The 72089-nt window shown below is 44.4% G+C and overlaps 2 protein-coding genes across 2 annotated transcripts; one reads left to right on the forward strand and one right to left on the reverse strand.

Moving 5' to 3' along the window:
- Window positions 1-14937: 14937 nt before the first annotated feature.
- On the reverse strand, window positions 14938-45972 carry LOC129816900 (OX-2 membrane glycoprotein-like). Its single transcript, XM_055871871.1, has 8 exons — window positions 45427-45972; window positions 43997-44051; window positions 43784-43859; window positions 43272-43592; window positions 39757-40086; window positions 26911-27195; window positions 21838-21942; window positions 14938-16463 (listed from the first exon to the last, which is right to left on the reverse strand). The coding sequence occupies exons 3-8, from the start codon at window positions 43854-43856 to the stop codon at window positions 16453-16455; spliced, it is 1125 nt and encodes a 374-aa protein (XP_055727846.1). The 5' UTR covers window positions 43857-43859; window positions 43997-44051; window positions 45427-45972; the 3' UTR covers window positions 14938-16452.
- A 5958-nt stretch (window positions 45973-51930) lies between these two features.
- Window positions 51931-56564, forward strand: LOC129816902 (piggyBac transposable element-derived protein 4-like). Its single transcript, XM_055871872.1, has 2 exons — window positions 51931-54234; window positions 54758-56564. The coding sequence occupies exons 1-2, from the start codon at window positions 53283-53285 to the stop codon at window positions 55783-55785; spliced, it is 1980 nt and encodes a 659-aa protein (XP_055727847.1). The 5' UTR covers window positions 51931-53282; the 3' UTR covers window positions 55786-56564.
- The last annotated feature ends 15525 nt before the right edge of the window (window positions 56565-72089 follow it).

Here is a 72089-nt window from a genome sequence, read left to right on the forward strand (position 1 = left end):
AGTATTTTTGTGCATTCAAGTTTCCATCGATAAAATGCATTTGTGTTCATTGTCCGTAGCTTATGCCTGCCCATACCATAACCACCACCGCCACCATGGGGCACTCTGTTCATAACGTTGATATCAGCAAACCGCTCGCCCACACGACGTCATACACGAGGTGAATAAATAAATTCACCTTCTTTTAGACCAGAGAGACAAAGAGCTGCAGCTCATGTCCATCGTGGTCCGAATCCTGAATACCAACACGAGGAGGAAGAGGCAAGAAGCTCACCTCAGACAATCACTGGTACAGCTGATTAGCTGTCTTAAATCAGATATTGAGAAAGCGAATCTAAGAGAGACTATCCTACTACGCTCATCACCAATGGGAACCGTCGACATGGCTGGTTATCTCCCAGAGTGAACAAAAGTAGAAGACGGGAAAGGGGAGACCCCTCTTTCGGACAATCAGAGCCATACAGCTGGAAGGCCCACAACCTTCCGAAGGAGGGCTGGTTACAACAAACAACGAACAAGGCATTTCACACGTAAATACATTCACGATTTCTTACTCCAAATGGGCGACGGTTTGTGAGCAAACTATATAATTAACGCTACTGTGAGAATCATTCTGAAATGTCTCGACGATAAGTGTGCCTTTTTTGGCCCCCCCCCTCCATCGATGTTGTAACAAGCTGTCATATCTTGTCAGTCCACTGGGGACCTTTGTCTCATGTAAGTGGGTGGGTGTATTCTGTGTTATTATTTAGTTAGCTAGTAAATAAATGATTAAACCAATTTGTGTAGTACTGAATAATGTGCAAGAATTGGGTTTTTGTAGATCCAAGAATGTTACAATCGTTCAGAATGTATATTTGATAAGAGGTAATGATTAATTTGATGAATGTTTATCGATGTTACAGGTGAAGTTTAATTCAGGAGATGGTAACTCTTTAAACAACTTGTTCTGTGGTGCCCCAAATCCTAATGAGATAATTGTTACATTATTAAATTAAATGGGTAACAATTTAACATAGTTAGTGGATTAAATAAATGGTAGTCATCAGATAAATTAAAGTAAAGTCACGACAACGGAAATGACGGAGTCCATCCACTCCATCTTGGCTCCTGGACTCTGCCCACGCATTTCAAGGCTGTGCTGGGATAATGACTTATAAATGACCCAAGCCCAGTCCAGATAATCCCTACCATTGTGTCGCTGAGTTGTCTTAATGCTGAAGTAAATGTACATTATCCCAGGGGCATTTGCAGTCACAATGTAAGTAACCTAATGTATGTCCCTCTAACTCCCCTGAATGCCTCTGATCCTACAGCTATTGTATACAGTATTCATGTACCTATGAACCAGAGTTGTACTGTTGGCGCTGAGGCGGTGTACCCTAGTAGGAAGTCTACTGTGTGCAGCTCACCCTGCACTATCAACTTAAACATAAATACCATTGTTATGTCTACTTCTGACAACATTCCCAGTAAAGCAATACAAATAACCAGAAAAGTGCAAAAAAACATGTAGCCTAAGAAACAAGTTTCATGAAATGAATAACTTGCTAGTAACAGATGACATTGATGTTTTGACTATCTCTGAAACTCAAGTCAACTTAGACAATACCTGTAAAAGTAATGAGGATAATAATGGACGATATTGCCACTCCTATTTGGCATATCTTCAATCTAGGCCTACTAGAGAGCGTGTGCCCTCAGGTCTGGAGGAACGTAATTCCTCTACCCACGAATAGTAAAGCCCCCTTTACTGGCTCAAATAGCCGACCAATCAGCCTGTTACCAACCCTTAGTCAACTTTTAGAACATTTTTAGTTTGACCAGAGACAATGCTCTTTTACAGTAAACAAATTGACAACAGACTTTCAGCATGCATATAGGGAAGGACATTCAACATCCACAGCACTTACACAAATGACTGATGATTGGCTGAGAGAAATTGATGATTAAAAGATTGTGGGAGCTGTTCTGTTAGACTTCAGTGCGGCTTTTGACATTATTGATCATAGTCTGCTGCTGTAAAAACGTATGTGTTATGGCTTCACACCCCCTGCAATGTGTGACTCATTTCAGGAAACTAGGCATATGTCGCGGGCCACACAGGAGAGCCATTTAAACGTAAAATGGAAGAGTTGGGACTGTAAAGAGACACACACAAGCGCAGACACACGCATACACATGAATTGTGAATAGTAGGTATGTGGTTGTAGAGTAGTGGCCTGAGGGCACCAACTTAATGTGTGTTGAAAATTGTTATGAAATGTAATGTCATGTAATATTTTTAATTTTATATAACTGCCTTAATGTTGTTTGACCCCATGAAGAAAGGAAGCAGCTAATGGGGATCCTTAATAAATACAAATACAAGGCGAGTTACAGTAATACACATGCATGCACACACACACCTGTGTTCATTGCGCAGACATTTGTTATTACATTTTTTTGGTAATTCTACCCCCTTTTCAAACCCAATTTCATTATATTTTGAGAACCAATTACGATCTTGTCTCGTCACTGCAACTCCCGAACGGGCTCGGGAGAGGGAAAGATCAAGTCATGCGTCCCCCAAAGCAACACCCGCTCGCTTAACCCAGAAGCCAGCTACACCAATGTGTCGGCGGAAACATCGTTCAGCCACCACAAGCCACAAACATCGCCCGGCCAGCCACAAGGTGTTGCTAGAGCGCAATGAGCCAAGTGAAGTCCCCCCACCGCCAAACCCTCCCCTAACCCGGACGACACTGGGCCAAGAGTTCACCACCCTATAGGACTCCTGGTCACGGCCAGTTGTGACAAAGCCTGGGATCGAACCACAGGCTGTAGTGATGCCGCAACACTGCGATGCAGTGTCTTAGATGGCTGTGTCACTCGGGAGGCCCAGCGCAGACCTTTTTTTATTTGCCTGTGCTACAAATGGCTATATCGGTCCGCTAATAAAGGACTAGTAAATGACCAGTGCACTACTTTTGCGAAAAAAAGAATTTTAAAATCATTGTTATTATTAAGAATTTGTTTTATTATGATTTTTCAGGGGGTGCTGCGGCACCCTCCGCACACCTACTTCCCACGGCTGTGACGTATTATGGCTACCTCTGTTTGCAGAAACATCCCAGGATACAGAAGTGGAATTGAGAGAGCTGAGAATAGAGGAAGCTGTTGTAGATCAACAAAGCAGTATGTGAGACTTCATGACCTGAGGATGTGATCAAATTGACAAAAAATCATATCAGCTGTGTAACATCTCTTTGGCTGCCCTTGAATGATATCTATTGAGGCAGAACGTTTAATGTGAAATGTATATCAACTGTAGCTGTTGAACACAACTTGGTTACTTGCATAAATAAATACAGTCAAGAATGGGGAACTGCTTCAGTAATTTATTGATAAGAAGATGGCGGTATTGTAACACACTGAAAGTAGCTAAAGAAAATGGTTGCATCTTTTAATGAACTCTAATAGTGACTGAATGGAAAGCATTAGTCATCAGGTGAATGTTTCTTACCACAGGTGGTGCTATACTAAGTTTGCTATAATACGTTTGTTATACTAACTTTGACCCCGTCCATTTTATTTTAAAGACATCCTCCAAAGATTTTTTTACTTTTGCTGTTGTAAGCAACATTCCAAGTATAAATATAGTAAAGTACACACACCAAAGGGTAAAAGTGTTTTTTAGACACATCTGTGTAGTGTCTTAGCTCTTATTACTTATTTATATAATAAGAAAGACTCTGAATACAAGAAATGGAACTGGAGCTTCACATTTACTGAAATGAGTTAGTACCAGAATAACATAGAACAACACTGCGCATGACCAAGGGTGCTCCATTCTTAAAGGGGACATCACTAATTAACAGAACATAACATTCCTTCTCTTATACAATCAGAGTTACTTTTACCAAACCACAACTGAAACACTTCCCAGAACTTGTTGTAGTTATTTTGCATCTTTTAATTTGAACTTGAACAGTTAGTTTTTGTTTGTTTGTTTATAAGTCCAGTCTGTCTGGTGGACGGTGCCTTAGTTCTGGGTAGCGCCTAGGATTGTCTGGAGGCTCCTGAACATTCTCAGTGTGTGCTTGCTCCCTTAAAGCTTCTGCTATAGCAGCACCTTCATCAACACGTTCCCTTCTTTCAGCCTGGGGTCTCTTTACTGCCCCACCGTCCTCTACAGTTCCCTGTGTGTCACTCTCAGGAGCTCTCTGTGCCTGTTATCTCTCGATTGTTGTGCTGTTTTCCGTGGAATGCATTTGGTTAATGTGACGCCGCCACATTATTTCTGGGCTCACTTGAACCTGGTAAGTTCTGGGTCCCGTTTGTGTATGCACTCTTGTCCATTTCCCTCCTCTTCTGTATTCTCGCACCATCACTTCCTGTCCTGTTTGGAGATGGTGCTCCCGGCCACCGGAGAGCATCTTGGCTTGTTTGTTCAGCACTTCATTACGCCTGTTAGGCTTCATGATGTCCAGCCGTGTGCGGAGAGGCCTCCCGAACATCAGTGCGGCTGGACTTTCATTTGTCGTGGCATGTGGGGTGTTTCGGTAGGAGACAAGGAACTTGGCCAGTTTTGTTTGCAAAGTCCCTTCATCTCGTTTTGCTGCCCGGAGTCCTTGCTTTAGGGTTTGCACAAAGCGTTCTGCAAGCCCATTGGTGGCAGGGTGGTACGGAGCTGAGGTTGAGAGTTTGATTCAATTTACTGACATGAATCTTGTAAACTCGTCACTTACAAAAGCTTGCGCGTTGTCACTTACTAGCTGCAGCGGCAATCAGAAGCGTGCAAACGTTGTTCTGAGACACTCTATCGTCTGAGCTGAGGTGGAGGAGTCAGTGCAAAACACCTCTGGCCATTTGGAATGAGCATCAACTATAACCAGAAACATGTGCTTTTCAAAGGGACCAGCGTAGTCCACATGAATTCTCTGCCATGGCTCTGTGGGCTATTCCCAAGGGTGGACTGGGACAGGAGCAGGCATGTGAAGGGTTTCCAAACATCCGCTACAGTTCTTTGCCATATTTTCTATCTGTTGATCCAGACCTGGCCACCAGAAGTGGCTCCTTGCGAGCAGCTTCATTTTGACAATTCAACATGACCTTCATGTAGTTGCTGCAAAACCTGATGTTGGCATTTCTGGGGTATCATGACTCTCATTCCCCACATTAAACATCCTTGATACGTTGTAATTTTGTTTCTCCGCTGGAAATACGGAGTCAGCTCCTTTCTGCCAGTAGCTGGCCATCCTGACATGGTGTAGGTGTACACTTTTGACAAGGTCACATCTTTCCTTGTCTGCTGTTTGATAACTGTGCTTGTGACCGGTAGTGCCTCTAGCTGAGCGGTACGGAAAATGTCCACTGCATCCACACTCCTTTGTCTTTCTCTTGTACATGGCAGTCTGGATAATCCATCTGCATTTGTGTGGAGGGACGACGGCTTAAACTCAATGTCATCCATATGACTGGCAAGGAACAAGGCGTATCGCTGTAACCTGGCTGCTGTCATTGCCGGAATGCCTTTCTTTGGACTGAAAATGGAAAGCAACGGCTGGTGATCCGTAACCAGTGTGAAACGCTTGCCATATAGGTATGCGTGGAATTTCTTGACGACCCACACTAGCGCCAGTGCTTCTTTGTCGATTTGTGAGTAGTTTTTCTCTGCATCATTCAATGTTCGTGACGCGAATGCAACTGGCCTCTCTGACCCATCTTTTAGTGTGTGTGAAAGGACGGCCCCTAAGCCATAAGGGGACGCATCACAAGCCAACTTCACTGGCAGTTCAGGGTCGAAATGCATCAGGACCTGTTCAGATGTGATGAGCCGTTTTGCCTCAAGAAATGCATTTTCACACTGTTCTGTCCACTGCCATGTCCTATTCTTTTCCTGGAGCTGATTTAGAGGCTGGAGTACTGCTGAAAGGTTTGGGAGGAATCTTCTGTCGTAATTGATCAGTCCCGCAAAAGATCTCACTTCTGTGATATTTTGTGGTCGTGGTGCCTGTACCACTGCCTTGATTTTGTCCTGTATTTTGTGCAATCCATTGCGGTCAATTTCATGTCCACAGAAGACAAACTTGTCTTAGAAGAACTCACACTTCTGTAAGTTTGCCTGTAGACCTTACTCTTTCAGTCTTTTCAGGACCTCTTCCAGGTTAGCTAGGTGTTCTTTGTCGGTGCGTCCTGTTATGATCATGTCATCCAGGATACACTGGGTTCTTGGGATTCCTTGCAAAATCTGGTCAATAGTTCGTTGCCAAATGGCTGGGGCCGATGCGATGCCAAAAACCAGGCGGTTATACCTGTATAGACCTTTGTGTGTGTTTATTGTCAGGTACTGTTTGGAGCTCTCTTCAACCGGTAGCTGCAGGTAAGCCTGTTTCAGATCGATTTTACTGAAGTGTTTCCCACCAGCTAGTGCAGCAAAGATGTCCTCCAGACGTGGCAAGGGGTATTGGTCCACATGCCACATTGAATTCACAGTTACCTTGAAGTCCCCACACATTCTAAAAGACCCGTCTTTCTTCACAATAGGAACTATGGGTGTGGCCCATTCGCTTCTGTCCACTTTCGTCAGGATCCCTGTATCCTGCAAGCGATCGATTTCCGCTTCCACCTTTGGTCTCAGGGAGTATGGAACAGATATGGCTTTGCAGAATTTTGGGGTTGCGTCATCTCTCAGTACAAGTTTTGCTGTGAAGCCTTTTACTGTTCCTATCTGATCACTGAAAACTGTGTTGTAGTTCTTCCGCAAGTGTTCCAGTGTTTGGACTGTGTCTTTCTTTTTGGACTGGAACGTGTGGAGCATTTTCAAATCACACCAGTTCAGCTTTATTTTTGAAAGCCATTCCCTGCCAAATAATGGGGGGCCAGCTCCAGCATGACCGGTTTGGCGGTGGGTCAGTCATGGTGTGGGGTGGCATTTCTTTGTGGGGCCGCACAGCCCTCCATGTGCTCGCCAGAGGTAGCCTGACTGCCATTAGGTACCGAGATGAGGTCCTCAGACCCCTTGTGAGACCATATGCTGACACATGCACATTTGTGGCCTGCTGGAGGTCATTTTGCAGGGCTCTGGCAGTGCTCCTCCTTGCACAAAGGCGGAGGTAGCGGTCCTGCTGCTGGCTTGTTGCCCTCCTACGGCCTCCTCCACGTCCCCTGATGTACTGGCCTGTCTCCTGGTAGCGCCTCCATGCTCTGGACACTACGCTGACAGACACAGCAAACCTTCTTGCCACAGCTCGCATTGATGTGCCATCCTGGATGAGCTGCACTACCTGAGCCACTTGTGTGGGTTGTAGACTCTGTCTCATGCTACCCCTAGAGTGAAAGCACCGCCAGCATTCAAAAGTGACCAAAACATCAGCCAGGAAGCATAGGAACTGAGAAGTGGTCTGTGGTCACCACCTGCAGAACCACTCCTTTATTGGGGGTGTCTTGCTAATTGCCTATAATTTCCACCTTTTGTCTATTCCATTTGCACAACAGCATGTGAAATTTATTGTCAATCAGTGTTGCTTCCTAAGTGGACAGTTTGATTTCACAAAAGTGTGATTGACTTGGAGTTACATTGTGTTGTTTAAGTGTTCCCTTTATTTTTTTCAGCAGTGTATATATGTAACTCATACACACTCTATGACACACTCTTCCTGGTGTCATGGAAATGTTGAGCAGTGTGTTTACCGCTGTGCATCAGTGTTTCTGAGAAAAAAATATGATTTAAAGATCGGGGGATTGGGGTGAGACAGGTGGGCAAGGGTTAGAGCTGGAGAATATGTGCTTCTGAGTGTGAACCCTCCTTCACATCACACCTCAGAGTTAGAGGAGCAAAATAATGTCAGCTAGCGGTGTGTATCACAAACGTTATCTCACACATAATGATGATAAACCATCATTTGTTATTGACTATAAAAATATTTATTATAATGAAGAAACCGCTGAGCCACTTTAGTGATTATTAGTGATGATTTGGGGATATAACAGGGAAAATAACCCATACCGAACATTTTATGTCCCTATGTGTGACTAAATGTGTGTGCCTGTGTCTATATGTGTGCATATTACTCACTCAGTATGAGTGAGTGAGTGAGTGAGTGAGTGAGTGAGTGAGTGAGTGAGTGAGTGAGTGAGTGAGTGAGTGAGTGTGTGTGTGTGTGTGTGTGTGTGTTGGTGTATATTTATGCACAGATGCACGTGTTTGTATGCTTGTGCTGGCTACAGGTTGGGGGCTTTCCATGGTTTATGTGAAATGTTGAGCACACCATATAGCCGAACCAGTGAGCTTTCCTCATGATATCGCCTTGCGTTCATAACTTCTACAGACATGAAGGAATGCTCCGGTTGGAACGTTATTGGATATATATGATAACAACATCCTGAAGATTGATTCTCTACTTACTTTGACCAGTTTATTCAACTTGTAATATAACTTTTTGAAGTTTTCTTCGGACGTTTGCCTGCATCTGCACGAGCGTTTGGACACGTGTACTACACCTGCTAGCAAAAGTAGCTACTTGGACATAAGTAATGGACATTATCGAACAAAATAACGAAAGATTGTGGAACTAGGATTCCTTGGAGTGCATTCTGATGAAGATGATCAAAGGTAAGGGAATATTTATAATGTAATTTCGTATTTCTGTTGACTCCAACATGGCGGAGAAATGTTGTTAAATCTGAGCGCCGTCTCAGATTATTGCATGGTGTGCTTTTTACGTAAAGTTTTTTTTAAATCTGACACAGCGGTTGCATTAAGAACAAGTGTATCTTTAATTCTATGTAAAACATGTATCTTTCATCAAAGTTTATGATGAGGATTTCTGTTATTTGACGTGGCTCTCTGCAATTTCTCCGGATATTTTGGAGGCATTTCTGAACATGGCGCCAATGTAAACCGAGATTTGTGGATATAAATATGCAGATTATCGAACAAAACATAAATGTATTGTGTAACATGATGTCCTATGAGTGTCATCTGATGAAGATCATCAAAGGTTAGTAATTAATTTTATCTCTATTTCTGCTTTTTGTGACAACTATCTTTTGCTGGGAAAATGGCTGTGTTTTTCTGTGGCTATGTACTGAGCTAACATAATTGTTCGGTGTGCTTTCCCCGTAAATCCTTTTTGAAATCAGACACGTTGGCTGGATTCACAACATGTGTAGCTTTAATTTGGTGTCTTTCATGTGTGATTTCATGAAAGATTGATTTTCATAGTAATATATTTGAATTTGGCGCGCTACATTTTTTCTGGCATTTGGCCAAGTGGGACGCTACCATCCCACATATCGCAGAGAAGTTAAGTAAAAAGCAAATAAGTAAAAAATTAAAATAAAAGTAACAAATAATTAAAAAGCAGCATTAAAATAACAATAGCGAGGCTATATACAGGGGGTACCGGTACAGAGTAAATATGCGGGGACACCGGTTAGCCTCTCTAGGCTAGGGGGCGGTATTTTCACGAATACGGATCAAAAGCGGGCCCAAAGTAAACTGCCTGCTACTCAGGCCCAGAAGCTAGGATATGCATATCATTAGTAGATTTGGATAGAAAACACTCTGAAGTTTCTAAAACTGTTTGAAATGTCTGAGTATAACCGAACTTATTTGGCATGCGAAACTCCGAGGACAAACCATCCAGGAAAATGTTTTTTTGAGGTGACAGTGTTTTCAATGGGTTTTCTATGTGGATCTAGATTTCTAAGGCACTTGCTTGCAGTTCCTATCGCTTCCACTGGATGTCAACAGTCTTTAGAAATAGTGTTCAGAACGAGGGTCGAGTCTAGTGTGTTGTTGTGGTTGGGGCGCACGATCTGAAAGCTCACTCCACTTTTTTATCTGCTATTGAACGCAGTTTATCCAGTCTTAAATTTGATTGATTATTTACGTTAAAAAATACCTAAAGTTGGATTAGGAAAGTTGTTTGAAATGTTTGGACAAAGATTACAGGTAACCTATTAGATATTTTGTAGTCATGTTGCGCGAGTTGGAACCTGTGTTTTTCTGGATCAAATAAATAGACATTTTGAAGATATAACGTCGGAATTAATCGAACAAAAGGACCATTTGTGATGTTTATGGGACATATTGGAGTGCCAACAGAAGAAGCTCTTCAAAGGTAAGGCATGAATTATATCGTTATTTCTGAGTTTTGTGTCGCGCCTGGCGGGATGAAATTTGATTGTCTGTGTTTGTTTGATGGGGTGCTGTCCTCAGATAATAGCGCCAAATTCAAATAAAATCAAATAAATTCAACTTTCATGAAATCACACATGTAACACAACAAATTAAAGCTACACTTGTTGTGAATCAAGCCAACGTGTCAGATTTCTACAAGGTTCTACAGCTGCACCATCGAGAGCATCCGGACTGGTTGCATCACGGCCTGGTATGGTAACTGCTCGGCCTCCGACCACAAGGCACTACAGAGGGTAGTGCGTACGGACCAGTACATCACTGGGGCTTAGCTGCCTGCCATCCAGAACCTCTACACTAGGCGGTGACAGAGGAAGGCCCTAAACATTGTCAAAGACCCCAACCACCCCAGTCATAGACTGTTCTCTCTACTACCGCATGGCAAGCGGTACCGGACCGCCAAGTCTAGGACCAAAAGGCTTCTCAACAGCTTTTACCCCCAAGCCATAAGACTCCTGAACAGGTAATCAAATGGCTACCTAGACTATTTGCATTGTGTCCCCCCAACCACTCTTTTATGCTGCTGCTACTCTGTTTATCATATATGCAGTCACTTTAACTATACATTCATGTAGATACTACCTCATTTAGCCTGACTAACCGGTGGCCCCGCACATTGGCTACCCAGACTATCTGCATTGTGTCGCACCACCCACCAACCCCTCTTTTATGCTACTGCTACTCTCTGTTTATCATATGTGCACAGTCACTTTAACTATACATTCATGTAGATACTACCTCATTTAGCCCGACTAACCGGTACCCCTGCACATTGGCTACCCAATGTAGCCAATTTTGTACATTATGTACAAAATAACTTACAAATACCACGAAAAAAACATACACAATAGGTTACGGGGTCGTAAAACGACAGCCTTCTCCTTCGGCGTCACTGACTAAGCCTTTGCCTGCACCATGTGGACGTATTGGTTATTGCACCATAAGGCTCCACAATCATAATTTAGTTAGATAAAAACAAGGACATTAGGACCTGCTGAGACATGAGGACACACATTAGAAATTAAGGGAGTTTATATTATAGTGTAATTAAAAAGGCCATCAAAGGGTTAATGAATCTCCCTTTAGATTGGGCTGAATGGAATTCATCCCCCTAATATGAGCGTATGTCAGTCTCTGCCTCTGACCTTTTCCCTTGTAACAAACACATACATAAAATTGGCCCATGCTCTCATATCTGCGTGTTGGTCTTATCTGCAGGCCTGGACACACTAGTGGCTGTGTGTGTTTTATTTAGTGGACAAAGCCCTCTTTCTGCCACCAGAATGATGGAGAGAACACACAATCGGAGGGAGGGGTGGTAGATGGGGACAGCTGGAGAGACATGGCAGATTGGAACCGGACTGAAGTCATTCTTTATGACAGAGGAACAAAGGTGGGTGGGAAGCCTATTACTGTGGGTTTGGTACAAAATCAACCCAAGCAGCACACTAGAATAAATCTTCTAGTATAAGGGAAGCTGTTTGCGTCACTGGAGGCCAATGCAGCCTAATGGGAGGAAAGCACGAGAATCTTGGCAGAATCCAAACCTTATACTGGTGGAGCAAGTATCCAAACTTCTGTGTCTACAATGAGCCTGTGAAAACTGTTACAGCTGATTATTACTTTTGAGTTTGATTTAGTCCTGAAGACACACAATCATATCCCCAGCCATGCTAGAGGCTCTAATACAAACATTGGGGAAAAAAGGGTGCAGAACTAATAAACACTCCAACCCACCTTCACTGTAGAACTGGCCTTACAGATTGATGCTGGACGATTTGCAGCTGTGAGTGTGTTCTCCAAAGCTCCGTGCCCCTCTCAAACCCCTGGCTCAGGATAAAACAGACTTGGAACAAAGTGCATATGGATGCCAGATCTGTACAAACAGCCAAGAGGAGAATATCTCCACCTTTTCCTCTAAGGTTAATACAGGTGTACAGAGACTGGACCCAGAATTCCATTCCTGAGGTGCATAATCAAAAACCTCCAGAAAATATTTCAACTTGACATTTTCCGTATAAATTGCAAATGTATTCAATAAGCAATAACACACTACGCCTATTTCTAATTTCTTTATTTTACATTTCATGACATCATACATTTTCAAGCAACAGCATCTTCCTTCATACGGGGGGAGCTGTGTTAAGCTTTAATGTGGTTAGTTAGATTTCTGCATGTGAGGTGACTGACATTATGAAAAGCATGTTACCTGGTAAGACAGCCCTCCACACACATATTCAATGCTTACACCCCGGATCACAGCAATCAATGTACAGAGTAGAAATAAACATCCGAACAAGTAGTGATGTGTATGACGACACAGAGAAATACCTAGATGAAATATGATAGCAAACCATGACAGTTTTCTCCTAAAAAGCAAATCAACCTTGACTGCTTCATGTCCTACGCTTATACAAGCTAATAAAATAAGGTCAGCATTTCATGAAGCTTGAATCTGCAGAGACCTAATAATACTGATGACCTGGCCACTTTAAAATGTGTTGGTGGCTTTTTTTTAAATACACCCTAGCAGTACTGGCAGCCAACCAGCCATATAGAATTCCTCAGAAGGCACCCATAGAATCTCACCATGGCGTATTCTACTAAAAATCACATCAATACATCTCACCATGGAATGTGAAAACAGATTGCTGTCCCCAGTCCACCTGGTCGTGCTGCTGTTCCAGTTACAACTGTTTTGCCTGCGGCTATGGAACCCTGACCTGTTCAAAAGTGCTACCCTGTCCCGGACCTTCTGTTTTCGACTCTCTCTCTCTACCGCACCTGCTGCTGTCTCGAACTCTGAATGATCGGCTATGAAAAGCCAACTGACATTTACTTCTGAGGTGCTGACCTGTTGCACACTCTACAACCACTGATTATTATTATTTGACCCTGCTGGTCATCTACGAACGTTTGAACATCTTGGCCATGTACTGTTATAATCTCCACCCGGTGCAGCCAGAAAAGGACTGGTCACCCCTCAGAGCCTGGTTCCTCTCTTGGATTCTTCCTACAGTTGAAGTCGGAAGTTTACATACACTTAGGTTTGGGTCATTAAACCTCATTTTTCAACAACTATACAACTTTCTTGTTAACAAACTATAGTTCAGGCAAGTCGGTTAGGACATCTACTTTGTGCATGACAAGTAATTTTTCCGACAAATGTTTACAGATTATTTCACTGTATCACAATTCCAGTGGGTCAGAAGTTTACTAAGTTGACTGTGCCTTTAAACAGCTTCGAAAATTCCAGAAAATTAAGTCATGGCTTTAGAAGCTTCTGATTGACTCAAACGATGTCAATTAGCCTAACAGAGGTGTACCTGTGGATGTATTTCAAGGCCTAACTTCAAACTCAGTGCCTCTTTGCTTGAAATCATGGGAAAATCAAAAGAAATCAGGCAAGACCTCAGAAAAATAACTGTAGACCTCCACAAGTCTGGTTCATCCTTGGAAGCAATTTCCAAATGCCTGAGGGTACCACGCTCATCTGTACAAACAATAGTACGCAAGTATAACCACCATGGGACCAGGCAGCCGTCATACAGCTCAGGAAGGAGACGTGTTCTGTCTCCTAGAGATGAACGTACTTTGATGCGAAAAGTGCAAATCAATCCCAGAACAGCAAAGGACCTTGTGAAGATGCTGGAGGAAACAGGTACAAAAGTATCTATATCCACAGTAAAACGAGTCCTATATCGACATAACCTGAAAGGCCGCTCAGCAAGGAAGAAAACACTGCTCCAAAACCGCCATAAAAAAAGCTACAGACTACAGTTTGCAGCTGCACATGTGGACAAAGATCAAACTTTCTAGAGAAATGTCCTCTGGTCTGATGAAACAAAAATAGAACTGTTTGGCCATAATGACCATCATTATATTTGGAGGAAAAAGAGGGAGGCTTGCACAGGGGGGGGGGGGGGGGGGGGGGGGGCAGCATGATGTTGTGGGGGTGCTTTGCTGCAGGAGGGTCTGGTGCACTTCACAAAATAGATGGCATCATGAGGAAAGAAAATGATGTGGATATATTGAAGCAACATCTCAAGAAATCAGTCAAAAAGTTAAAGCTTGGTTGCAAATGGGTCTTCCAAATGGACAATGACCCCAAGGATACTTCCAAGTTGTGGCAAAATGGCTTAAGGACAACAAAGTAAAAATTTTTAGAAAATTTGTGGGCAGAACTGAAAACGCATGTGCGAGCAAGGAGGCCTACAAACCTGACTCAGTTACACCAGCTTGGTCATGAGGAATGGGCCAAAATGGACCCAACTTATTGTGGGAAGCTAGTGGAAGGCTACCCTAAATGTTTGACCCAAGTTAAACAATTTAAAGGCAATGCTACCAAATACTAATTGAGTGTATGTAAACTTCTGACCCACTGGAAATGTGATGAAATAAATAAAAGCTAAAATAAATCATTCTCTCTACTATTATTCTGACATTTCACATTCTTAAAATAAAGTGGTGATCCTAACTGACCTAAGACAGGGAATTTTTACTATGATTAAATGTCAGGAATTGTGAAAAACTGAGTTTAAATGTATTTGGCTAAGGTGTATGTAAACTTCCGACTTCAACTGTAGGTTCCTGCCTTTCTAGGGAGTTTTTCCTAGCCACCGTGGTTCTACATCTGCATTGCTTGCTGTTTTGGGTTTTAGGCTGGGTTTCTGTATAGCACTTTGACGTCGGCTGATGTAAAAAGGGCTTTATAAATCAATTTGATTGATCTGAAAACACACACGCTGACATTCTTACTTATAACCACATTTATTCATCCTCAAATGGCAATGAAATAATTTTATCTGACCATAGTCTACCACACACTCTCCAACCCTGCTACAGTTCTGAGTAAGAGGTCTACAATGTGTGTGAGATTTGGGCCCAGATTCACAAAACAATTTTTAAAAGAAATGTATTCTTAAGTGCAATTTTTTCTTAACTTTATACACTTACAAAAAGTTGCTATTCCTCAATAAAGTTATTTAAAAATGTTCTTAAGTTTCTTCCTCAGAAAATTGTTAAGAAGAAATGTGATTCTTGAAAATAAAGTTAGTGGATTTCCTCTTGGAAATGTTGTTAATTTCAAGATAGCTAAAGCCTGGGCTTAAATGCATGGAAGTGAGAAAATAAGATGATGAAAGCAATTGAACATGTTTAATTGACTCAAACTTCATGTGAAAGTTCCAGTATCGATTGTTTTAAAATCCCCCACCCCCAATTTTCTCTCCAGTTATCGCAGTAAGAAATATGCTAATAAGCTTGCCCTTGCCCGCAAGATAGTGAGCTAGTTCAGTTGCTTTGCGACAATTATCTTAAAAAGAAAGTTTGTAAAAAGATATTTGAGAAGTTCGTAAGAAAAGCATGAATTCTTAAGAAATGTTTGAGGATTTGTACGAACAAACTTATTTTTTTTCTTATGAAGCTTCTAATTAAGTTTTGCGTTTGAAGTGTTTTGTGAATCTGGGTCCTGGGGTTAAAAGCTTACAGATAGGCTATGTTAAATTAAGAGTACATCAAGAGTAGAATCAAAACAATATATTCTAGGCGATTCAAACAGGATAGGTCTTCCACAGGAGCTGCGTTGCATCCACAGGAGCTGCGTTGCAGTGGTCTAAAGTGGGACATTAAAGTGTAAAATCCAACACAATAACTTTACTCATCTGCATTCAGTGTATCGTAAGACATTAGGCTCACTGAATACTAAACTGTATTTTCACTTCATTCAGAGTTTTCCTACAACCTAGGTCCATTAGGTCGTGAAAACCACATTCATCTTGGGAAAATACTTTAAAATGCCACAAAGAAACCAAAGCAGTTACAAGAACAAAATATTTAGTCAGCATCACATTTCATGATAGATACGGATAACAATTGGGGTTACCAGAGGACAAGGTTAGGTTCAGATCTGTTCTGTTAGGATGTGTTGTGATCATACTGGCCAGTATTCACAAACAGTCTGAGTGGGTGTGCAGATCTAGGATCAGGTCTCCTCAGTCAATATTATCTTATTCATTATGATCTAAAAGGGAAATCTGATCGCATATCAGCACCTCTACTCTGAAACACTTCAAACTCGTGAATACGAACCATTGTGACTAAACAAAAGATGTTGTGTTGATGGATTCAGTTTCTCAGTGACCCTGTGATGCTGGTCACGACAGATTGTATTCTGTGCCTTCTTGAGGTGGGCCTTGCTTCACTTCTGAAAGTGCAGTAGAATGTTGAGGAACAGTCGCTGAGTGGCTGAGTTTCACTTCCTCCTTTTAGACTGCATCTGTGCAGAGGAGAGAGTGAGGGTGAGAGAGAGGAAAAAGAGAGATACAATACACTAAAGCAAGTAGACCAAAATTACATTCTATAATAGCTGTAACTGAAATGAACAAGGTCAGATAGAAGTCAGTGCTGGGTCATTGGGTTCAGATGGTCAATGTGTGATAGAGGCTCCATAACGCAGTGAGACCAACCAGGCATTTAAATCAAGTTTCCACTTAAGGCCTATATCTGCCTCTGAAAGTCTGTTAACCAGTATCAAGGAAACACACAGACAATCAACACATACTGTAACTCAAATTCTCCCATCTAATTTACTGGCACTGTGTGAGGACTGGGAAGATTTCAGAGACTTAATCTTTCTCCTTTTAGGATCAGAATATTGTGCTCTATTAAACATGTTATACTGTGTTAAACCCATCTAAGCCTAGCTGGCAGTCTGACCATGGTTCTCCACCACAAATGTCTGTCTTATACTTATACCCACAGTTATTTGTTATTGTCCCCATACTATCCTTTGTGTATAATATCCCCATTCTCCATCAAGCCATAAAGTGGCAATGCTAAAACCAGCGATGAAACAGAGGTTCATTTAGTTTACCTCACAGTCCACACAGAAAGAGGCCAACGGTAGGGCAGCAAGTACAGTACAGATAGTTTTTGGTATTTTATTAGGATCCCCATTAGCTGTTGCGAAAGCAGAAGCTACTCCTCCTGGGGCCCACAAAAAAACATGACATAAGATAACATTGATTAACAAGAACAGCACAAGGACAGACCTACATGAATAAAAAAACACAGCCTACATAAGAGACATAAAATATCAAGGTCAAATAGGGGAGAGATGTTGTGCCGTGAGACGTTGGTTCATCTGTTTTGTTTTTTTAACCAGTTCTGCTGTTCATTTGAGCAATATGAGATGGGAGTTCCATGCAATAGCGGCTCTACATAATACTGAAGGCTTTCTTGAATTTGTTCTGGATTTGGGGACTGTGAAAAGACCCACGGTGGGGTAAGTGTGTGTGTCAGAGCTGTGTGTAAGTTTGGAATTTTCAACACATGAATGTTTCTAATAAAAATAGGTGATGCAGTCAGTCTCTCCCCAACTCTTAGCCAAGAGAGACTGGCATGCATAGAATTTATATTAGCCCTCTGATTACAATGAAGAGCAAGGCATCTCACTCTGTTCTGGGCCAACTACAGCTTAATTAGGTCTTTCTTTGCAGCACTTGACCACACGGCTGGAGAATAATCAAGGTAAGTCAAAACTAGAGCCTGCAGGACTTGCTTTTTGGAGTGTTGTGTCAAAAAAGTAGAGTGTTTCTATTATGGACGTACAGTGCATTTGTTAAGTATTCAGACCCTTTGACATTTTCCACAATTTCCTACGTTACAGCATTACTCTAAAATGTATTGAATTATTTTTTCTCCTCATCAAATCTATACACAATACACCATAATGACAAAGCAAAAATGGATGTTTAGAAATGTTTGAAAATGTCTTAAAAATCTAAAACAGAAATACCTTATTTATATAAGTATTCAGACCCTTACTATGAGACTCGAAATTGAGCTCAGGTGCATCCTGTTTCCATGAATCATCCTTGAGATGTTTCTACAACTTGATTAGAGTGCACCTGTGGTAATTTCAATTGATTGGACATGATTTGGATAGTAACACACCTGTCTATATAATGTCCCACAGTTGACAGTGCATGTAAGAGCCAAAACCAAGCCATGAGGTCGAAGGAATTGTGCGTAGAGCTCCGAGACAGGATTGTGCCGGGGCACAGATCTGGGGAAGAGTACCAAAACATTTCTGCAGCACTGAAGGTCCCCAAGAACAGTCGTCTCCATCACTCTTAAATGGAAGAAGTTTGGAACCACCAAGATACTTCCTAGAGCTGGCCGCACAGCCAAACTGAGCACCATCCCTACGGTGAAGCATGGTGGAGGCAGCATCATGCTGTGGGAATGTTTGTCAGCGGCAGGGACTGGGAGAATAGTCAGGATTGAGGGAAGATAAACAGAGCAAAGTACAGAGAGATCCTTGATCAAAACCTGCTCCAGAGCGCTCAGGAACTCAGACTGGGGCGAAGGTTCACCTTCCAACTGGACAACGACACTAAGGACACAGCCAAGACAACAGAGGAGTGGCTTTGGGATAAGTCTCTAAATGTCCTTGAGTGGCCCAGCCAGAGGCCGGACTTGAACCCAATCAAGCATCTCTGGAGAGACCTGAAAATAGCTGTGCAGCGACGCTCCCCATCCAACCTGACAGAGCTTGAAAGGCTCTGCAGAGAAGAATGGGAAAAACTCCCCAAATACAGGTGGTGTGACTAAACATTAATCTGATGACTTATGTATTGAATCAACTAACTCAGCAACAAAAAAAACATCCTCTCACTGTCAACTGTAAATATTTTTATGAACATAAGATTCAACAACTGAGACATAAACTTAACTTCCGCAGACATGTGACTAACATAAATGGAATAATGGGGGTCAAAATCAAAAGCAACAGTCAGTATCTGGTGTGGCCACCAGCTGCATTAAGTACTGGAGTGCTTCTCCTCATGAACTGCACCTGATTTGCCAGTTCTTGCTGTGAGATGTTACCCCACTCTTCCACCAAGGTACCTGCAAGTTCCCGGACATTTCTGGGGGGAATGGCCCTAGCCCTCACCCTCTGATCCAACCAGTCCCAGACGTGCTGAATGGGATTGAGATCTGAGCTCTTCGCTGGCCATGGCAGAATACTGACATTCCGGTCTTGCAGGAAATCACACACAGAACGAGTAGTATGTCTGGTGGCATTGTCATGCTGGAGGGTCATGTCAGGATGAGCCTGCAGGAAGGGTACCATGAGGGAGGAGGATGTCTTCCCCGTAATGCACAGCGTTGAGATTGCCTGCAATGACAACAAGCTCAGTCCGATGATGCTGTGACACACCGCCCCGGACCATGACGGACCCTCCACCTCCAAATCGATCCCGCTCCAGAGTACAGGCCTCAGTGTAACGCTCATTCCTTCGACGATAAACGAGAATCCGACCATCAACCCTGGTGAGACAGAACTGCGACTCGTCAGTGAAGAGCACTTTTTGCCAGTCCTGTCTGGTCCAGCGACGGTGGCTTTGTGCTCATAGGCGACGTTGTTGCCGGTGATGTCTGGTGAGGACCTGCCTCACTCAGGCCTACAAGCCCTCAGTCCAGCCCTCAGTCCAGCCTATTGCGGACAGTTGTGAGCACTGATGGAGGGATTGTGCGTTCCTAGTGTAACGCGGGCAGTTGTTGTTGCCATCATGTACCTGTCCCGCAGGTGTGATGTTCGGGTGTGCAGGTGTTACACGTGGTCTGGAAAAAGTGAAGGGGTCTGAATACATTCCGAATGCACTGTACCTCTCCCCATTTTTACAACCATTGAATCTTTGTTTTGTCCATGACAGTTTACAATCTAAAGTAATACCAAGGGCCTTGAGTGCTGCCCTGCGGTACACCACACCTTACATGTTTGACAGAGATGCTTGCATGAAAGAAAACCTTCTGAGTTCTTAGATTGCCATATCGTGGATTCAGAGCGGAGATTGAAAAGCCATAAAACATGTTCTCTCAACAACATGTAATGGTCAATAATATCAAAGCCTGCTCTGAAATCTAACAGTACAGCTCCCACAATCTTCTTCTTATAAATTCCTGTCAACCAATCATCAGTTTGTTTGTGTTAGGGCAGTACATATTGAGTGCCCTTCTATATAAGCATGCCAAAAGTCTGTAGTCAATTTGTTTACAGAGAAATGTCATTGTATTTGGTCAAACACCATGTTTTCCAACAGTTTGCTAAGAGCAGGCAGCGAGCTAATAGGTCTGCTGTTAGAATCTGTAAACGCCGCTTTACACCTCTTGGGTAGCGGAATGACTTTCGCTTCCCTCAAGCCCTGAGGAGAAAACCCTTCCTCAAGACTCAGAATAAAAATACAGTAAGGCAGATAGCTGACTCTATGGACACTCCTACCATCATCGGTAGCTTTCCAGGTTGAGTGTAGATAATGGGCAAGCAGACTCAATTCCCCCCATGTGGAGTTGGGATGTTAGCTGCTTGTATTGGTTCTATGTACCATTTAGAAGAACTATAGCATCTAAAACAGATGAGCTAAAACAGCTCTATCTGGCCAGCTGCAATGTTTCATATTTGTATTTACTCTGTAGTGACTGAAGACAGCTGTCAGCATAGGGACATGGACAGAGTTCAATTCCTCCAACTCACATAAGTCATGCCTGGCAATTTTAAGAGCCAGTAATGGATGCATCTTTGTCCCAGTTTCTGGTTATATTTAGCAAACAATGATCCTCTTTACTTTAGAGCAGGGGTGTCAAACTCATTCCACGGAGGGCCTTGTGTCTGCAGGTTTTTGGTTTTTCCTTTCAATAAAGCCCTAGACAACCAGGTGTGGGGAGTTCCTAACTAATTAGTGATGTTAATTCATCAATCAAGTACAAGGGAGGAACGAAAACCCGCAGACACTCGGCCCTCCGTGGAATGAGTTTGACACCTGTGCTTTAGAGCATCATAAATAATACAAATGCTAACCACAGGTTCAATATTTCCAAGGATGCATAATTCCATAACCCTTTTGTCTGGTATCACACTTCCTTTTGCCTTCTGGCATCACTGAGACCAAGGCGCACGCACACACACAAAATTGGGTCACTTAAATCCCAGGGTGTTTCCATGCCTACTGTACATGCTCAAACACACACAATTAATGGAGGTGATAATGACCTCAGATCCATCCTCTGCTGTACTATGAGGGTGTTTTCACACACACACACACACAATAAACCTCTCATCCAAACAGTAGTAATGTACTATGAGGGTGGCACCAGCCACACACACACCGTGGTATCATAAACCTCTCATCCAAACAGCAGCGACCAGGTCATTCAAGATCAACTTCCTCTGAAATTAATTTCAAAAGTGGTGAGGCAGTCAGGAAAACTTCAACACATGCCAGAACATACCAGGAAACGGAAGGAACAGGAACACTATACTGTAGCACTCACACAAGAGACATACACAGGACAAACACACTGTAGGTACACAATTCCCACAATACACACAGAAACACACCCTGAATGAATCCTGGAGAAAAACCCTATCCCAGCTGCATGGAATCATGGTGGTGACAACTATTAGCCTGAGAGCTCAAAAATAGCCAGCAAGGTCAATGAGGTCAGAACATTTCTCACACAGGACCTTTCTCCCGCTTTCCTCTGGGCCAAAGTTAAAAAGTATTGTTCTTGGATAAGGACTCTTATGGGGGAAGTGAACACCTCCATTGAGATCGGTCGATGGAGGGGGATACACACACACTCACCGTCTTCTTTCCGCAAGAAACATTTCCAGAGGCAGAAGCAGAGACTTATGACCAGCAGAGCAGCTACAGTGGTCACCGAGATCAGGATGGTCAAAGCTGTCCCAACTAGACAGGGAGAGGGAGGGAGAAAGAACAGCAATAGAAACTGATGAGACAGAGGATCGAGAGAGAGATTCAGTGAGCGAGAGAGAGAGAGAGGATTGAGAGAGGAAAAAAATCTGCCCACAAAACAAACTTCATAAATGTATAAAGAATGTTAATTGGTTTAAACAGCTTCAGATGAACAGTTTTCATTTCATTATGTACAGTCACCTCACATAATTATTGGTACAATTGATAAAGATGGAGCAAAAAGTACAAAAATAAACAAAACAAATACTGAGCTACAGTATATTGTATGCAACAACAAAATAATGTATTAATGTAAAGTAATATAATTTCCCAATCACTTTGAGAAATACATTTTGTTGAACAAGTAATACAACTAATCTCAAACAGATAGGTGTCATAATTATCAGCACCCCTAAATATTCGTATTAAAAAAAATTGAATCAGCAACAACATACTACTTTAAATGAATCTCAGTTTAAGAAACAGCAGAATTGTGGCCTTCCATGGCTTCCCGTTTCACTGGGGTATGAACACTTTGTCATCCATTACCATGGGGAAAGGCAAAGAAACAAAAAATTGAGACATTTACATTACATTTAAGTAATTTCGAAGACGCTCTTATCCAGAGCGACTTACAGGAGCAATTAGGGTTAAGTGCTCTGCTCAAAGGCACATGGACAGATTCTTCACATAGTCGGCTTGGGGATTCTAACCAGCAATCTTTTGATTACTGGCTCAACGCTCTTAAAAGCTAGGTTACTTGGCCTTCATAAATCCACATCAACAATAGGTAAAAAACATTTTTTATATATAAATAAATATACCACTTACCATTACTAGGGCAATAAGACATGTAAAACCACTGGAACAGTGGTAAACTTGCTGTAAAAGGATGCATATGTACAGTATCTTGTCCTCACACACAGTGAGGAAGATGTTTCAGGAGGCAAAGGAAATCCAAGGGCCACAGATTCAAATAAAATCAAATTGTACTTGTCACATGCGCAGACTACAACAGGTGTAGACCTTACAGTGAAATGCTTACTTACAAGCCCTTAAGCAACAATGCAGTTGAAAGAAAATATCAAAAAGAAAAAGTTAGAAAAACAAATAATTAAAGAGCAGCAGTAAATCACAATATACAGGGGGTACCGGTACAGAGTCAATGTGTCAATGTGCTGGGGCACCGGTGGAGAAGTAATTGAAGTAATTATGTACATTGCAGGTAGGGTCATTAAAGTGGCTATTCATAGATAATACGAGAGTAGCAGCAGCGTGGGAGGGTGCAAATTGTCTGTGTAGCCATTTGATTAGCTGTTCAGGAGTCTTATGGCTTGGGGGTAAAAGCTGTTTAGAAGCCTCTTGGACCTAGACTTGGCGCTCCGGTACCGCTTGCCATGCGATAGCAGAGAGAACAGTCTATGACAATGGTGGCTGGAGTCCTTGACAATTTTTAGGTCCTTCCTCTGACACAGCCTGATATATACACTGATCAAAAAAATAAAGGGAACATTTAAACAACACAATTTAACTCCAAGTCAATCACACATCTGCATGTGCAGACACATGCACATTTGTGGCCTGCTGGAGGTCATTTTGCAGGGCTCTGGCAGTGCTCCTCCTTGCACAAAGGCGGAGGTAGCGGTCCTGCTGCTGGGTTGTTGCCCTCCTACGGCCTCCTCCACGTCTCCTGATGTACTGGCCTGTCTCCTGGTAGCGCCTCCATGCTCTGAACACTACGCTGACAGACACAGCAAACCTTCTTGCTACAGCTCGCATTGATGTGCCATCCTAGATGAGCTGCACTACCTGAGCCACTTGTGTGGGTTGTAGACTCCGTCTCATACTACCACTAGAGTGAAAGCACCGCCAGCATTCAAAAGTGACCAAAACATCAGCCAGGAAGCATAGGAACTGAGAAGTGGTCTGTGGTCACCAACCGCAGAACCACTCCTTTATTGGGGGTGTCTTGCTAATTGCCTAGAATTTCCACCTTTTGTCTATTCCATTTGCACAACAGCATGTGAAATTTATTGTCAATCAGTGTTGCTTCCTAAGTGGACAGTTTGATTTCACAGAAGTGTGATTGACTTGGAGTTACATTGTGTTGTTTAAGTGTTCCCTTTATTTTTTTGAGCAGTAGATATATATATAGATATAGATATAGATATAGATATATATGTCCTGGATGGCAGGAAGCCTGACCCCGGTGATATACTGGGCCGTACGCACTACCCTCTGTAGTGCCTTGCGGTCGGAGGCCGAGCAGTTGCCATACCAGGTAGGGATGCAACCAGTCAAGATGCTCTCGATGGTGCAGCTGTAAAACCTTTTGAGGATCTGAGGACCCATGTCAAATCTTTTCAGTCTTTAGGAAGAATAGGTTTTGTCGTGCCCTCTTCACGACTGTCTTGGTGTGCTTGGACCATGTTAGTTTGTTGGTGATGGACGCCAAATCCCCTTCGATGAGAATGGGGGTGTGCTCAGTCCTCCTTTTCCTGTAGTCCACAATCATCTCCTTATTCTTGATCACATTGAGTGAGAGGTTGTGGTCCTTGCACCACACAGTCAGGTCTCTGACCTCCTCCCTATATGCTGTCTCGTCATTGCCGGTGATCAGGCCTACCACTGTTGTGTCATCGGCATACTTGATGGTGTTGGAGTCGTGCCTGGCCGTACAGTCATGAACAGGGAGTACAGGAAGGGAACTGAGCATGCACCCGAGGGGCTCCCGTGTTGAGGATCAGCGTGGCGGATTTGTTATTACCTAGCCTTACCACGGCGGCCCGTCAGGATGTCTAGGATCCAGTTGTAGAGGGAGGTGTTTAGTCCCAGGGTCCTTAGCTTAGTGATGAGCTTTGAGTGCACTATGGTGTTGAATGCTGAGCTGTAGTCAATGAATAGCATTCTCAGATAGGTGTTCCTTTTGTCCAGGTGGGAAAGGGCAGTGTGGAGTGCAATAGAGATGGCATCATCTGTGGATCTGTTGGTGCGGTATGCAAATTGGTCTAGCGTTTCTGGGATAATGGTGTAGATGTGAGCCATAGACCTGCCTTTCAAAGCATTTCATGGCTACAGACGTGAGTGCTACGGCTTGGTAGTCATTTAGGCAGGTTACCTTAGTGTTCTTGGGCACAGGGACTATGGTGGTCTGCTTGAAACATGTCTGTCTGTAATACCAACAAGGAGAGGTTGAAAATGTCAGTGAAGACACTTGCCAGTTGGTCAGCACATGCTCGGAGTACACGTCCTGGTAAACCATCTGGCCCTGCGGCCTTGTGAATGTTGACCTGTTGAAAGGTTTTACTCACATCGGCTGCGGAGAGCGTGATCACACAGTCGTCCTGAACAGCTGATGCTCTCATGCATGTTTCAGTGTTTCTTGCCTCGAAGCGAGCATAGAAGTTATTTAGCTCGCCTGGTAGGCTCGTGTCACTGGGCAGCTCTCAGCTGTGCTTCCCTTTGTTGTCTGTAATAATTTGCAAGCCCTGCCACATCCGACGAGTGTCGGAGCCGGTGTAGTACGAGTCGATCTTAGTCCTGTATTGAAGTTTTGCCTGTTTGATGGTTCGTCGGAGGGCATAAGCGGGATTTCTTATAGGCTTCCGGGTTAGAGTCCTACTCCCTGAAAGCAGCAGCTCTGTGCGAATGTTGCCTGTAATCCATGGCTTCTGGTTGGGGTATGTATTTACAGTCACTGTGGGGACGACGTGCTCGATGCACTTATTGATAAAGCCAGTGACTGATGTGGTGTTCTCCTCAATGCCATCGGAAGAATCCCGGAACATATTCCAGTCTGTGCTAGCAAAACAGTCCTGTAGTTTACCATCTGCTTCATAGACAGTCACTGGTGCTTCCTCCTTTATTTTTTGATTGTAAGCAGGAATCAGGAGGATAGATTTGTGGTCAGATTTGCCAAATGGAGCGCGAGGGAGAGCTTTGAGAATTACAGAACTTTGTCACATCTTGGGGTCTCCAAATCTACAATTAGACGCAACCTGCACGCTAATAGGCTTTCTGGAAGGGTTGTCAGAAAAAAGGCTTAATTGGGAGCAACCAAGAATGTAAAAGCTTTGAGTTTGCTAAACGGCACTGGCACTAGGATGGGAACCGGGTGCTATGGTCAGATTAGTCGAAAATAGGTCACATACACCAGCAGTGGGTTTGGCATCGAAAAGGATGCCTGTGCAGGAAATAACCTAATATCTACAATAAAATATGGTGATGATTTTTGATCTTATTGGGCTGCAAGACAATGACCCCAACCAAGCACAAGTCAAAATCCCCAAAGAAATGGTAATTTCACCACAAAATCTAAATTTCGCAGTGGCCATATCAGTTTCCAGACTTCAATCCCATTGAAAACCTGGGGTTTGAATTGAAGAGGGCAGTCCACAAGTGCAGACCAAAGGATTTAAAAGGTTTGTAAAGATTTTGTATGGAGTAACGGTCTAAGATCCCTCCCAATGTGTTCTCCAATCTCATAAAACATTATAGAAAAAGTCTGTGTCGTTATCCTCACAAGGGAAGTTGCATAAAGTACTGAAACAGGGGTGCCAATCATTTTGACCCTTATCTTTTTGAGAAAAAAAAATGTTTTTAAACGAAATAGCAATATAGCTCAGTATTTGTATTATTTACTTCATAGTCTTTTTTGCTCATCTTTATCAAATGAGACAATCATTTTGGAGGTGACCCTTTGGGCGTGTAAACTAAACCTGTTTGGCAATGACTTCAACAAAAACAGATCTAAACTCTTACACACTGTTTACGATAAGTCATTAATGTTTGCCAGACAATGTTCACATCCATCCCTCGGGGATCAGTATTCTTGGCTTTGGTTTGGTCAGGCTCCTTTTTCCAAAAGCAGCTAACTTAAAAACAAGTGTAAGCTCGAAGCCAATAAAAATTTAGATATTTGCATCCTCCCAATGTTTGTGTGTGTGTGTGTGTCTCACTCACTCTTGGTGTTCATAGAAACAGCGATGGGTGACTCCAGACCCTTATGGTGGACCAGACATTTGACGGACACATCCTTCAGCAGCCCTGATTGGACGTTGAGGGTGCTGATGACCAGGGTGGTCCCATCCCCCTGCTGGAGCTGTGATGTCACAGGGGGTCCCATAGTTCGGTTGTCCCTCTCCACGTTCCACACTATCTCCGCCGGGGGCCGGGACACAGCTGTACAGTTGGCCTCAATAACCCCTGGAGACGTGCTCTTGTAGCTCACCTGGGGTTTAGGCAGTACTGGGGAAGACACAGATACAACCAAAAATCAATATTGGGTTTACTGAATCAGCATTCTTCAGTTGGGTGACCTACTTTAACTATGACTAGGTCCTGGATAGAGACTCTTTTTGATTACCTGGAACACAAAAGAAAATCTAAAAGCTTCAGTTGGGTTACACCAAGTTAACAACTGACGTGTCTAGTTTCGTGATTCTGATGTCAATAACAGAGTATAGTTAAGAAAGATAAACAGAGGATATCCAAACTTATTTGGGCAGAGAATCAATGTCACAGATGATATCAAAGTGTGAATACATTAAGCTTGTGAATACAGTGCATTCGTAAAGTATTTAGATCTTGATTTTTTCCAAATTCTGTTACGTTACAGCCTCATTCTAAAATGTATTAAATAGTTTCCCATCCTTCAATCTACACACAATACCCCATAATGACAAAGCAAAAACAGGTTTAGACATTTTTGAAAATTATCAAAAATAAATGGAAATATCACATTTCCATAAGTATTCAGACCCTTTAGTCAGTACTTTGTTGAAGCACCTTTGGCAGCGATTACAGCCTTGAGTCTTATTGGGAATGACGCGACAAGCTTGGCACACCTGCATTTGGAGAGTTTCTCACATTCTCCACTGCAATTTGGAAGGTGAACTTTCGCTCCAGGCTGAGGTCCTGAGCGCTTTCATCAAGGATCTCTCTGGACTTTGCTTTCCCTCGATCCTATCTAGACTCCCAGCGCAACGTAAGCTGAACGAGAGACTGCGGTTAATTGATTTCCATTCCCATTTGAGATCGGATCCGTAGGTACCTGCGTCTTCGTCCTCTGTTCTGTCTCCCTTTCCTGTAGCTTGTACCTCGGGTTCAGATCCTCAGAGCTCCCACCCTCATCAGACCGTGAGGCTGCCTGAGAGACTGGCCCATTCAACATCACCAGCAACTCTATGGTGAGAAACATCTCAGTTCCCAATGCAAAAACCCTGTGCTACTCAGGAGCACGAGTACAGTCCGTCTGTTCTACGACAGATGCTGGGAGCGGATGCTGTCGTAGTCCATGTGGGGTCAAACGACATGAGGAGGGCTAGCTTGGAACATCTGAAAATGAATTTTAAAAGAACTGATTTTTGCATTAAAAGACTTTAAAAAAAACGGCCAATAATTTCAGGTCCAGTACCATCATTGAGCCGCTGGTGTGAAAGATTCAGCAGGCTACTGGCATTATACATCTGTCAAAAATATTACTGTAGCTCTGCTGGAATTACTTTTAAAAGATAACTGACACCTTCTGGAAACAGACTCTACAGCAGGTATTCCCAAACTTGGGAACGAGCAATGCCGTCGGGGGTATGCAAAATAAAAATGTGATTGATAAAAAATGTATATAATCCTCACATTTTCAAACAGTACATTTATATTTTCCAACGTGGCGATACATTTGGGTGAGTTTCCCCCCCCCCTCGCCTGAGTAGCCTCGTTTCACTGCCCAAAATAAAAATTAAACCATCTAGTGTTCAGCGAAATAACATAATGTCAAATAATTAACATCCAATCACGTGAACCATTACTCTCTCGCGGGAACCCTTCACTCTTGCACAGACATTTAGAAACGAAACATGACAATTTGAAAAATAGTCCACGGGAGTATTTTGAGCGAGAATAAAGACGACTTTCGAGTAGTAAGACATGCACATAAAAGCAACAGATACCATTAATAAGAAGGGGCTAGAAGCGTCTTATATGGTGAGCTACCGAGTGGCTAGGACAGGAAAGCCCTATACTATTGTGGAGGACTTAATTATTCCTGCTGCTGCGGAAATGGCTGGGACAATGCTGGGGGAAAAGGCCCCAAAAAACTATAGAGACAATATCTTAAACAAAAAACACCTTCACGATGCATCAGTGACATGGCAGGAGATGTTCCGAAACAATTACTGATTCGCATACAAGCCAGTGAATTACATGCGTTACAGCTGGATGAGACAGACGTGGCGGGCCTGGCACAGCTCCTGGTATATGTCCGTTATGTTTATGGGGGGTCAATTAAAGAAGACATCCTCTTCTGCAAACCACTGGAAACCAGGACAACAGGAGAGGATATTTTTAAAGTACTGGACAGCTTTGTGACATCGAATGGACTTTGGTGGTCAAGATGTGTTGGTATCTGTACAGATGACGCAAAAGCCATGAGAGAGACATAGTGGAGTGGTAACACGGGTGCAAGCAGTTGCTCCCGACACCACTTGGATACACTGCAGCATCCACCGAGAGGCTCTTGCTGCCAAGGGAATGTCTGACAGCTTGAAAAACACTTTGGACACTACAGTGAAAATGGTTAACTTTGTTAAAGCAAGGACCCTGAACTCTCATGTATTTTTTGCATTATGCACTGATATGGGCAGCGACCATGTAAACGTTTACAACATACAGAAGTGCGCTGGTTATCAAGGGGCAAGGTATTGACACGTTTTTTTTTCTTGCATGATGACGAGTTTCTCACACAACTGGCCTATCTGGATGATTTTCTCGCCTGAATGATCTGAATCTGGGATTACAGGGACTCTCCGCAACTATATTCAATGTGCGGGACAAAATTGAGGCTATGATTAAGAAGTTGGAGCTCTTCTCTGTCTGCATTAACAAGGACAACACACAGGTCTTTCCATCATTGCATGATTGTTTTGTGTGCAAATGAACTCAAGCTTATGGACAATGTCAAATGTGATAATGCCAAACACCTGAGTGAGCTGGGTGCGCAATTACGCAGGTACTTTCCCGAAACTGACGACACAAAGAACTAGATTCGTTATCCCTTTCATGCTCTGCCTCCAGTCCACTTACTGATATCTGAACAAGAGAGCCTCATCGAAATTGCAACAAGCTGTTCTGTGAAAATTGAATTCAAATCAGAAGCCACTGCCAGATTTCTGGATAGGGCTGCGCTGAGAGTTTCTTGCCTTGGCAAATCGTGCTGTTAAGACACAGATGCCCTTTGCAACCACGTACCTACATGAGAGTGGATTCTCTGCCCTCACTAGCATGAAAATGAAATACAGGCACAGACTGTGTGGAAAATGATTTCAGACCGACTCTCTCCAATAAAACCCAACATGGCAGAGTTATGTGCATCCTTTCAAGCACACCCTTCTCATTAACCTGTGGTGAGTTATTCACAAAATAACAAAATTATTGATTATTATTGTATTATTATTTGTGCTCTGGTCCTATAAGAGTTCTTTGTCACTTCCCACGAGCCGGGTTGTGACAAAAACACGCATTCTTATGTTGAATACATATATCGTATAGTGTGTGTGTGGCAGGCTTACAATGATGGCAAAAAACAACATTTGAGAGTGCGCTGACCCTGGTGCTAGAGGGGGTACGCAGGCTGGAGGTTGAATGTTTGAAGGGGTACGGACTATAACAAGTTTGGGAACCACTGCTCTACAGGAATGACAGAGTCCATCCAAATCATCTTGGCTCCTGGACTCTAAATGCATTTCAAGGCTGCTTTGAAACAATGGCTTATCAATGACCAAGACCAGCTCTGTTAATCCCTACCATTGTATCGTCAAAATGCTGCAACAAATGTACATTATCCTAGGGGCATTGGCAGACACAATGTAAGTAACTTAATGCATGTCCCCCTAATTTCCCTGAATACCTCAGTGCAAGATGGCGCCGACAGAGATGGTCACCTCACTTTAGGTTCTTAGAAAAATATGTAGTTATTTTTTTTTTAATGTATTATTTCTTACATTGTTAACCTAGAAATTCTCAAGTGTTATTACATACAGCCCAGAAGAACTATTGGATATAAAAGCGATGTCAACTTACCATCATTACGACCAGGGATATGTCTTTCCCGAAGCGGATCCTTTATTCCAACCTCCACTCTGGAAATGCGATCTTATCCCAGAGGCCGAGCAAAAACAATGCGGTCGCCGCAGAAGAGGCAGATGGAGCGGCCTACTGGTCAGACTCAGAAGGCGAGCACACCATCCACCACTTCCGAGCATATTACTGGCCAATGTAAAATCTCTAGATAACAACGTGGACGTGTTGCACGAGTTGCCTTCCAGAGAAACAGAGATTGTAACGTTCTCTGTTTCACGGAAACATGGCTCACACAGGATATGTTGTCAGCGTCGGTACAGCCACCCGATTTCTTCACGCATCATGCCGACAGAAACAAAAACCTACAGCCTATAGACAGAAACTAAAACAGGAAACGCCCATGCACAGGTCAATACAACGCTGGTCTGACCAATCGGATTCCACGCCTCAAGATTGCTTCGATCACGTGGACTTGGATATGTTCCAGATAGCCTCAAACAATAACATTGACGTATACGCTGACTCGGTGAGCGAGTTTATTAGCAAGTGCATCGGAGACGTCGTTCCATCTCTGACCATTAAAACCTTCCCTAACCATAAACTGTGGCTTGATGGCAGCATTCGCGCGAACCACCACTTTTAATCATGACAAGGCGACCGGAAACACAACCAAATACAAAACAGTGCAAATATTCCCTCCGCAAGGCAATTAAACAAGCAAAGTGCCAGTATAGAGACAAAGAGTCACAATTCAACGGCTCAAACACGAGACATATGTGGCAGTGAATCACGGATTACAAAAAGAATACCAGCCCCGTCACGGACACAGATGTCTTGCTCCCAGACTAGAGGTCGACTGATTAATCGGAATGGCAAATTTTTTTTTTTTACACCTTTATTTAACTAGTCAAGTCAGTCAGTTAACCTGTTTGGGCTGCAGGGGCAGTATTGAGTAGCCGGATAAAAGGTGCCCATTTCAAATGGCCTCGTACTCAATTCTTGCTCGTACAATATGCATATTATTATTACTATTGGATAGAAAACACTCTCTAGTTTCTAAAACCGTTTGAATTATATCTGTGAGTAAAACAGAACTCATTTTGCAGCAAACTTCCTGACAGGAAGTGGAAAATCTGAAATCGATGCTCTGTTCTAGGGCCTGCCTATAAATGTCCTTGATATATATCAGTATACATGCACTTCCTACGTCTTCCACTAGATGTCGACAGGCAGTGAGATAAGAAATTGAGTGTATAACTTGATCTGGGGTCGAACAAAAGCTCTTTGTATGACGTGTCACCAGTTTCCTGTTTTCTGGAGAGCGCGTGAAGGGACCTGGTTTTGCCTTCTGTACAGCTGTCGTTATAGACGACTAATATCTCCGGCTTCGATTTTATTTGATACATGTGACAATATCGTCGTAAAGTATGTTTTTTCAATATAGTTTTATTAGATTATTGAAATTTTTTCGGGACGTTAGGCGTGTTGCGTTGTGTGCCTTTGTTCAGGAAGGAGAGCTTCGCGCCACTTTGCTAGCTTTTCGTGCTAATTGACTGGAGAAGAGGACATTCTAAATCCAAACAACGATTGTTCCCGACAAAGGACCCCTTGTACAACATTCTGATGAAAGATCGTCAAAAGTAGGACCCATTTTATGATGCTATTTCATACATCTGTCGAACATGTGAAATAGTCGTTTGCGCCCAGATGTTGGGTACTCTCTCGCTATACCTACTGGATGTCGTAATGAAGTTATTTTTAGAATTCTAACACGCCGATTGCATTAAGAACTAGTGTATCTATCATTTCCTATACAACATGTATTTTTTAGTAACGTTTATGTATAGTTATTTGGTCAGAATAGTTGAGTGCCATAAAAATATCCGCACATTCTGGGAAAAAGATGCTACGTTAGCACAATGTATAACCACTGATTTCAGCTCTAAATATGCACATTTTCGAACAAAACATAAGTGTATGTTTAACCTGATGTTATAGGACTGTCATCTGATGAAGCTTATCAAGGTTAGTCAAACATTATATATCTTTTGCTGGTTTATTCGCTATCGCTAACGTGCCTATTGCTATCGCTAACGTGCCTTGATGAATGAATGCGGTAGTATGGTAGGCTATTGTAGTAAGCTAATATAATGCTATATTGTGTTTTCGCTGTAAAACACTTTAAAAAAAATCAGAAATATTGGCTGGATTCACAAGATGTTTGTCTTTAATTTGCTATACACCATCGATTTTTCAGAAATGTTTTATGGTGAGTATTTAGGTATTTGACGTTGGTGTCTGTAATTACTCTGGCTGCTTCGGTCCTATTTGTGACGGTAGCTGTGATGGTAGCTGCAATGTAAAACTAATTTATACCTCAAATATGCACATTTTTCGAACAAAACATAGATTTATTATATAACATGTTATAAGACTGTCATCTGATGAAGTTGTTTATTGGTTAGTTTGGTTGGTCCTTGGTTAGTTAGGTTGGCTTTGTGCATGCTACCTGTGCTGTGAAAAATGTCTGTCCTTTTTTGTATTTGGTGGTGAGCTAACATAAATATATGTGGTGTTTTCGCTGTAAAACATTTTAAAAATCGGACGTGTTGGCTGGATTCACAAGATGTTTATCTTTCATATGCTGTATTGGACTTGTTAATGTGTGAAAGATTTCAAAAAAAAATATTTTGAATTTCGCGCCCTGCACTTGAAGTGGTTGTTGTCAGATTGTGCCCGGCTTCGAGCTTGCAGCACAAAGAAGTTAAGAACACATTCTTATTTTCAATGACGGCCTAGGAACAGTGGGTTAACTGCCTGTTCAGGGACAGAACGACAGAATTTGACCTTGTCAGCTCCGGGATTCAAACTTGCAACCTTACAGTTAACTAGTCCAACGCTCTAACCACCTGCCTCTCATTGTACTCCACGAGGAGCCTGCCTGTTACGCGAATGCAGTAAGAAGCCAAGGTAAGTTCCTAGCTAGCATTAAACTTATCTTATAAAAAATATTCAATCATAAATCACAAGTTAACTACACATGGTTGATGATATTAGTTTATCTAGCATTAGCCAGTCTGCCAGCCTAGTAGAGTCTGCCACTAGCGTAGTCAGTGTAGTCAGCTCAGCTATCCCCATTGAGACTGTGTCTGTGCCTCGACCTAGGTGGGGCAAAACTAAATATGGCGGTGTTCGCCTTAGCAATCTCACTAGGATAAAGACCTCCTCCATTTCTGCCATTATTGAAATAGATCGTGATACCTCACATCTCAAAATAGGGCTACTTAATGTTAGATCCCTCACTTCAAAGGCAGTTATAGTCAATGAACTAATCACTGATCATAATATTGATGTGATTGGCCTGACAAACATGGCTTAAGCCTGATGAATTTACTGTGTTGAATGAGGCCTCACCTCCTGGTTACACTAGTGACCATATCACCCGTGCATCGCGCAAAGGCGGAGGTGTTGCTAACATTTATGATAGCAAATTTCAATTTACCACCCCAAAAAATGACGTTTTCGTCTTTTGAACTTCTAGTCATTAAATCTATGCAGCCTACTCAATCACTTTTTATAGCTACTGTTTACAGGCCTCCTGGGCCATATACAGCGTTCCTCACTGAGTTCCTATTGGACCTTGTAGTCATAGCAGATAATATTCTAATTTTAGGTGATTTTAATATTCACATGGAAAAGTCCACAAAAGGCTTTCGGAGCCATCATCGACTCAGTGGGTTTTGTCCAACATGTCTCTGGACCTACTCACTGCCACAGTCATACTCTGGACCTAGTTTTGTCCCATGGAATAAATGTTGTAGATCTTAATGTTTTTCCTCATAATCCTGGAATATCAGACCACCATTTTATTATGTTTGCAATCGCAACAAATAATCTGCTCAGACCCCAACCAAGGAGTATCAAAAGTTGTGCTATAAATTCTCAGACAACACAAAGATTCCTTGATGCCCTTCCAGACTCATTCTGCCTACCCAAGGACGTCAGAGGACAAAAATCAATTAACCACCTACCTGAGGAACTCAATTTAACCTTGCGCAATACCTTAGATGCAGTTGCACCCCTAAAAACAATTACCATAAGAAACTAGCTCCCTGGTATACAGAAAATACCCGAGTTCTGAAGCAAGCTTCCAGAAAATTGGAATGGAAATGGCGCCACACCAAACTGGAAGTCTTCCGACTAGCTTGGAAAGACAGTACCGTGCAGTATCGAAGAGCCCTCACTGCTCCTCGATCATCCTATTCTTCAAACTTAATTGAGGAAAATAAGAATCCTAAATTTATTTTTGATACTGTCGCAAAGCTAACTAAAAGCAGCATTCCCCAAGTGAGGATGGCTTTCACTTCAGCAGTAATAAATTCATGAACTTCTTTGAGGAAAAGATCATGATCATTAGAAAGCAAATTACGGACTCCTCTTTAAATCTGCGTATTCCTCCAAAGCTCAGCTGTCCTGAGTCTGCCCAACTCTGCCAGGACCTAGGATCAAGAGAGACACTTAAGTGTTTTAGTACTATATCTCTTGACACAATGATGAAAATAATCATGGCCTCTAAACCTTCAAGCTGCATACTGGACCCTATTCCGCCTAAACTACTTAAAGAGCTGCTTCATGTGCTTGGCCCTATGTTGAACATACCAAACTCACTAAAAGTGGCAGTAATAAAGCCTCTCTTGAAAACACCAAAACTTGACCCAGAAAATATTTAAAAAAAAAAAAAAAAAAAAAAAAAAAAAAAAAAAAAAAAAAAAAAAAAAAAATCGGCCTATATTGAATCTTCCATTGCTCTCAAAAATTGTAGAAAAAGCTGTTGCGCAGCAACTCACTGCCTTCCTGAAGAAAAACAATGTATACAAAATGCTTCAGTCTGGTTTTAGATCCCATCACAGCACTGAGACTGCACTTGTGAAGGTGGTAAATTACTTTTTAATGGCATCAGACCGAGGCTCTGCATCTGTCCTCGTGCTACTAGACCTTAGTGCTGCCTTTGATACCGTCGATCACCACATTCTTTTGGAGAAATTGGAAACCCAAATTGGTCTACATGAACAAGTAATGGCCTGGTTTAGATCTTATCTGTCGGAAAGATATCAGTTTGTCTCTGTGAATGGTTTGTCCTCTGACAAATCAACTGTACATTTTGGTGTTCCTCAACAAAGACAAGCCACCAGGGTCTGACAATCTGGATAGAAAATTACTGAGGATAATATCGGACGATATTGCCACATCTCCAATTTAAACCTACTAAAAAGTGTGTGCCTCAAGCCTGGATGGAAGCTAAAGTCATTACACAACCCAAGAAGAGTAAAGCCCCATTTACTGGCTCAAATAGCCAACCAATTAGCCTGTTACTAACCCTTAGTGAACTTCGGGGGAAAAATGGTGTTTGACCAGATATAATCCTATTTCACAGTAAACTAATTGACAACAGACTTTCAGGAAGCTTATAGGGAAGGACACTCAACAAGCACAACACAAATGACTGATGGAGAAATTGATGATAAAATGATTGTGGGGGCTGTCTTGTTAGACTTCAGTGCAGCTTTTCAGCAGACAGCAGACATTATCGATCATAGTCTGCTGCTGGAAAAACTAGTTATGGCTTTACACCCCCTGCTATAATGTGGATAAATAGTTACTTGTCTAACAGAACACAGAGGGTGTTCTTTAATTGAAGCCTCTCAAACATAATCCAGGTAGAATCAGGAATTCCCCAGGGTAGCTGTTCAGGCCCCTTAGATTTTTCAATATTTACTACCGACATGTCTATGTATGCGGATGACTCAACACTATACACGTCAGCTACTACAGCAACTGAAATGACTGCAACACTTAAAGTGCTGCAGTTAGTTTCGGAATGTGTAGCAAGGAATAAGTTAGTCGTAAATATTTCCAAAACTAAAAGCATTGTATTTGGGACAAATCATTCACTAAACCCTAAACCACAACTACATCTCATAATGAATTTTGCAAGTTGAGGTGACTAAACTGCTTGGAGTAACCATGGATTGTAAACTGTCATAACACATTGATACAACAGTAGCTAAAATGGGGAGAAGTATGTCCATAATAAAGTGCTGCTCTGCCTTCTTAACAATACTATCAACAAGGCAAATCCTACAAGCCCTAGTTTTGTCACACCTAGACTACTGTTCAGTAGTTTGGGCATGTGCCACAAAGAGGGACTTAGGAAAATTGCAGTTGCTCACAGGACAGCACTGCTGGCCCTTAAAAGTACACGGAAAGTGAACATTAATGACATGCATGTCAATCTCTCATGGCTCAAAGTGGAAGAGAGATTGACTTCATCACTACTTGTTTTTGTAAGAGCTATTGACAAGCTGAATGAACTCTATTCCACATCAGGTAAGTGATGCAAGCAGTAGAATCAGATTTTTTTTAAACAGATAAAAATACACCTTATGGAACAAAAGGGGATTGTGAGGAGACATGCATACGCATACATTGTGAAATTGTTGTATGGTGGTATTAAACATTTTGTATTGTAGATATGTAGTGGTGTAATAATGTTATATGATGTACTGTTGTATCTTTTGTTTTATATGTAATGTAAGTGCTGTAATGCGTTTGGACCCCAGGAAGAGCAGTAGCTAATTGGGATCCCTAATAAATACAAATGCTGCAGAAATGTTTTGGTACGCTTTCCCAGATCTGTGCCTCGACACAATCCTGTCTCGGCGCTCTATGGACAATTCCTTCAACCTCATGGCTTGGTTTTTGCTCTGACATGCACTGTCAACTGTGGGACCTTATACAGACCGGTGTGTGCCTTTCCAAATCATGTCCAATCAATTGAATTTACCACAGCTGGACTCCAATCAAGTTGTAGCAACATCTCAAGGATGATCAATGGAAACAGGATGCACCTGAGCTCAATTTCGAGTCTCATAGCAAAGGCTCTGAATACTTATGGAAACAAAAATCCATTTTAGAATAAGGCTGTAACGTAACGAAATGTGGAAAAAGTGAGGGGGTCTAAATACTTTTCAAATGCATTGTACGCGTGTACTTGAGCTCCATAAGCAACACATCGCCTGTGTTTAAAATGTTGTGTCCTCAGAGCTGTGGAAGGAATGTTATTCAATGGAATTGGCCACAGATATTTGGCCCTGACAGCAGCAGTGTCTTCACAGGCATTTCTACACTTAATCATATGAAACAACAACCTGGAGAAGATCTGTGGTAGAGGTGGGGCAAACCCTAGAGGAATTCAAACAACGGAACATTGCACTGTGATTTCATACAGTACATTAATGAGCGAGAGAGAGACAGAGAGCAACAGAAGTAGAGACAGCAACAGAGACAGCGATAGAAGTAGAGAGAGTGTGAGAGAGAAAGTGAGTTGACAGTGGTGAAGAAAGTGCAAGAAAATTGTTATCTCCGGCATCTCTCACGCTTTTCTGCTGGAATCGTTGGCAGTTCCATTTGAGACAAAAGCCTTGCTGTTTGACTGGGCTGAAAGGGAAAAGACGGAGAGTGAGTGAGTGAAAAAGGGAAAAGGAGAGATAGAAAGGTGAAAGCCGCGAGAGAGGGAGGGTTGATGAGACAGTAGGGATCACTGTCTGCGTGAAACAGTAATACAGTCATGACTTTGGGTGTCACACTTTACACCCCCCTCTCCCTTTAATAGATCCATTCTTCAGTGCTAATGTAAACTCTCTGGCAGTGCTCCCTCAGGCAGACACACCACCAGCCTGGGTTTCTGTTTCACTTAATCACACAAACACCACAACTTCAAACAGACAGAAAACTAATCATAATCAAACACTGATTTGACACGGAAATGAACAATGTGTGTCTGTACTGTATGTGCATGCACGCGTACTTGTGCATGGGTCTCATGCTTTTTACAGTAAATCAGGGAAATAACCCACTTGGATGTAATCCCATCTGAACCTCATCACTGAAGAGTCATTACCAGCAACATCCATTAATTACACAGCCCTACAGACTGTACCTCTCCATCTCAGCCATTCCCATGTCAGGAAAAGCAGTGTGTAGAGACACTCCTTTCTACCTCGATCCCTTCAGAGCTGACTGCAGGTGCAGTACTCCTGACCTGCCCAGTCCCAACCCACATATATAATATACGGCTGTTCAGGGAGCACCTCTGTGCTATAGCATACTGTAGCAGCAGTAATCAAACTAGGAGGAGCTGCATATTGTTGTACTGCCTCTTTCACTGTCACTACTATAGTTTCCATCATTTAAGACTGTGAATGCTGTCAGTGGACACAGAGGTCAGAGCCCATGAACACACATACATTCACACCCACATCAAATTATCTCCCCCTCTTCACTAGGTGAAACTATGCAAAAGCAAACAAAAACATTCCACTGCTGTAATCTAATATTTCAGAGTACATTGACCACCATCAGCCAAACACAATAGCAGCATATCATATTATTCCTCACCTTAGGGTCTGCACAGTATATTACTGTACTCTACGGAGTGAAAGAGCATTCACCAGTCTGGTTCGTTCAGCACAGTCAGGTCTGTATCATTAACTATCATGCTGGGGATTCAAACATCATGCACTACTCAGGCTCACACTCTGAGTTACACCCATACAGCACAGTGTAAAACACAAGCACCTGAAGGTAGGTATGCTGGCATTATAATCTATTATCATTACTATAGATTACTCTCATTACTATAGACAGTGAGGAGGATGTTTAATTTAACCCTACCAAAGACAGTGAGGCAGACGGTAGCGCTCTTGGTGCCCTCTGGGTAGGTGTGGTACTCGCAGGTGTAGCAGCCCTCATCCTGGATGATGACCGGTCTGATGGACAGCTGGCTGTGGGAGAGGGAGGGGGTCAGCCTGGCCCTCTCCTGGTAGGGTGGCTCGATCATGGGGTCGCTGTATTTGGCATAGGAGGCTACTGCGCTTGAATCCCGCTGCTTTGCTGTATGTCTCCAAAGCACTTGCTGTACCTTCTCTGGCAGGCCATAGGAGCAAGACAGGGCTGCCGCCTTACCACTCACCGCTGTCTTGTTACCCTCTGTAGTCACACGGGCTGGAGGAGAGAGGAAAGAACATGCTAACACAGGCTGAAAAAGGCAGACACACAGACAGAGAGACAGACAGACGAGTACACACACACACACTATGGTATGCTATCTGTGCATCTAGCTTTCTGTCTGCAACAGCTGTTTCTGTCAGCATGAGCATCCCCTCCCCTCAGCCAGTGGTCAGTAACCACACAGGACCCATCAATAACACATGAGTATGCTCCTACAGCTTCTATTTAAAATGCTGACATGGGAACATAAAACAAAACACATGGGGATGGGAGTCTTGCCATCTCTATAGTATAGAACAGGGATCATAAACTACACTGAACAAAAATATAAATTCATCATTTAAAGTGTTGATCCTATGTTTCATGAGCTGAAATAAAAGATTACAGAAATTTCCCATAAAGCTTAATTCGCTCAAATTTTGTGCACAATTTTTATTTATTTTTTACACCCATGTTAGTGAGCATTTATTATATATGTATAGTCACTTTACCCCCACCTACATGTACAAATGACCTCGACTAACCTGTACACCCACAAATTGACTCTGTACCGGTACCCCCTGTATATAGCCTCATTATTGTTATTTTATTGGTTACTTTTTATTTAGTAAATATTTTCTTAACTTCTCTGGGATATGTGGGACGCTAACGTCCCACTTGACCAAAAGTCAGTAAAATTGCAGAGCGCCAAATTCAAATAATTACTATAAAAATCAAACTTTCATGAAAGACACCAAATTAATGCTACACTTGTTGTGAATCCAGCCAACATGTCTGATTTCAAAAAGGATTTACAGAGAAAGCACACCAAAACGATTATGTTAGGTCAGTACAGAAAAACACAGCCACAGGAAAAACACAGCCATTTTTCCAGCCCAAAAGAGGAGTAACAAAAAGCAGAAATAGAGATAAAATGAATCACTAACCTTTGATGATCTTCATCAGATGACACTCATAGGACTTCATGTTACACAATACATGTATGTTGTGTTCGGTAAAGTTCATATTTATGTCAAAAAATCAGAGTTTAGGCGGGACGCTACTGTCTCACTTGGCCAAAAGCCAGAGAAAATGCAGAGCGCCATATTCAAATAAATTACTATAAAAATCAAACTTTCATTAATAATTCACACATGAAAGATACAAAATTAAAGCTACACTGGTTGTGAATCCAGCCAACATGTCAGAATTCAAATAGGCTTTTCGGCGAAAGAAAACGATGCTATTATCTGAGGATAGCACCATAGTAAACAGAGAGAGAAGCATATTTCAGCACTGCAGGCGCGACACAAAACGCAGAAATAAAAATATAATTCATGCCCAACCTTTGACGAGCTTCTGTTGTTGGCACTCCAATATGTCCCATAAACATCACAAATGGTCCTTTTGTTCGATTAATTCCGTCGATATATATCCAAAATTTCCATTTATTTGGCGCGTTTGATCCAGAAAAACACTGGTTCCAACTCGTGAAACATGACTACAAAATATCTCAAAAGTTACCTGTAAACTTTGCCAAAACATTTCAAACTACTTTTGTAATACAACTTTAGGTATTTAACGTAAATAATCAATAAAATTGAAGACGGGATGATCTGTGTTCAATACAGGATTAAAACAAACTGTAGCTAGCCTTCTGGTCATGCGCCTCTAACAGTACACAACAAGTGACCCTGATTCAAAATGGCCGTACTTCTTCATTACACAAAGGAAAAACCCTCAACCAATTTCTAAAGACTGTTGACATCCAGTGGAAGCGGTAGGAACTGCAAGAAGGTCAATTAGAAATCTGTATTCCCAATGAAAATCCATTGAACAGAGTGACCTCAAAATATGTTATACTCACAGACATGATTCAGTTTTAACCGTTTTTAACCGTTTTTAGAAACTTCAGAGTGTTTTCTATCCAAATCTACTAACAATATGCATATTTTATCTTCTGGGGATGAGTAGCTGGCAGTTGAATGTGGGTATGCTTTTCATCCAAACGTGAAAATGCTGCCCCCTATCCTAGAGAACTTTTAACTCTATTTCTTGAACTGCATTTTTGGTAAAGGGATCTTAAGGATTTCACGGAAAAGTCTACACCCGTTTTATTGGGCGCATGTGACAAATAGAATTTGATTTCTCCTTTGTCAAAATAATCCATCCACCTAACAGGTGTGGCATATCAAGATGCTGATTAAACAGCATGATCATTACACAGGTACACCTTGTGCCGGGGACAATAAAAGGCCACTGTAAAATGTGCAGATTTGTCACACAACAGAATGCCACAGATGTCTCAAGTTTTGAAGGAGCGTGCAATTGGCATGCTGACTGCAGGAATGTCCACCAGAGCCTTTGCATGTTCATTTCTCTACCATAAGCTGCCTCCAATGTCATTTTAGAGAATTTAGCAGTACATACAACCGGCCTCCCAACCGCAGACCACGTGTAACCAGGCCAGGACCTCCACATCCAGCTTCTACACCTGCGGGATTGTCTGAGACCAGCCACCCAGACAGCTGATGAAATGGCGGGTGTGCAAAACCAAACCATTTCTGCACAAACTTTCTGAGACCGGCTCAGGGAAGCTCATCTGCATGCTCGTCGACCTCGCAAGGGTCTTTTCCTGACTGCAGTTCGTCGTTGTAACAGACTTCAGTGGGCATGATAGCCACTGGCACGCTGGAGAAAATGTTGCATGTTGGTGTTTTCAGTCATGTCCAACAATGAAATAAAATCACCCGCCAGTTTGGGAACCCTGGTAGAGGTTAATCAAAAGAGGAGTGAATAGGGAAAGGCGTGTGATTCGTTTTTCTAATCTCCAGATAGGTAGCATGCACTGAGAGTCCACTGAGAACAATGTAGGGCACCAAACAAAAGGATGTGCAGAAAATAGTTTACATTTTAATCAGAAACAATAACAGGCTCCTCTTAAACTTTATCAGAGTGCCCAAGCCGCTGACCAGAACATTCAGTCCTTTCTTTCTGTTCCTCTCAGTTGGCATATTAACTCCTAAGATCACCGATTCAGAAGGAGGGAGGGAAGGAGGGCAGGAAAGAGACACACAGGAAAGTGAAAATGATGAAACAATGATTGGCATATAATCATATACTCAGGTGTGAGCCTTAGACTACTATCAAAGAGTGACACCGCAATGGCAGAGTCAATCTGAACGGTCTCCTCTACTTACATGTGACGGTGAGGCAGGTGTGTCCCTCCTGCGATCCCGAGGGGTACAGGTCAAAAATGCATGTGTAGCAGCCCTCGTCTCTGAAGCCCACCCTGCGGATGGTGATGGCTGAGGTGTCCTTGGGGGAGGGGGCCAGCTCTACATGCTGCTGGCCGCTCACGCTGTCCTTCTGGCTGGGCTCGTAGGTCAACAGAGTCTTGTTCTGGACATCCAGCCAGCGCACCTGTTTCAGGCTGTCCCCATGCCCCTTGGACACCATGCAGGACAGAGTGAAGGGGAGCTCCACTGGGGCCTCCACGCGCTCACGAGCCGTTACCTTGCCTGGGACACGGATAGGGGAGGGGTCAACAGGGATCGCAGATCAGTCAAACAACTCATGCACTTGTGGCATGTAAAATGTCTAGCACTGTATACAACATATTGGTTGGTGGAAACGTGCATTGCTACAATATATGTGAACTTCCTAATAAAAATAACAATTTGTCAATATGTCTAGTGCTATGTCCACTCACACTGCAGTCTGACCACCATCAGTAGGGACACACACAGCTGCAGGCATCGCATCAGGGAGGACTCACACATCATAGTCTGCATTGGGCAGAGTAGAGAGGCATTGGACTGGGGTCAAAGTTCAAAGCTCTCCAAGACCAGGGTAAGTCACTCATTAACTAAAATAGTTCCAAATAACCTCTGTCTGTGCCATCATCCAAAAGACTTCAACTTACGGTATGAACACGCTTCTTGAGTGGTTTATAGGAGTCTCATCTTACGCTCTGTCTCCTAGGAAAGATGACACACATGAATTTGGGTTAAGCCCGTATTGAAATCTGCCTTTGAAGTGCAGATATAGGATCAGTTAACTTAGACATTTTAAGGCAAAATGCAGGGCATCATTCCATCATCAAGGGATCAGCCACGCCCATTACACACAAGCCTTTCCTTTGATTCAATGGTTGCCATGCTCTACCGAGGCTACAATTGAGTCCATTGAGAATAAATGATCATGAACCCAGCATTTGCTTTCGAAATATCCAATTGAATAAAGCCTAGCCCACCTCAAAGAAAAACAAAAGACTGTTTTGAGTTTTGCCTAAAATGGAAAGAGCTGTGTAGTAAAATGCAGTCGCTTCACTTTCTTGAATAAGATTAGGCCACTTGACAGCTTTGAAATAGTTATTGTGAAAAATAACCTGTTATCCTATGAACACTTAGACCAGTGCTTTAAAAACGTTGGGCTGCGCCCCCACTATCATATTCGGCAGGAAGAGGTTCAGTGGTACAGGGAGATGAAAAAATGCTAAAAACACTTGATTTGACCATTAATTCATAAAAAACAAGTTCCCATCTCAAGAGGTCAAATAAAGAACAACACTATGTGCCAGAAAGTATGAGTGCAATTTCAAGGTAACAGAGTGATGCTGAGACTCAAACAAACACCAATGATTAAAGTTAAACAAACCATGCAACTCTATCCACAAGGACGACTTTTAACAATTTACAGGCATTTTACAAAAACACATTTACTTAAAATACAGTGCAGATGCAAAGTTTGGTTATCATGTCTAGCCTGTCTATGCATAACAGCATTGACATGTTATGCTAGAATCACTTAGTTTCCCCATCACGAAACACCTGCAAATGACCACAAAGAGTAGAACCAGCTCACCTGCTTTTACACTATGATTTTACTATTATATCTTCAATGTTTCTATTGAAACAAATATTTAAAGGAATAGTATCACCATATTAAGTTGAGTTCCGTTCACAAAACAGGGTTTACCTTAAAATGAGACAAACGTAAATTAATCACATTAAATAATCTTAATAAATTAATTTGTCAAAGCAACAAAATAACTAGCTTTACAATGATGGTAAAAACTTGAGACATTTTGGGGTTCAAATCTTCCTAGAAGTCACAGAGGGTGCACCAAGGGACATGTCAAAAGGCAGAATTTTAGCAAGTCGTTATTCACATAAAAAACGACTATCCGTGTGGTCTATATTAAAGTGCACTTCATTTAATATAACAAGCTTTTAAAATTCAATATTGGTGGTCAATTTCTACTTCAATATCACAGCAACGTAAAACGCGCCCATTTCGTGGATTGACCGCACTATCCTGAAACGTTCTCTTACAATACATTTAATAGCTTACCTCTGTGTTTGGTGTAGCCTGCGGACGTTACTTTGATAGCTAGATTGCACACTTTACTCCCATGGTCCGTGTATTTCATTGAGTGTCTATTACGGGTGTATTTAGAGCTGGTCCGGGTAAAATCACGCCTACTGTGAGAGTACTCAAATCATGACCGAGTGAATGGACGGGTTATTTGTTCCAAAACTAAACCGACGCGTGCTCAACTATGGGGCAAAACAGATTGTCTTAGATTGTTGACAACATGTCAACTATATTTCGTCTCCAATATATAGATATATTTTTAAACATACACATTTGCACAATTACATGACATCCGTTAAAACAAGCTATAGTATCAAGAACAAGATGAAACGAGCTATTTACAATTCCCCACATGGGAGTTTTGTCAATCTTGCTTGTAATCTGGCCATCCAGAATCACAGAAACATGCTGTCCCATGGAAGCGCAGACATTGTTTTCGTGACGTTGTCCGCTAACCCATCTATATGAAAGGGCATTGGGCAACAGAGGAAAAGACCGGTTTCTCGTAATGCATGAAATTGTAGGTTTATGTCATGGTGCCAACACTGGTCATGCTTCTGCATATCCTTTTACCGCACAATAGGGGTGCAGACAAAAAGGCACAGCTATCGATTCAACAGCTTGTGGTGTGGGCAGGCTGCCCTTTAGTGCTGCGTACTGAAAATTCAAAGGCATATACAGTAGCTTCGGTTTACTCCTAGTAGCCCAGCTGATAATTGTTCAATTTTATGACAACTATCAAACTTGGTACACTAATACCAGATACCTTACCTTGAGACATTTTAAAAGATTAGAGGCAGTCTGGGTAGCCTGTCAGTCAACCATTAAAATGTCTGCCATCCTGATTTCCTGTTAGAAGACAATAGGGTAAAATCAGTCCAAACAATATAAGGTTGATTTTGCAAATACAGACACTTTTGTTTGTTAAATGTTTTTGAAAATAAAACCTATTGAAACGTATTTTTATCTATCTGAATATTTTCTTCACTCTGTCTGGAAACAAGACCTAAGTAGCTGAGACCATACTTTTTAAGAATATAATGATGTTTTTTCTTTGCATTATCTTTTACCAGATCTAATGTGTTATATTCTCCTACATTCATTTCACATTTCCACAAACTTTAAAGTTTTTGCTTTCAAATTCTATCAAGAATATGCATACATGTATCCTTGCTTCAGGTCCTGAGCTACAGGCAGTTAGATTTGGGTATGTCATTTTAGGCGAAAATTTGCAAAAAGGGGTCCGATCACTCTATTGCGTAACAAGAGACCAAATTTCCTCCCAGACGTCGCCATCAAGCATCACATGCCATTTTGTCACTGGATGAGGCTCAGGGACAAGCCCAAGCACATGTTCTGGTTGGTACTGTAACATACAATGTCCTCTCTCATTGGCCAAATAATCGGTAGACTCCCTCACGACTCATGGTTTTTCAACATCTTGTATCATACCAGTGTAAGGGTTAACATCATATTTCACAACACACCACTTTCCAATCAGTCTCTCAACACAATTTATTTTCTCTTGAGGTATCTTTTTTTTGTTTTTTAAGATACTCTTGGTATCTTATGGGATCTTGTTTGATTTTGTTTATAAACACTACATTATCAAAGGTATGTGGACACCTGCTCGTCGAACATCTCATTCCAAAATCCTGGGAATTAATATGGAGTCCCCCCCCCCCCCCTTTGCTGCTATAACAGCCTCCACTTTTTTTGGCAAGACTTTCCACTAGATGTTGGAACATTGCTATGGGGACTTGCTTCCATTCAGCCACAAGAGCATTTGTGAGGTCCGGCACTGATGTTGGGCAATTAGGCCCGGCTCGCAGTTAACGTTCCAATTCATCCCAAATGTGTTCGATGGGGTTGAGGTCAGGGCTCTGTGCAGGCCAGTCATCTTCATCTACAACAATCTCAGCAAACCATTTCTGTATGGACCTCTCTTTGTGCACGGGGGCATTGCCATGCTGAAAAAAATGGTCTGAAACAGGAAAGGGCCTTCCCCAAACTGTTGCCACAAAGTTGGAACCACAGAATTGTCTAGAATGTCATTGTATGCTGTAGTGTTAAGATTTGCCCTCACTGGAACATAGGGGCCTAGCCCGAACCATAAAAAACAGCTCCAGACCATTATTCCTCCTCCACCAAACCTATCAGTTGGCACAATGCATTGGGGGCGGATAGCGTTCTCCTGGCATGCGCCAAACTCAGATTTGTCCATCGGACTGCCAGATGGTGAAGCGTGATTCAACACTCCAGAGAACATTTCCACTGCTCCAGAGTCCAATGGTGGCTAGCTTTACACCACTCCAGCCGAAGCTTGGCATTGAGCATGGTGATCTTATGCTTGTGTGCGGCTGCTCGGCCATGGAAACCCATTTCATGAAGCTCCCGACGAACAGTTCTTGTAATGACGTTGCTTCCAGAGCCAGTTTGGAACTCGGTAGTGTGTTGCAACCCGAGGACAGACCATTTTTCCGTACTTCACCACTCAGTGGTCCCGTTCTGTGAAATGTGTGGCCTACCACTTCACGGCTGAGTCATTGTTGCTCCCAGACGTTTCCGCTTCACAATAACAGGGCAGCTCTATTAGGGCAGAAATTTGACTTACTGACTTGTTGGAAATATGGCATCCTATGACGATGCCACGTTGAAAGTCACTGAGCTCTTAAGTATAAGCCATCCTACTGCCAATGTTTGTCAATGGAGATTGTATGGCTGTTTTCTCGATTTTAAAACACCTTTCAGCTACCGATGTGGCTGAAATAGCCGAATCCAATCATTTAACTTCTTATGGCTGCAGGGGCAGTATTGCAGGGGCAGAGTAAATGGCCTGTTCCTCAGTCATAGTTGCTAATATATGCATATTATTATTAGTATTGGATAGAAAACACTCTGAAGTTTCTAAAACTGTTTGAATTATGTCTGTGAGAACTCATATGGCAGGCAAAAACCTGAGAAGTTTGGGTTTTTTCTGAGGCTGGTAGATTTTCAACCAAGGTCCCATTGAAATTACAGCGAGATATGGATGAGTTTTCACTTCCTACGGCTTCCACTAGATGTCAACAGTCAATAGAACTTTGTCTGATGACTACTGTGAAGGGGGGCAAAGGAGACAGGAATGAGTAACCACTGCCATGAGGTGACCACGCTTTGACCACCCGCGTTCACGTGAGAGGCAGCTCCGTTCCATCGCTCAACTGAAGTCAATGTAATTCTCCGGTTGGAACGTTTTTCAAGATGTATGATGTATACATTCTAAAGATTGATTCAATACATCGTTTGACATGTTTCTCCTGACTGTTACGGAACTTTTGGACATTTCGTCACGTTTTAGTGAACGCGCTTTGTGACTTTGGAATTGTTTACCAAACACGCTAACCAAAGTAGCTAATTGGACATAAATAACGGACATTATCGAACAAATCAAGCATTTATTGTGGACCTGGGATTCCTGGGAGTGCATTGTGATGAAGATCATCAAAGGTAAGGGAATATTTATCATGTAATTTCTGGTTTCTGTTGACTCCAACATAGCGGCTAATTTGACTCTTGTTCTGAGCTCCGTCTCAGATTATTGCATGGTTTGCTTTTTCCGTAAAGTGTTTTTAAAATCTGACATAGCAGTTGCATTAAGGAGAGGTATATCTATAATTCCATGTGTATAACTTGTATCATCATCTACATTTATGATGAGTATTTCTGTTGAAACGACGTGGCTATGCACTATCACTGGAGGTTTTTGGAACTAGTGAATGTAACGCGCCAATGTAAACTCAGATTTTTTTATATAAATATGAACTTTATCAAACAAAACATGCATGTATTGTGTAACATGAAGTCCTATGAGTGTCATCTGATGATCATCAAAGGTTAGTGATTCATTTTAGCTATATTTCTGCTTTTTGTGACTGCTATCTTTCGCTGGATAAATGGCTGTGCTTATTGTGGTTTGGTGTGACCTAACATAATCGTTTGTAGTGCTTTCGCTGAAAAGCATATTTGAAATCGGACACTTTGGTGGGATTAACAACAAGTTTACCTTTAAAACTTCTTAATAGGGGGCCCATTTCCACTTTGGGAAAAAAATAGTGCCCAAATTAAACGGCCTCGTACTCGGTTCTAGATCATATGATATGCATATTATTATTACTATTGTATAGAAAACACGCTGAAGTTTCTAAAACTGTTTGAATTATATCTGTGAGTAAAACAGAACTAATTATTTGGCAGGCAAACTTCCAAACAGGAAGTGAAAATTCTGAAATGGGTCTCTGTGAAGGGCTGCTCCTATTCAATTGCCTTGTATTTATGGATATGTATGCACTTCATACGCCTTCCACTAGATGTCAACAGGCAGTTGAACGTTGAATGAGGTGTCTAGCCTGATGTGGGACCGAATGAGAGCTTTTGGAGTGACAGGTCAGCCATATTGGCAGTATTTTGCTGCGCACCTGGGAGCACCATATCATTTTCTGCAATGCGTTAGGTAGACACGAAGAAATGTTCCATCTGGGACGTTATTGGATACATACGAGAAAAACACCCTAAAGATGTATTTTCAACTGAGTTTGACCAGTTTATTCGACTTTTATTATGACTTTTGGAATTTTTCGTTCCATGCGCCAAACTTTAATGGACACGTGAGCACCATTATGCTAGCCAAAGTTGCTAATTCGACAGAAGAAATGGACATTCTAAAACAAAACAACGATTTATTGTGGAACTAGGACTCCTGGCACTGCATTCTGATGAAAGTTCATCAAAGGTAAGAGAATATTTATGATGTTATTTCGTATTTTTTTTCAATATGTTGACTCCAACATGACGGAGAATGGCTGAGTGCTGTCTCAGATTATTGTATGCTGTGCTTTTTACTAAAGTTCTTTTTTTTAAATCTAACACAGCAGTTGCATTAAGAACCAGTGTATCTTTAATTATATGTCCAGCATGTATTTTTCAGCAAAATTTATGATGAGTTTTTCTGTTGGATTACGTGACTCTCCAAAATTTCTCCGGACAATTTGGAGCATTTTTGCGCCATGTTCACAATGTAAAACCAGGATTTGTAGCTATAAATATGCACAATTTCGAACAAAACATATATGTATTGTATAACATGATGTTATAAGACTGTCATCTGATGAAGTTGTTCAAAGGTTAGTGATTATTCTTATCTCTATTTGTGGGTTTTGTGAAAGCTATCTTTGCGGTGAAAAAATGGCGTTGTGTTTTGGGCTATTGTCGTGAGCTAACATAAATATATGTAGTGTTTTTGCTGTAAAACATTTAAAAAATCGAACATTTTGGCTGGATTCACAAGATGTTTATCTTTCATTTGCTGTATTGGACTTGTGATTTCATTAAGTTATATTATATTATATTCACTGTGGCGCTAGGCTAGGCTATGCTAGTCAGCGTTTCTGATGAGGAGTATCCCGGATCCGGGAGGGTGATTCGGTAGAGGTTATTAAAATGGTATAAGACACATGTATGTCTGAGGAATTTTAATTATGAGATATTTTATTTTTTATTTGGCACCCTACACTTTCACTGGCTGTTGTCATATCGATCCCGTTACTGGGATTGCAGCCATAAGAAGTTTCAAAAGGGGTATCCACATACATTTGTGTATATAATGTATGTCCTTGTCCTCTCCTTGGTTAATTTAGGGGGCTTCTTCTAGAAAAAGTCACATAAATAAACATCAAAATTACTCAATCACCTTAACATAATACAAAATGTAGTAGTCTTCTTTAGCAAATAAGTGTTCAATTTCAACTTAACCATGATCATAAATGTAATGTGTTTGTTTTCAGTCTTAAATTAACAAATGTATGACCTGATACATTTAGTCATTACCACCACATTCTGTCCTTAGCATCACAGTTCCTTTTGTGGTGGTAATGACGTGTGGTGGGAATTACATTTTTACAGTATTTGGTCATAAATAGCAAGGATTCTAGCATGCTAACTCTAGTTGAACAGCTAGCATACAATGTATACTAAAATACACATAATTAAAACATTATTTAAAAAAATCTGACATCATTTGATGAGATTATAGCCTATGATGTACAATAAGCAATATTTACCTTTATTTTTCTATCATTTTCAGTTATCAAAATATGAACCTCCCTCCTTGACATCCACTGTCACTATTCACAGCCATGGTAACCAAGAACACAAACTTTTGAAAAAACGTAATCATATAATTTGCTTGGCGTGCTGGTAATGACCCAATACTTAGAAGAAAGAAAACAAAAAGGGGGAAAAAGTGGCTTATGCACTTCATATAAACTCAGCAAAAATAGTAACGTCCCTTTTTCAGGTCCTGGTCTTTCAAAGATAATTTGTAAAAATCCAAATAACTTCACATATCTTCATTGTAAAGGGTTTAAAAACTGTTTCCCATGCTTATTCAATGAACCATGAACAATTAATGAACATGCACCTGTGGAACGGTTGTTAACCCTCCCGTTGTCTCGGCGGGTCAGAGCGACCCCGGGCAGTTCCGAGTTGATTGCCCGTGTCTGTGTGTGGGTCGGAGTGACCCCGGCAGCGTTAGCAAGGTGTATGTTGTAACCCTCCTGCCCCTGTGTGGGCGGGGTCATAGTGACGTCAGAGGGGTCAGAGTGACCCCGGCGGCGTTAGCAAGGTGTATGTTGTAACCCTCCTGCCCCTGCCCCTGTGTGGGCGGGGTCATAGTGACGTCAGAGGGGTCAGAGTGACCCTCGGCAGCGTCACCTGTCGCTTCCCCCGTGTCTGTGTGGGTCAGAGAGACCCCGGCAGGCCGGGGTCACAGTGACCCAACACCACCACCTGCTGGATACTAGTAAAAGGTCCTGCCCCAAAATTGACATTCTCAACATTCCGGGCAAGGGCCTGTGTCGAATACGGCGTGTCTGCCCCCAAACGGGCCCTTGGGCACCGTGTGAGTTTGGATATCGAATCTAAAAACGCCCCCCTACAAACTACTTTCCCTTGGTTGTGGAAATTGTGCCTTTCGGGTATGGCTGTTGTTAGACAACCTTCCCCTTGCCTCGGCGGGACAGAGTGACCACCGGCCAGCGTTCTGAGTCGATTCCCAGTGTCTGTGTGGGTTAGAGAGACCCCGGCAGCATTTAGCAAGGTGTATGTTGTAACCCTCCTACCCCTGTCTGGGCCAGGTCACATTGACCCGAGCCCTGTTGTAAGCCCTGCGTTATGAGTTGTTCCCCTCTGTTCCGAGGGCCTGGGGTCAGAGAGACCCCGGCGGCGTTAGCAAGGTGTATGTTGTAAACCCTCCCCTCCTACCCCTGTCTGAGCCGGGTCGGAGTGACCCGGGGCCTGTGTTAGGAGTTGTTCCCCTCTGTCTGGGCCGGGTCGGAGTGACCCCGGCAGGGACCAGTTGTCCCCACCAACTCTGTGCACGACCTCGGTGCTATCACGCGGTTAGTCCAGCCGAGCGTCCCGGATGGGACCGAAGGGGCCAAGGGACCGAAGGGGCGAAGGGTCGAAGGGCCGAAGGGCCGAAGGAGCAGGCAGGGCCGACCACGCGCCTCGTCCATTCGCGTGCCTCGTCCCATTCACGTGGCCACCGTAAGCAGGGCGTAGAGAGGCTACTAATATTGTCAGGAAGAAGAAGAAGAAGAAGAAGAAGAAGAAGAAGAAGAAGAAGAAGAGGACGACGACGAGGAGGAATACGACCCCGCCGAGCGTGAGCCCTCCGCCTACGACAGTAAGCAGGGCGTAGAGAGCCTACTAATATTGTCAGGAAGAAGAAGAAGAACAAGAACAACAACAACAAGAACAAGAACAACAACAACAACAACAACAAGAAGAACAAGATGAGGACGATGATGAGGACGACGACGAGGACGACGGCGACGAGGAATACGACCCCGTCGAGCGTGTTGCCTCCGCCTACGACGCCTCGCAGTCCCGGTTTCAGCGCGGCTCAGGTCCTGGAACAGATATCCTCCAGCGTCGACCAAGAAGACGAAGAAGACTACTGCGATTCCGAAGAGGAGGACGTTTCGGAAGATGAAGACGGTGAGGAATACAACCCCGAGCGCGACGCGGACGACTACGGAGACGACTCGGCCTCGCGGTCGAGCTCCTCTTCGGAGGAAGATCCGGAGGAAGAGCCGGAGGAAGAGCCGGAGGGAGACGCGGCCGCTGCCCGAGAGCGAGACAGAGAGCCAGACAGAGCCAGAGAGCCAGAGCGAGAAAGGGAGACGTTGCTGTCGAAAAACGGCAAAATCAAATGGTCCTCCGCGGCCTATCGCGGCCCGGACCGACCCCGCGCCATCCGCCAGCCCTGCCCCGCCGTGACGCCGGGCCCCACGGCCTACGCCGCGTCGCGAGCGCTCGACATCGAGTCCGCCTTCCGGCTGTTTGTCACACCGGCGATAGAAAGGATCATCGTGGACATGACCAATCTGCAGGGGGTGAGAAAATACGGCGACGGCTGGCGACCCATGGACTCCACCGACCTGCGCGCCTACGTAGGGCTGCTGATCCTAGCCGGCGTCTACAGGTCCCGAGGCGAGGCCGCGGCCAGCCTGTGGGACGCCGAGAGCGGCAGGACCGTGTTCCGCGCCACCATGCCGCTCAAGGCGTTTCACAAGTACTCGAGGCTGCTGCGATTCGACGACCGCCAGTCGAGACCCGCGAGACTCGCCACCGACAGACTGGCGGCCGTGAGAGAGGTGTGGGACCTGTGGGAGGAGCGGCTGCAGGCCCTCTACAACCCGGGGCCCGAAGTGACGGTGGACGAACAACTGGTCCCGTTCAGAGGTACCGTCTATGCATCTGTGTACGTACGCGTAGCGTAGAGAGCACGGGCAGTCTATGTATCTGTGTTTGTACGCGTGGCGTAGAGAGAGCGGTAGCAGTCTATGTATCTGTGCATAGAGAGCGGTAGCAGTCAATGTATCTGCGTTTGTACGCGTGGCGTAGAGAGCACGGGCAGTCTATGTATCTGTGTTTGTACGCGTGGCGTAGAGAGCACGGGCAGTCTATGTATCTGTGCATAGAGAGCGGTAGCAGTCAATGTATCTGTGTATGTACGCGTAGCGTAGAGAGCACGGGCAGTAGTAGCACGGGCAGCGGTAGCAATCGGCAGTAGTAGCAATGGGCAGCAGTAGCAATGGGCAGTGGCACGGGCGGCGGCGTCGGCGGCTGCGTGTAACGTAAACGCAGTGCGCCCCGATGGTGAGCCTGTAACGATGACGCTGCTGCTAATCTCCTGCTAATCTCCTCTCCCTCTCCTCTCCCTCTCCTCTCCCTCTCCTCTCCCTCCCCTCTCCCTCGCCTCAAGGACGCTGTCCTTTCCGACAGTACATTCCCAGCAAGCCGGCCAAATACGGCATCAAGTCGTGGGTGGCCTGCGACGCCAAGTCCAGCTACGCTTGGAAGATGCAAGTGTACACCGGCAAGGCGGCCGGCGGATGCCCCGAGAAGAACCAGGGCGCGCGCGTCGTCCTCGATCTGACCGAGGGACTGCCGGCCGGTCACAACGTCACGTGTGACAATTTCTTCACCTCCTACGAACTCGGGCAGCGGCTCCTCGAGAGGAACCTCACCATGGTGGGCACGGTGCGAAAGAACAAGCCCGAGCTCCCTCCCGCGCTGCTCCAGTCCAAGGGCAGACAGGTCTCGTCCTCCAGGTTCGCCTTCACGCCCACCGCCACTCTAGTCTCCTACCTGGCAAAGAGAAATAAGAACGTGCTGCTTCTGAGCACGCGGCACGCGGAGCCTGACGTCAGCGATCGCCGAGACCGGAAGCCGGCCCTCATCCTAGACTACAACTGCAACAAGGGCGGCGTGGACAACCTAGACAAGGTGGTCGGGACCTACAGCTGCAGACGGATGACCGCCCGCTGGCCCCTGGTCATCTTCCACAACATCCTCGACGTGTCCTCCTACAACGCCTTTGTCATATGGCGAGAGATCAACCCCGACTGGATGCCCGGGAAGCGGAACAAGAGGAGGGTGTTCCTGGAGCAGCTCGGAAAGGCGCTCGTGAAGCCCTTGATCCAAAGAAGGCAGCGTCTCCCCCGCACCGAAGCCGCGTCCGCACTTGTCAAAGTCATACGGGGCGAGCGTGTATCCGCCGAGGCTCGTCCGCAGGCCCGCGAGCGAGCCGCCGGCCCGGCCGCCGCCGCCGCCCCGGCCGCCCCGCTGGGGGCGAGTAAGAGGAAGAGGTGTCAGGTCTGCCCACCCAAGAAGGACGCCAAGACACACACAGCGTGCTGCAGGTGTAAGAAATACATCTGCAAAGGCTGTTCACACCCATACTGTCACACTTGTGCCCACTGGGCCTTTAGCCAAGACGGGACAGAGTGACCCCGGGGGGGGGACACTGTGTGCTAGGCATAATAGAAGGACAACGGGAGGGTTATGTAACAACAACCATACCCAAAAGGCACAATATCCACAACCAAGGGAAGGTAGTGCAGGAGGGGGGGCGTTTTTAGAATCAATACCCAAACTCACACGGGGCCCAAGGGCAGTACGGGGGACAGCCTGTCACTTCGCACACAGGGCCCTTGCCCGTAATGTTGAATCTGTGAGTGTCCACCACAACCTCTCAGTTATCCAAAACTTTATGTTGTATCCTGTCTGTGGAATTTGGAGGCTGTGACAATAGATCCAGCTTTCAGTAGTGTAGCAAACCACGTATCAGTTATCCAACACTTGATGTTCTAGCCAACGCACTAATACAGGGAACTACTTATAAGTCAGTTTGGGTTGTTACAAGAGTTTACATTTATCAACACTGGGGAAGAGGTATCAGCTATAACAAGTAGGACTATTATGGGTAACCTGTTCATCTTCGTTGCAACAATCCACTTGTCTCTATGTATGCATCTGTACGAAAAGCACAGTGTAATCAGTGATGGACCTGTGCTTGAAGAAGACTACCTGGGTGTGGATGGGGGACTTGACCTTGACGGAGAATATCGTGGTATGGATGGGGGACCTGAGTTCTGAATCTGACACTGCTCCGAGAAAGTATGGGGGAGATGTAATTATCCTAACAGTTGAAATGTTATATTGTATTCATTTGGTACTATGGTGATGTGGACCTCTTTTATCAATAAAGTACAGTTGGTAACACTTGACAGTTGCTTGTCTGAGCATACTTTATTTTTTACTTGCATTCAACAGCATTATAAACTATAACAAGGCTACCCAAGCCCTCACAGTGAGCAAGCCTGGAAGCCTTATAGGCTCCTGTGGCTTCTGTCAAGCTCTGTGCGTTTGATGACGCTTTCCTTAGGCCCGCCCTATCATGACTCAGTCAGCAAGCATGGAAGCCTTATAGGCTCCTGTGGCTTCTGTTAAGCTCTGTGTGATTGATGACGCTTTCCTTAGGCCCGCCCTATTATGACTCAGTCAGCAAGCATGGAAGCCTTATAGGCTCCTGTGGCTTCTGTTAAGCTCTGTGTGATTGATGACGCTTTCCTTAGGCCCGCCCTATCATGACTCAGTCTGCAGAACTGTGGGTCTTTGACAATAGGGGCCAAAGCGATATATTAATGACCATACTGACGTCTCTCAGGAAGCAGAACAGAGTGTATAATGGCACATGGGAAATCAGAGTCTTTCTATACACTCAGATATTGTAATACAGCAAAGGAGAATGACAGTAGCGACGACTCGGACATTGACTTTGTTAGTGGCAGCACATGCAGAGAGCTGCAGTTCAACCCTGTTACAGTTGAAGATGCCCAGCTGCTGTGCACTAGGCTGAAGGTGCAGTGCAAGAAGAGGTCTCTCAGTCATACTGCGTCTGGTGTGTTAGGTGCTCCGTGTAAGAATGTGAAAATAAAAGGTGACGGAAATTGTTTCTTCAGAGCGGTCAGTGAAGCACTGTGTGGTACAGAGGAGTACCATGAGCCAATTCGAAATGCGGTGGTGCAGCAGCTACAGAGCAAACAACATATGTATAGGACCATCCTGAGAGTGTGTTACCGTTCAGTGTCAGAGTACATTACGGAGTCCAACATGAATTGTTTAGGTAGTTGGGCGACCGAAGTGGAGATTCAAGCAGCTGCAGACATGTTGGGGGTAAGCATATATACATACTATACCAACCGTTGGATTGAATACAGATCTAATGGTTTAGAGGTGTCTAAGCAGGGCATATATTTGGAGAATAGTCGGAACCATTACGAGACAGTCGTTTGTGTCAAGAGGCCTCAGACTCAGTCTTGTTACGGTTACTGCCAGGGTTATGAGATTGGGAACAGCCATATACCACAAGCAGTTAGGTCCTCAGGCTCCAAATCATCTGATTCCGAAAGCAGTTCGGGAGCGGACATGGCAGGTGACTACGAGGATTGGATGTGTGATGATTATCAGGACAATTGTCAAGAGGACTATACCCATAACCGAGATACTCCCGGTGCTGACATGGAGGATACCAGAGACCAAGAGGCTGAAACCAGTCCCCGTTCAACCGATAGTCTTGTGGACTACGACATTTACGATTCCGAGGAGTCAGACTACGAGGTCCACACCCAAGACGTCGACAGTGAACAGCTCTACAGTGAACAGGTTGACGACGAAGAGGTGGTCTACTGTGAAGAGGTCTATGGTGAAGAGGTTGACACCGGCGCTGTCGTGGAATGTGAAGAAGTCGATGATGACGAGGTGGTGGACTGTGACGACGTGTACGATGAAGAGGTTTACGACGACGAGGTGGTGGACTGTGAAGACGTGTACGATGAAGAGGTTGACGATGGCGAGGTGGTGGACAGCAACGAAGACTACAGCGAAGAGGGTGGCGAGTTACAGGTTTACTGTGAAGATGGTCACGACTCGATTCCAGCTGTGGAAGATTCGAGAAAGCAACATTCGATGGAAAGCATGCTTAGTTGGTCTATACTGAACACATCATGGCATTCCTTCCTAGAATGGCTGGGGGAGCGCTGGTGGGGATCAGTCTCTAAAGAGCAGATTATCACATTCATGGATACATCTAACAGTCGCAAAGGGGACATTGTCGTCGCAGCACACTTCGGTGGCATGCAAGGAGGAGTGTGTTCGATTATGGTGAAGACACAGGATTCAGTCATGACCTTTACTGTTGTTATTAGTCGAGGCAGGTACATCTGTACCGATATGGTACAAGGTCTATTTTCAACTCCTATTGACATTATGAAAGTTCTGGTGCGTAAACTGGGAGAAGGACACTTGCTACGTAGACCCAGGTGGATGGCTCATGACCCCAAATACTTTGCTATGACACAAATTGTGGACGAGCTGCGTTATATTGTAAAGCTGATAAAAGGCTCATGGTGGGGAGCTGCATTCCTCAGTTTGGAAATGTCCCCACCACATGGTAAAGTGATAGAGCTTCTACGAATGAGGACAAACAAGCACACCAACCCAGCTGCCGCAATCCATTATATGAATGAGGACAGTTTGGGATACCTGTTTGATATTGTAACTGCCAAGGGAAAGAGATTCAAGGTGACGTTTGATAACTTGGGGTTTACGATTGGGACAGGTGTACACTTTCCATATATCACATCTATTCTTTCCCGCATCTGCTGCCTTGAAGATGCAACCTTTGTTGCCCGACCAAAGAACCACATCTTTGGGGATGAAGGCCTGGAACGTCACCCAGGTGTCACAGATGCCAGACACAATGTCTAGAGTAGGAAAGATATAGGTGGAGAGCATATGTAATCACTGTCATATCGCTTGGTAAATGTGCCATTACAAAGTGCTTGTGGTGTATTATTCAATGTCCATATCCTTCTGTGAATAAAGACAATAATATCCTGAGCAAGAATACCAGGTCACATTTATTTACAGAGTACATAACATTTACATACATCCATACCAAAAGTAGGACATAGTGGCAGCTCAAAAATGAATAAAATGGGTTCAGTGTAGTTAGATCTCAACACATTGCAACCTAGTCATCTCCATCATCATAATCTCCATCCGCATCAGCTCCATCCTCATCATCGGCCATATACTTGAGCGAAAGAGACATAACCACATTACCAACAAGTCATACACACAAGCAAAAGTGTCATCACAGTATACACTACCATATCTACCATTTCATCTTCTGCATTGTTCAACTGGGGAAGAGGAGGTAATGCTAGGTGAGGTTGAGGCCGGTTGACGACTTCTGGGGGCAACAGTGGAGGAGCTTGTTCCAAGACAAGGTTCCTAGGTCCCTCATCGTCAGACGATAGTATGTAATCACTCTCCTGAATGTGTATTAAAGACATGGGAAATGTATCACTTATACATGGTATACTTTACAACAGTGAATGAAAGGACATCAAACCGAGTACCTACAGAACGGGTCAGGATTATGGTAGATACCTGTGGAATAGAGACGAGTGTTAGAATCAGTACAAGTTAAATGCCTGTGATGAGTATGGTCTATGAAAGAGGTGTCTATAGAGTATGATATAACATGCGTCTCTCCTACCAGGCTCAGCTCGCTATTGTCAGTTTCTATACCACTCTCCTCTGACATGATTAGAGGTCGGAAATGCACAATTGCCTGAGGTAAGGAGATATAGGTCCATGATTAGCTGTTAAATGCGACAGTTGCAGTAGGTGTCACAGTTAAACACCTTTTCATGAGTGGGTTAAGTTACGGGTTAGGTGTGGTTGTACAGAGGTGAAAGCTGTTCGTAAGGCTGCATGTGATCATAATCATGATGAGCAACTAGCCACGTCTCTAGCAACAACAGTTAGAAAACATAAGGCCCTTTCCTGGGGTTGGTGAGAGTGTGCGGCTTTGGGGTATGGTTCCACTTTTCCTACTATTTACAATGGCTGAATCACAAGAACTATGATACCAATTACATACACATAGCAAAATAGGTAAGTGGTTGGAAGATGGCCTATATGGGGAGAAGACAATTCGACTCACTCCGTGTCGCTAAGCAAAGGAAATATGGCAACTGGCCTCTATTGAACAGATCCTGGCTTCCACTGGTAGAATGGCTGGGTGAGAGGTGGTGGGGCTCCGTCTCTAAAGAGCAGCTAATGTCATCCCTAAATAGACCCGAAGTTACTGTAGGAGCTATTGCCATCACGGCCTACTTTGGTGACATGCAGGGAGGAGTGTGTTCCTGTATGGTGAAGAGCACTGACAATACTCTCATCCCATTTGATATACACGTCACCCAAGGCTATTACAAATGCACTGAGTTCCTAGACTGGGACAGAGGTGACCCTGTTCAGCTAATAACCGATGTGCTTAAAGCAGTCCCAAGCGGTTACTTGATGGCTAGACCAAGAGACATACCTGATGAACAGAACAATTGGTCTGGCAAATGTGTAGTGGAAGGGATGCGTGAAATGATACAGCTACTAGAGGGTGCATGGTGGGGACATTCGACGGGCAGTTCCCCAATGTCATCAAATCACATTGAAGTTATACAGGACCTAAAAAAGATGGAAGATGAATACCCCAAGCCAGCTGCAGCGATCTGTTACATGGATGAAGAGGAATATGGATACCTCTTCGAAATTGTAACAGCAAAAGGACAACCATACAAGGTCACGTTTGATAAGTCTGGGTTTGTGCTTGATACAGATATACACTTTAACTCAATGACAAGTTTGCTGAACCATATGACAACGGTTGTAAAGGTTTCCTTTGTACCAAGACCCCTTTCTACAACACAGGACCTGTGCATGAGCAAGATGGATGTAACAGGAGGGAGAAGGAGGGGACCAGTGGAGTCAAGTGGAGGCCTACCCAGTCTCAAACGTTCCATACAGACTAGCCCGTATGACCAGAGGTATAGGCCATGACCATTGTATTACTGTACATCTCAATTAATATTTGTGACAGTATATGTGTCAATGTAATATACATTACATATCATTGTTTTGACATGCAATCAATAAAGTGTATCACCAGTCATGTCAGAGCCTTGTTCTTTTTATTCACATACATTACAAAGAGCAGTACCGTTGCAACTACACATGTTTCACAAAGTCATTATAGCTGGGCTATCCACCCGGTACTGCTTCATCCAACCGTGTCTGTGCTATCCAAAAGGGCTCCATTCATGCCACAATGCCTTGGTTATTCATCCTTGGTCTGTTACTCAACCACTTGCGTGCATCCAACCTTGTCTCTAAATCCACACATTATCTATTCATCCAAGCTAAGGTGTTTAGCTACTCATCTACCACTCATCATACAGTGGCTGTTGTGTCCACACAGGCTTACTTTCTCCAGCCCTGTCTTGTGTATCTCCCCACCACCTGGGCAAGTCTCTACTTGTTTATCCAGCCCTTGGGCACTCGTCCAACTGTTTCTGTCCTGTCCACACAGGCTTACTTTCTCCAGCCCTGTCTTGTGTATCTCCCCACCACCTGGGCAAGTCTCTACTTGTTTATCCAGACCTTGGGCACTCGTCCAACTGTTTCTGTGCTGTCCACACAGGCTTACTTTCTCCATCCCTGTCTGTTTATCTTTCCGTCACCTGGGCACTCATCCAACCTTGTCTGTGCTGTCCACACAGGCTTACTTTCTCCATCCCTGTCTGTTTATCTTCCCGTCACCTAGGCAACAGCTCTACTTGTTTATCCAGCCCTGGGCACTCATCCAACCTTGTCTGTGATGTCCACACAGGCTCATCCAACCTTGTCTGTGCTGTCCACACATGCTCATCCAACCTTGTCTGTGCTGTCCACACCGGCTTACTTTCTCCATCCCTGTCTGTTTATCTTCCCGTCACCTGGGCACTCATCCAACCTTGTCTATGCTGTCCACACAGCCTCATCCAACCCTGTCTATGCTGTACACACAGGCTTACTTTCTCCAGCCCTGTCTGTTTATCTTCCCTTCACCTAGGCAACGGCTCTATTTGTTTATCCAGCTCTGGGCACTCGTCCAACTGTTTCTGTGCTGTCCACACAGGCTTACTTTCTCCATCCCTGTCTGTTTATCTTTCCATCACCTGGGCACTCATCCAACCTTGTCTGTGATGTCCACACAGGCTCATCCAACCTTGTCTGTGCTGTCCACACATGCTCATCCAACCTTGTCTGTGCTGTCCACACAAGCTTACTTTCTCCATCCCTGTCTGTTTATCTTCCCGTCACCTGGGCACTCATCCAACCTTGTCTATGCTGTCCACACAGCCTCATCCAACCCTGTATATGCTGTACACACAGGCTTACTTTCTCCAGCCCTGTCTGTTTATCTTCCCTTCACCTAGGCAACGGCTCTATTTGTTTATCCAGCTCTGGGCACTCGTCCAACTGTTTCTGTGCTGTCCAACTCTCTGTGTTTACCCAACCGAGCATTACAGGGAGGCAGTTAAATAGCAAGGTCTGTTCTTAGGATCTGTTAACAGTTTGCCTCTCTCAGCACTGGGGAAGAAATATCAAGTGTGCATTCGAAATGACTGGGATGGAAGTGACCTATGGAAACTGGCCTCTATTGGACAGATCATGGCTTTCATTTGTAGAGTCACTGGGTGACCACTGGTGGGGTTCCGTATCTGAGGAACAAATGATATCTTTCCTCAATAGACCCGAGGTGAAGGTGGGAGCTTTTGCCATAGCGGACTACCGTGGAGCGGAGCCCGGAGGAGTGTGTTCATGTATGATGAAGACAGGGGATTGTGACATTATCTCATTCGCCATATATGTCACTGGAGGCCGTTACAAATGCACCGACTTCCTAGAGTGGGAATACAGTCAACCAGCAAAAATTATAGAAGACATGATTGCAAATTACCCAGGAGGGTACCTGATGGCTAGACCTAGAGCCATACCTGGTGGTCAAAGCAAGGGGACTTGCATACGTGTAGTGGAAGAGATGCATACTATGATACAGTTACTAAAGAGTGCATGGTGGGGACTGTCTCTTGGGCAGTCGCCAAATGGTAGGTCCCCAGGGTCAAGTGAGCACACTGCCTTGTTAAACAGTCTAAAGAGTATGCAAAGTGAAAACTTCAACCCTGCTGCTGCAGTATGTTACATGGATGAACATCGCTCTGGATACCTCTTTGACATTGTAACAGGGAAAGGAAAGGTATACAAAATCATGTTCCATGGGTCTGGCTTTCGATGTGGGACCAATCTACACTTCTACACCATAGGAGAGTTGATTGACTACATGAGAGGGGCTAGGAATGTAACTTTTGTGCCACGACCTTCCCCCTAATGTGAGGGGAGACAATGACAAGGATGGAGTAGGATCGAAGGACACAAGAGGGTTCGATATTCTCAGCACAAGGCTATGGATATGAATAGTGAACTCTTTTCATAACATACTCTGTAAGATATTATACAATGTTACAGCTAGAGTGTACTTTTTCTTGAAATGAATAAACCAAATCAATGGTGTCTTTTGCCTTTATTCAATATATTTGTGAAACATTACTGTATAACATAGTCCTCCTGCACATATCACGCAATTGTTGTTAACCCATACATGTTGCCCCATAGTAAAAGTTATACCAATCCCTTAAAGACATATGGTTATTCAACATAAACTTCAACTGGGTTCTCCTGATCAACACCTCGGTGCTTAACTGTGTGACAGTAGAAAGACTGTCAATGTCTTCTTCCTCACATCCCTCTGCAAGCCTCAGCCCATGGATGAGTTTGGTGTATATGTCCCAGAGTGTTGTTCCATAGAGTATGGTGATTGAGAGATGCCCAGTGATTTCACCTATGTTTTCAGAGGGGCTCTGGATCAAGACTTTGATGTGAGGCCTATTTTCGTCTACAATGGCAATGTTGTCCGCGTACTCGCTCATGGTCTGGTACAGTGCGGAGACGTATTTCATCACAGCATATGGGATGACAATACCCCCACCATACATGTGTCTAGGAGGGAAAGATGTACAGTCGAGGTCTTGGAAGGCTCGCGGGGTTGCCATTGCCATCTCCTGAGTGACTCTGTGGAGAATTCCAAGGTCGTCGAGGGAGACAGATCGCCAAAGAGCTAGGACATTTCTGAGAGCATCATAGTCCTTGTCAGTGCCGAGTTGATGGGAAGGTACGCACACGTAGCTGTCTGCACACTGGGGGAAAGAAAAGGATGCTATTCCACTGGGTCCCCTGGTAATGCTGACAAAGCCTTTCGCCGAACACAGGCCGCATATGAATTGAAACTCCCCTCGGGGAGAAGCGACCAGAACGTCTAAAGCTCCTTTCGCTCTGTCCGAGGCCCAGAGACTTTTTGACATCATGAAGGCTAAGACATTGATGAGAGCCTGCCTGTTGTCGTCATCATAGACAGATAGGGTTCGATTGAAAGGCACTGTGTCCGTGCCAGCTATCTTGATACAGGAGCCACCGTTAATGTCAACGTTCCACTGGGATGAAAGTTTAGATGGATCATTAGTCAGGATCCTTGTCTTGTTGTCATTGAGGACAGTGAACTTGACTGGTATTTTGTCCAAGGTGCCTTGCTTGTATGCGGTAACTGTCATGTTGTCAATGATGAACAGAGTGCTGCAGTCTCCAAAGGGTATGAGCCCTTGCAAGTCAATCTTGAACATGGTAGGCTGATGTGCTTCACTGACCTTGTTCATTGTATGGGTGAACACATACTCCTTCTGACTGAAAGACATCTTTACCCGTGCTTGGGATGCTAAAGGTATACTATCACCGGTCTGTACTCAATGCATGTATACGAAATGGTATATACAGTGCTTTTCGTCTCGATCACGAGAGCCACCGTCTTTCATTGACACACCGTCCTATCCTTCTCTTCTTGTCTTCACCGTAGACACGCTGGATAAGCCTGTGACCGGGGATATTGTTGGTGAACAGGTCCTTGTAGAAGTTTTTACAACCGGTGCAATGATACGTAACCACCCTGCAGTCAGAGGGAGGACGTCTCCTCTTTCCGAGCGTGGCCCGGACAGGGGTGATCCATTTTTTCTCCTTAAAGGTCTCGATCCAGGTTCTCATGACTTTTGCGTCGGCGCAACAGTACGGCATGATGCAAAGAACAGATTCTGGGTACATAACGGGCCCAGAGCTGAACGCGTCAGGGGTCTGTATCTGCAACATGAGTACAGTCTGATACAGAAGGCCTGCCAGGTCAACTAGAGTCCTCTCGCACAGCTCGCTTCTCACTATGGAAAGCCTACCAGTAGTAGAGTAGGTGATCCCAGCGTCTTGCAACATGACAATCGGCAACGAAAGCAAGATGGAGGCGTCAGAGCAAGAGTCGTTGTCGACAAGGGACAGTATGCCTTCCGATATGGCTTCCGTGAGCCTTTTCCCGAGCGAGGCGCTTAGGTTCCTGTAGACATTACGGGGCTGTAGGGACATGTCCTTGGTGATCACATTGCTGCAGACCTCGAGTTTCTCACCGGGCAGACGCGCCACAGTTTCCCTGTTGATCCTTAGGTGCTCCAACTCACTACTACCGCAGACGGGTATCATGTGTTCAGGGCAGTTGTTCATTACCGCGTTGAAAGCCGTGGTTGCCCTCTTCAACCTCTGTCTGACTGAGGAGATTGAGGTGAGCAAGTGCTCTTTGCAATCATCCAGGCTGTGGGAGCCAAGGGCAGAACTGTACATGTAGCGGGGTAAGCAGTAGTCTATAATGCAGTGAGCTAAAAGCTTTCCAGAGCGGTTCACCAAGGTAGAGTCAGCATAGTGAGCTATCAGCACCCTGGAGTTGGCGAAACATTTGTTGAAAGGCTGGTAGGGGTGTGAAATGATCTCTGTGTAAGACGAGGAATCGATTGGCGTTAGGGTTCTGGGGGCCGGGGTGTGATGCTCCTCCGTGTTGTCATCTCTAACGGGTTTGGACCCGTGTTCATTATCACCGTCAGACACCACGCTTGTGTCGGAACGCTTGGCCTCGCATATGAGCGATCCACCGAACATGGCCGTGATACACCCTGTGTTAGCCTGGAGGTTCAAGGGGTATCTGTAGAAGGCTGCTTCGCAAGGGTTACACTTGTGATACTCGGGGCATTCGACTGGCTTGACAGAGAGTCCTGTAATGTGCTGTAGCCACGTCTTCACAGTTTCTAGGTAGGTCGTTTTAACACTGGAGTTGGCTACCTGCAAGCGATCCAGTGTTTGTTGACTAAAGTGCTTGTTCTTTGATGATTTGATGAGACTGCTCCAAGGAAAGAACCCTGCTGCCATCTTGGACGCGATGAGTTGCGATGCTTTGCACGCTAACAGGTCTCTGAGGATGGCTTCCTTGCGCGAGAACATGTGGTTCATGCAGTATTTCCAGTCCTTGTACAGCGTTCTCACTGTGATGGTGTCGCTCGACGCAGACTCGTAGCCCTGTACGGGAACCAGTGTCGTAGAGACCGCAGAGAACCCAGAGTCCAGCTTCAACGTTATAACATCGTCCACTCGGTAAGAGGTGAGGAAGGAGCTAGCTCGATGTAAGTCTAACCACTGCCCGTGATCGTCCAGGATCGGTTCCCTCTCCAGGTATAAGATTACATCTCCAGCCTTGAGCTGGTGCCAGGGAGAGGTTGAAAAGCAGGACAACACGTCAGTCTCCAGTTTGACACAGTCTCCCCTCATGACGCAGGATATGAAGGTGTCCGTCACGGCAGAATCACAAGGGGAGCGCATACTTTTGAAGGCCGACAGCCCCCTGACCTTTACGGAGATCGAAGACAGATCACCCTTGTCGTCTAGGTTGTGACTGAGAGCCACGTAGGTCTTCTTAGCTACGTGACAGTAGACCGAGCAACTGTTTTCATACTCCAGCTTGACTCTCCTGTCTTTAACGAAGGGCCCTGTGACATCCGCAACTTCTTCGGACCCAGGGACTCTTGCCACAAAGACGGGATATCCTTCCTTGGTGAATGTTCCTTTCGGGTCTCTGGCTACATTTCGGTGTGTGTTACCTCTGCCTATCACGTACATCCTCTCGAGAGTGTCCTCAACCAAGGCAGTGTGCACGTAGTCCAGAAAGGCAGGCACCTGGGAGCCAGCCCTCTTAAACATGTCACCCACAGCTTTCCGGCCATCACAGGCGAAGCTCTCGAGGAGTTTGATGTCAGTGTCCCCGGACCGGGGCGTATCTGTTCTGTGCACGACTACATCAGACACGTCCCTTTCGGGGATGTCCCGGGGACCGTATCCGACTGAGACCATGACACTGTCAGTGTCTCCGTAGACAACAGGGCAGCTGTGCTGGTAGAACGTAGACACACAGTTGTTTACAACGGCAATCTGTTGCCTGCCGTGGCCAGATATGAGAGGCCCGCAGGGACGAGGAGCCGTTCCGTAGAAGGAGTTGGCTAGGACTTTACACTCTCCCTCCTGTAGCTTGTAGTAGACCCGCTCGGCCTCGCTGATGTCAGGGTTCTTGAGTTTCCTCTTGAACTCAGCTCGCTGGTTGAGATAGTACTCTACCGAGGAAGAGAATATGCCCGGGGCACGGATGAAGCAGCCTTGGGTCTGGTCGTACTTGAGAATGAGCGATGCGTACTGAAACCCCTCAGCCTCCCAGTTGTAACACACCCAACCCGATAGATCGTGGGGAAAGTCAACGGGAGGCCAGGGGATGGTGGTCTCAGGTGAGATGTTGAGAGCGCACATGATCGAGGGGTACATACTGGAGAAGTCAAAGGACAGCTCCAGACCCATGCCGGGCCCCGAGTAGTGTAGGCCAGTGAGTGGGTCACACACAGATCCTCCCTTCCACATGTCACTGTCACCATTGTCTGAGGCGAGATTAGGATCCCATCGCAGTCGGCTGTTCAGTTCCATGCCCAGGGGTCCCGCTTTCACTCTGAGGGTATCGAGTGTAAACTTGAGCTGGGGGATCTGAACCGAGTGAATGCTCTGCACAAAGCCGCAAAAGTTATCCCCTCTCCCGTGTACCACCACGTCTATATTGAGAGTGGCCCTACATCGATGAAACAGAGTTGATACTGGGTTGAGAACTTTAGCCAGCCTGGCGCACAGCTGTGAGTCGACCAAGTTGTAGACGAGCACGGCAAATAGACTCCTACCTCCGAGTCTGATCATCTCGTCCATGCTAGAGTAACCCACGTCCGCTAGCTTGCAAAGCTTTCTGGTGTCCTTTGGAACCTTTCTGTGTAGCTTCCTGACCTTGGAGATGACAAAGGGTGCCACGTCGTTCAACTTCATGCTGGTACACGCAAACTTTATATCTCTGGTCCCCGCCATCCTGTACAGATCTATGATGTTCATACCGCAGCTGTTCATCTTGAAGTGGCCCAGCTTGGCCTTGTCTTTGTTGAACGTTTGGATGTGCACAGATATCAGTTGGAGCTTGTACTCGGTCAAGGTTCCGTTGAGCAACACAGAGCCTACGCTCTTCAGCATCTCCTTGTACATATCAAGGTAACGTACGTTTTCAAACTGGAAGAACGGTACCATGTCATGGGCCAGGGCCTTGGTGACAAAGAGGCCGTACCAGGCTCGCAATAGCGAGGCTCCTCGTTCCTGGGTAACGGCGTCTCGGAACTTGGTGTAATTCGATTGAGTGTAAAAATGCACACGCTGCTCGATCACTCTCACATCGAATTCGGCGTTGAACACGTACAGCAGTTCTATGCCGTACTTGTACAGCAGTTGGATCATCTTCTCCAGGACTGCGAGTTCTCCGGAGCACGGGTAAAACATAATCCTTCTGACATCGTCTATACCGGCACCCCTGGCTAGTTCGTGGTCAGCCTCTGGTTGGTGGTTGTGTGTTACCTTACATTTGTTATAGACAACTATCAGCTTCTTCCTGTGGTGGTCAGGTGAAGTCTTGGGTATGTGGGAGTTGAGGATCACGAGAGAGATGCAGGTTATCTCGTGCTGCTGACCTGGCATGTCAGGAGATAGAGTAGGGATAGAGACGTGCTTACTATGTTTTGGCAATTGTGACCTGCCAGTGTCTAGCATGTGAACCAGCTTAGTCCTGTACTCTGTCATGCCCTCGACCGTACGCTCAGTGCAGTAGGGGAACCTGTAGGCGAATGAGTCGCATCTTAGGGACATGTCTCGGTATGATTTGTCAAACACGGTCTCAATGTCCAGACACGCTGCCTTGTAGAAATAGGCCACGTGTTTACTGTCAAAGAGCTTAGTCTCAGCCTCAGACAGGTCGTGATCATAGATGAGTTCGGATACTGAGAGCACCTGGTTCAGCTTGTTTGCAGACATGAAATAGACCCTACCGAACATGACATTGGAGCACAAGGCAGGCGTGTTACCGTCTCGAGCAATGTAGTAGCCCTTGTCGGGGCAAAAGTCTCCGAAAGTGAGTGCTCCCCTTACAGATTCTACATACCTTTTGGCCAAGGATATACATTTAAGCGGGAAAACGAGAGCATTTACTTTCCGCTTAATGTCATCATGGAGAACGTGGACGTTCACTGGCTCAGCAGCAAAGTGTTTAGACCAATTTCTACCAACCAGCTCCCAGGTCTCTTCCTCGCCATCCTGATCGCGACCCAAGTCTAGGTCATAACCCACAACAGGAGCTATACCAGTGACTTTGAAGTGTACCGTAGTGTAGATTTTGATATCTCGAGCCTGCACCACCAACCCTCTGCATAACAGCGCCTCCTCCTGTCTGTTAAAGAGGACAGACTTGATCATCACCCCTACCAGATTAGGTTCAAGGTCAGGGTTTACAACTCTACGCTCGGGGTAGATGTCAGGAAAGTAATCCACGAAAGGCACGGCTTTGTTCATGATTGTTACTCAAGAGACCTAGGGGACTTTATTTTACAGAGTGTAGTCACATATTTTCGTAGAACTACTGTTCAGTGACAACCTGAAACCCTTTGTATGGTATCAAGCATCCAACTGATGCTAAGATATCAAATGTTGAACTAAGGAGCATATGGAGAGCAAAGGATGAAAGATCTTAATCGAAACCAAGTACAGACCTACACAACCAGGGCTGAATTATCCGTTCAGGGCTGAATTACCCATTTGTGACCAAGTCTGAGGTACCCGACCACGGCTGGCTCATCACAACAGAGCTGAGTTATCCATTTGCGACCAAGTCTGAGGTGCCCGATCACGGCTGGCTCATCACAACAGAGCTGAGTTATCCATTTGCGACCAAGTCTGAGGTGCCCGACCACGGCTGGCTCATCACAACAGAGCTGAGTTATCCATTTGCGACCAAGTCTGAGGTACCCGACCACGGCTGGCTCATCACAACAGAGCTGAGTTATCCATTTGCGACCAAGTCTGAGGTGCCCGACCACGGCTGGCTCATCCGAGCAGAGCTGAGTTATCCATTTGTGACCAAGTCTGAGGGGCCCGACCACGGCTGGCTCATCCGAGCAGAGCTGAGTTATCCATTTGAGACTAAGTCTGAGGTGCCCGACCACGGCTGGCTCATCCGAGCAGAGCTGAATTATCCATTTGTGACTAAGTCTGAGGTGCCCGACCACGGCTGGCTCATCCGAGCAGAGCTGAATTATCCATTTGTGACTAAGTCTGAGGTGCCCGACCACGGCTGGCTCATCCGAGCAGAGCTGAATTATCTGTCTCCAGTCACATGCTCATCTATCCGAACACGGCTGACTTATCCAAATACGAGACACTGACTTCTCTGTTCAGAGCTGAAGTGTCCGATCCAGTCACGTGCTCATGTATCCGAACACGGCTGACTTATCCAAATACGAGACACTGACTTCTCTGTTCAGAGCTGAAGTGTCCGGTTCAGTCACGAGCTCATCTATCCAAACACGACTGACTTATCTAACTCAGACAAACTGACTTCACTGTTCAGAGCTGAAGTACCCTGTCAAGGACATGAGGTTTAGTGTAACATGTATGCCAAGGAGTTAGGAAGTAGGCTCTAGGGCTCTCAATTGTGTTAGACCAGAGAAGACAACACTATCAAAGCATGGCCACTAAGAAAAATACAACGGTGTCAACCTATTGTAATGTTTTGCCTCACAGACAAGCAAATACAGCTGTGTTAGAAACAGTGAACGTGCCTTCCAATAGGAGAGCCTTCTTCTTAGCGGTTGACAATGACATACTACACGATAGGATATCAGATGAGCTGTCTTTCGGAGCGTTGTCACCAAAGGACAGAGCTACTTTCCAATTTCTCCTTTACCTGACATATTGCTGCAAAGGCGAGGTTCTCCAAGTGACTCTGGAGAACACAGATTTCTGCAGTATGTCACCACCTATCAGAGAGGATTTTGCTCAGGGGCGCCTATTCTGTTTTATCCTAGACATGAGTAACGAGGAGCCATGTGAAACAAATACGCCGTCGTCTAGCCTCGGTGTACAGTCCCAGTTAAGCACACTGGCCGCCTCTGGTGATACGGATGGGGATGTGTCCAGTACCCAGTTGCTCAGACTCATGAACATGAGTGTGAACATGGATGTGTTCAGAGGAGATGGCGCCAGGTCTGACACCAATTACGACACGTCCCCACATCAAGCAACTGACAATGAGATGACAGAAGCCTTTGAGGAGGCGTTCAACGCTTTCATGCGACTGCAATTGGTTAGGAAAAGGGCATCATCCGTCAACAATGCTATGATAGTGATGAGAGACAGCAAGGGAGAGCTAGGCTCCATGTTCGACTGGGTGGATATCCGCAGTGATACACTGAATGCTACCAAGGTGGATAGGAAGAAGGTGAAGGAACTCCAGGGTTCCATGTACACCCCAGCCTGTCAGTCAGGGAGGCAGGTGG

The sequence above is a fragment of the Salvelinus fontinalis genome, chromosome 19 (genome assembly GCF_029448725.1).
Source record: "Salvelinus fontinalis isolate EN_2023a chromosome 19, ASM2944872v1, whole genome shotgun sequence".
NCBI classification, from domain to species: domain Eukaryota; kingdom Metazoa; phylum Chordata; class Actinopteri; order Salmoniformes; family Salmonidae; genus Salvelinus; species Salvelinus fontinalis.

What these genes read in the sequence shown, in the direction of transcription:
- LOC129816902 (XM_055871872.1), top strand. Translation starts at nt 53,283, where the DNA reads ATGAGGACGATGATGAGGACGACGACGAGGACGACGGCGACGAGGAAT. An exon ending in ACAACTGGTCCCGTTCAGAG is followed by an intron (nt 54,235 to 54,757) that starts GTACCGTCTATG and finishes CCTCGCCTCAAG; the next exon opens with GACGCTGTCCTTTCCGACAG.
- LOC129816900 (XM_055871871.1), bottom strand. Translation starts at nt 43,856, where the DNA reads ATGATGTGTGAGTCCTCCCTGATGCGATGCCTGCAGCTGTGTGTGTCC. An exon ending in CGTCTGCCTCACTGTCTTTG is followed by an intron (nt 27,196 to 39,756) that starts GTAGGGTTAAAT and finishes TGTCTTCCCCAG; the next exon opens with TACTGCCTAAACCCCAGGTG. An exon ending in TGTTTCTATGAACACCAAGA is followed by an intron (nt 21,943 to 26,910) that starts GTGAGTGAGACA and finishes CTCCCTGTCTAG; the next exon opens with TTGGGACAGCTTTGACCATC.